The 53,979-nt window shown below is 43.2% G+C and overlaps 1 protein-coding gene across 1 annotated transcript; it reads right to left on the reverse strand.

Moving 5' to 3' along the window:
- Nucleotides 1-5,515: 5,515 nt before the first annotated feature.
- On the reverse strand, nucleotides 5,516-51,465 carry cngb1a (cyclic nucleotide gated channel subunit beta 1a; the record flags this gene model as incomplete). Its single annotated transcript, XM_084540864.1, has 35 exons — nucleotides 5,516-6,722; nucleotides 6,829-7,012; nucleotides 16,352-16,498; nucleotides 16,914-17,032; nucleotides 23,489-23,572; nucleotides 23,650-23,747; nucleotides 24,616-24,775; nucleotides 24,937-25,078; nucleotides 25,874-25,996; nucleotides 27,065-27,129; nucleotides 27,205-27,291; nucleotides 27,566-27,616; nucleotides 27,705-27,913; nucleotides 28,263-28,502; nucleotides 28,888-29,036; nucleotides 29,118-29,219; nucleotides 29,471-29,591; nucleotides 30,318-30,354; nucleotides 30,488-30,620; nucleotides 34,342-34,452; nucleotides 34,715-34,756; nucleotides 36,012-36,149; nucleotides 37,306-37,391; nucleotides 38,122-38,195; nucleotides 44,064-44,091; nucleotides 44,227-44,287; nucleotides 47,325-47,388; nucleotides 47,476-47,500; nucleotides 47,973-48,069; nucleotides 48,440-48,454; nucleotides 48,563-48,582; nucleotides 49,851-49,953; nucleotides 50,290-50,341; nucleotides 50,461-50,500; nucleotides 51,304-51,465. The coding sequence occupies 35 exons, from the start codon at nucleotides 51,463-51,465 to the stop codon at nucleotides 6,522-6,524; spliced, it is 3,570 nt and encodes a 1,189-aa protein (XP_084396990.1). The 3' UTR covers nucleotides 5,516-6,521.
- Between the last annotated feature and the right edge of the window lie 2,514 nt (nucleotides 51,466-53,979).

Genomic DNA, 53,979 nt, shown 5'->3' on the forward strand with positions numbered 1-53,979 from the left:
GTAAATAATGTCCACATCATTAGGTACACTGGTGAATGTATTCTAATATAAATAATGTCCACATCATTAGGTACACTGGTGAATGTATTCTAATGTAAATAATGTCCACTTCATTAGGTACACTGGTGAATGTATTCTAATGTAAATAATGTCCACATCATTAGGTACACTGGTGAATGTATTCTAATGTAAATAATGTCCACTTCATTAGGTACACTGGTGAATGTATTCTAATGTAAATAATGTCCACATCATTAGGTACACTGGTGAATGTATTCTAATATAAATAATGTCCACATCATTAGGTACACTGGTGAATGTATTCTAATGTAAATAATGTCCACTTCATTAGGTACACTGGTGAATGTATTCTAATATAAATAATGTCCACATCATTAGGTACACTGGTGAATGTATTCTAATGTAAATAATGTCCACATCATTAGGTACACTGGTGAATGTATTCTAATATAAATAATGTCCACTTCATTAGGTACACTGGTGAATGTATTCTAATGTAAATAATGTCCACATCATTAGGTACACTGGTGAATGTATTCTAATATAAATAATGTCCACATCATTAGGTACACTGGTGAATGTATTCTAATATAAATAATGTCCACTTCATTAGGTACACTGGTGAATGTATTCTAATGTAAATGATGTCCACATCATTAGGTACACTGGTGAATGTATTCTAATGTAAATAATGTCCACATCATTAGGTACACTGGTGAATGTATTCTAATATAAATAATGTCCACATCATTAGGTACACTGGTGAATGTATTCTAATGTAAATGATGTCCACATCATTAGGTACACTGGTGAATGTATTCTAATGTAAATAATGTCCACATCATTAGGTACACTGGTGAATGTATTCTAATGTAAATGATGTCCACTTCATTAGGTACACTGGTGAATGTATTCTAATGTAAATAATGTCCACTTCATTAGGTACACTGGTGAATGTATTCTAATGTAAATGATGTCCACTTCATTAGGTACACTGGTGAATGTATTCTAATGTAAATGATGTCCACTTCATTAGGTACACTGGTGAATGTATTCTAATGTAAATGATGTCCACATCATTAGGTACACTGGTGAATGTATTCTAATGTAAATAATGTCCACATCATTAGGTACACTGGTGAATGTATTCTAATGTAAATGATGTCCACATCATTAGGTACACTGGTGAATGTATTCTAATGTAAATAATGTCCACTTCATTAGGTACACTGGTGAATGTATTCTAATGTAAATAATGTCCACTTCATTAGGTACACTGGTGAATGTATTCTAATGTAAATAATGTCCAGTTCATTAGGTACACTGGTGAATGTATTCTAATGTAAATGATGTCCACATCATTAGGTACACTGGTGAATGTATTCTAATGTAAATAATGTCCACATCATTAGGTACACTGGTGAATGTATTCTAATGTAAATAATGTCCACATCATTAGGTACACTGGTGAATGTATTCTAATGTAAATAATGTCCACTTCATTAGGTACACTGGTGAATGTATTCTAATGTAAATAATGTCCACATCATTAGGTACACTGGTGAATGTATTCTAATGTAAATAATGTCCACTTCATTAGGTACACTGGTGAATGTATTCTAATGTAAATGATGTCCACATCATTAGGTACAATGGTGAATGTATTCTAATGTAAATAATGTCCACATCATTAGGTACACTGGTGAATGTATTCTAATGTAAATAATGTCCAGTTCATTAGGTACACTGGTGAATGTATTCTAATGTAAATAATGTCCACTTCATTAGGTACACTGGTGAATGTATTCTAATGTAAATAATGTCCACTTCATTAGGTACACTGGTGAATGTATTCTAATGTAAATAATGTCCACATCATTAGGTACACTGGTGAATGTATTCTAATGTAAATAATGTCCACATCATTAGGTACACTGGTGAATGTATTCTAATGTAAATAATGTCCACTTCATTAGGTACACTGGTGAATGTATTCTAATATAAATAATGTCCACTTCATTAGGTACACTGGTGAATGTATTCTAATGTAAATGATGTCCACTTCATTAGGTACACTGGTGAATGTATTCTAATGTAAATGATGTCCACATCATTAGGTACACTGGTGAATGTATTCTAATGTAAATAATGTCCACATCATTAGGTACACTGGTGAATGTATTCTAATGTAAATAATGTCCACTTCATTAGGTACACTGGTGAATGTATTCTAATGTAAATAATGTCCACATCATTAGGTACACTGGTGAATGTATTCTAATGTAAATAATGTCCACATCATTAGGTACACTGGTGAATGTATTCTAATGTAAATAATGTCCACATCATTAGGTACACTGGTGAATGTATTCTAATGTAAATAATGTCCACTTCATTAGGTACACTGGTGAATGTATTCTAATGTAAATAATGTCCACATCATTAGGTACACTGGTGAATGTATTCTAATGTAAATGATGTCCACTTCATTAGGTACACTGGTGAATGTATTCTAATGTAAATAATGTCCACATCATTAGGTACACTGGTGAATGTATTCTAATGTAAATAATGTCCACTTCATTAGGTACACTGGTGAATGTATTCTAATGTAAATAATGTCCACTTCATTAGGTACACTGGTGAATGTATTCTAATGTAAATAATGTCCACATCATTAGGTACACTGGTGAATGTATTCTAATGTAAATAATGTCCACATCATTAGGTACACTGGTGAATGTATTCTAATGTAAATAATGTCCACATCATTAGGTACACTGGTGAATGTATTCTAATGTAAATAATGTCCAGTTCATTAGGTACACTGGTGAATGTATTCTAATGTAAATAATGTCCACATCATTAGGTACACTGGTGAATGTATTCTAATGTAAATAATGTCCACATCATTAGGTACACTGGTGAATGTATTCTAATATAAATAATGTCCACTTCATTAGGTACACTGGTGAATGTATTCTAATGTAAATAATGTCCACATCATTAGGTACACTGGTGAATGTATTCTAATGTAAATGATGTCCACTTCATTAGGTACACTGGTGAATGTATTCTAATGTAAATGATGTCCAGTTCATTAGGTACACTGGTGAATGTATTCTAATGTAAATGTCCACATCATTAGGTACACTGGTGAATGTATTCTAACGTAAATGTCCACATCATTAGGTACACTGGTGAATGTATTCTAATGTAAATAATGTCCACATCATTAGGTACACTGGTGAATGTATTCTAATGTAAATAATGTCCACTTCATTAGGTACACTGGTGAATGTATTCTAATGTAAATAATGTCCACATCATTAGGTACACTGGTGAATGTATTCTAATGTAAATAATGTCCACATCATTAGGTACACTGGTGAATGTATTCTAATGTAAATAATGTCCACATCATTAGGTACACTGGTGAATGTATTCTAATGTAAATGATGTCCACTTCATTAGGTACACTGGTGAATGTATTCTAATGTAAATGATGTCCACATCATTAGGTACACTGGTGAATGTATTCTAATGTAAATGATGTCCACATCATTAGGTACACTGGTGAATGTATTCTAATGTAAATAATGTCCACATCATTAGGTACACTGGTGAATGTATTCTAATGTAAATAATGTCCACTTCATTAGGTACACTGGTGAATGTATTCTAATGTAAATGATGTCCACTTCATTAGGTACACTGGTGAATGTATTCTAATGTAAATGATGTCCACTTCATTAGGTACAATGGTGAATGTATTCTAATGTAAATGATGTCCACTTCATTAGGTACACTGGTGAATGTATTCTAATGTAAATTATGTCCACTTCATTAGGTACACTGGTGAATGTATTCTAATGTAAATGATGTCCACATCATTAGGTACACTGGTGAATGTATTCTAATGTAAATAATGTCCACATCATTAGGTACACTGGTTAATGTATTCTAATGTAAATAATGTCCACTTCATTAGGTACACTGGTGAATGTATTCTAATGTAAATAATGTCCACTTCATTAGGTACACTGGTGAATGTATTCTAATCTCTAAAAGGGTAAATCTACAGACAGCAGGAAAAGAAAGAAAGAAAAAATCAACTGTGAATAAAAAACTTTTCAGCTTTGTACAAAAGCTTCCAAAAAGAATCACCTGAACACACCGCTGGCACACTTGTTGTCCAGATCATTAGGAACACCAGTGAAGTCTTTCTAGTCCTTCTAGAAACTGAAGCTGAACATTTTTACATTATTTAAATATTAAAACACAAAACGTTTGTATCGTGTTAAAATAATAAGTCACGCAGTAGAGGGGTAAACATCAACACAACAGAAGCAAGGGACTCTGGGAAATAGAGTCCTGTGAACATGTACAGGTTAAAAAACTTTGAGTCAGTTCCCATCGGTGAAACAGCGCCCCCTGGGCTGTAGTAGCTGGTCAATGTGTTGTCTGTGTGGTGACAAACGGTACTGCACCCTGCAACCTCTGACCTGTGTCTAAACGTTTATTGAATGATGTTAAAATAGTTTGATCTTCAGTGAAGCACACACAGCTCCTTTAAAACAGTTTTATTTACAAACTGATTATTTGTTACATCTCACAGTGACTTCAGTGCTCCAGTAGAAACACATTTAAATGTCTGTTTAGACATAACGTAGAGTCAGAGGACAGAAGCAGAGCTGCTACACATTTCTTCTTCTACTCTTAGTGATCATCCAGCTTCCTGTCCCGTAGCAGAACTCTGCTCCCTTTCTGCTTTCCCGCCTTTTTTCAATGGGATGATTTCCTCTCAGAGCAACACAATGAACGCTTCCTCTGCTTCTTCCTGAGGCTTTTCCTCTACCCCCCCCCCCCCGGCAGTAAACAGTGTAAATGAGTGGAGGTCAACGAGGCGTTCATCGTTTTCAGGTTTGTTTAGTGCGTGATATGAATTAACTGTTGAGCTGTCAATAGATTTAAATATTTCATTCATTCATTCATTCATTCATCTTCTGTACCCGCTCATTCCTGTTAGGGGTCACGGGGGAAATATTTAATTGTTCACTAATATTAATTAATTGTTTAAATATTAATGAATTGTGATTATTTGTATGAGTTCCAGAGTTTATGCAAATGAATGGCACTTTATTCATCAGTTTTAAATGAACCTTGATGGATGATAATACTCATCAACATCTGCTCAGTTCAGAACTCGGTTCACATCCACATTCCTTCATCTGTTTCTGCCGGTTAGATTCTTCTTCATCTTCTTCTTCTTCAGTGCTTTTCATCAGTTTAGCCTAGCGTTGTTAGTCGTATTATTACTGCCCTCTACATGGTAAATTATTTATGATGACCACATTAAAGATTCTTCTGTCTTTCCACAGCGTTCCTGCTGCTTTGATCACTTCCTGGTTTACTAAACTACGGTTCAGTAATTAAAGTTAAATGAAATGAATCTTAGCCCAACAGGAAGTGAAAACTTTTATAGTTTGAGAGCACTCAGTGAAACCTTCACCATCCTCTCCCATTAAAGCTTTAACTATTCATCTGATGGTTGTTTAACGCGTCGCCTCTCATTTTAAAGATGCAGCATGTCAACCAATCAGCTGAGGCAAAGCTGAACAGGAATTACTTCAGTGTTTCAAAAACAGTCAGAGGAGGTTTTACACAAAGTTCTGCGTCCGTCCAGCACGCTGCAGGAAAGTAAGAGATATCAACCATGACGCCGATGTACGACACGTCCTCCAACGGTGTCGACATGTTGGAATAAAAACATCTGACTGACGTAGAAACTAGGGAAAGAAAAGATGTGAATATGTCACAGTCACTTTATGTTGTGACCCTTGTTTTGATGCAATGACATTAAAATCAAAGTCTTTTACTATAATAATATCGTTTACTTTAAATTAATGTTTGCAGACGTTGAATTCAACGCTCACTGCGACTTTATTAAGTTTAAATGCTGCTCAAAAACCATTATCAGCCATAAACACACAGAGAAGAACGAGCTGAATGATCAGAGGTATTGAACGCGCCCCAGAGGAAACAGAAACCAGAAGAACGGAACAGGAAGACTGATCATCATCTGATCAACAGCACCAACACTACTTCTAAAAGCTCATCAGCTCAGTGAAGGCCTCAGTCAGTGACTAAGCTGCGAGACAGAAGCTGGGGATTCTGGGAAACTGTGTTTCTCTTTTTTCTAACAGACACTTTCCTGGTCAAACAGCGCCCCTCATACATGCTGTCTGGCTTTGGGGCCGAAGACGATACTGCAGCTCACCTGAGTCAGAGCTGATGACAGGTTAAGAAATAAAAAAAAAAGAAGAAGAAGTCTCTTCCTGTCATGTGACTGTGAGAAGGAAGAAGAAGAACAAACTACACCAAGAGGAAGAACTGATAAAGAGAAGAAGACGAAGCTTTTCTGTGTGCTTTGATGGATGGAGAATCCACCACAGAAGAAGAACCGGGTCCTCCACATCTCATCTCCTCATTGGCTAAGCTCACTCCTTCTTCTCGTCCCCCGCCACCTCCACGCTCAGTAGCTCCTCCCCTTCCCTCCGTGGTGTCATCCTGATGATCATGGAGCTGTCGGCAGCCTCCACCACGGTGTCGTGTCCATCGTCTGGAGCCAGAGTGCGAGGGATCGGAGAGCGCCGGTGCATCGGAGAAGGGGGCGGAGCCGGAGAGAGGGAGGGAGGAGCCTGAGGAGGAAGAGGGAGGAGATGATCACATGCTTCTTTATTTCAGTCATCCTTCATCCTTTCCTCCCTCCCTCCCTCCTTCCTCCCTCCTTCCCCCCGTCCTTACCTCTTCTCCAGTCTCTTTGTAGACCTTCTTCAGCTTGGCGAATGTTCCCTCGATCCCGGCCTGCTCCGTCACCTTCAGCGCTGCCTTGAACATTTTGGGGGTGTCAGGTCGGGGGGGGATGACCTCTGCCGCCCCTTTGCCGGCCCCCTTCTCGTCAGGCTTCTTGTCTTTGGTCAGCATCGTCCTACGGAGACAGAGGTATATCAGTGTGACTGTACAGAGACACAGGAGTTACTGTCGGACTGGTCAGATCAGAGAGGAGGAGGAGCTTCACAGAGCTGAGCTGACCCGGTTCTACAACAGGAAGTAGAACAACAGACTGATCCCATTAGACACTAATCCTGGTTAGGACACCAGATTAAACAGAGGAGGAAGGAGGAGGAGAAGAGGGAGAAGAAGAAGAAGGAGAAACAGAAGGACAAGGAAGGAGAAGGAGAAGAGGAAGAAGGAGGACAAGGAGGAGAAAAAGCAGAAGAAAAGGAGGAAGAAGAAGAGAAAGCAGGTAGAAGAAGGAGAAGAGGAAGACTTTGACTTTAAGAAAACTTTAATTCTAAAGTCATTTTTTCATTGTCAATAATACATTACAACAAAATATACATGCATACAAATTTCACACTCACACACACACACACACACCCTAAAAACTGAGCTGTAATGACCCATCCTCCCTTACTGAACACAGGACCTGCCTGACGCCCCACACATCTTTAAAAACACCCAGGTTACCGGTCAGTCTATAAAACGCTTGCTCTATCTTTAGCCTGGCAGAGACCAAAGCCTTCAGACAGAGGACCGGCTCTGTCCAGCCCACACCTGACACCCGGTTTTTGCGGCTCTTCCATATTGCCAGCTTGGCATTAGCCAACAGGAAGTTAATTAAAACCAATGTTCGTTTCTTTTTGACTGTATATTTCAGGCCAAAGACAAACACTGACACTGAAAAAACCTCTCCCAGAGCCGCTACCCACCCCTGCAAAAAACTAAATAAGCCTCCTAAGCGAGGACAGGTGACCACCAAATGCTCTAGCGTCTCTGTCTGCCCACAGAAGGGACATCCCTCCCCAGTGCTGGGATCCAGGTGAGCTCTGTATCTGTTTGTAGCTATCACTCCATGTATAATCCTCCACTGGAGGTCAGCCATCCGTTTTTCAACAGGGGCCTTATACAGGAGCCGCCAGCAGTCTTTAGGGGAAGAGTCTGGACCAAAGACCTCAGTCCATTTTGATTCTCTGATCTCAAAGAGCGAATCAAAGTTCAGCACCTTGACACAGCTATGGTATAGATTTTTCTTCCCACAGGAGATGAACTTCTCCAGAACTGGAGTCTTCATGGAGAGAAGGAATCCTTTTTTCTCTGTCCACTCTCCCACTGTAGGTCTGACGGACACAGATGGGAAGACATAGTCCGAGCCCTGGCTCCACTGGTCGACCAAGACCCTGTCCTGGACAAAAGCCCTCAGTGGAGCAGACAGGGACGACAGCAGCTCGGTGACAGCCTTCTCCATCAGCCTGGAGGACCGGACGTTTAAAAACTCAGCCAGTGAAATTGGTGTTACCTTCATTACCTGGCCCAGTTTGACGATACCAGCCTTGATAAAAACAGATCTCACTGTAGCCGATGTCAGCACCCTACTGGGCAGGAAGCTGTTATTAAAAAGTGGTTCTTCAAACAACCACATTCCAGGTCTGGGGTCAGGAGGTCGGATGACGTCCAGACTCCTCCAGGAGTCCATCACTGACCTGTAAAAAGGTGTGAGTTCGCAGTGTCTCCACTGGGAATCCAGCAGGAACAGGTGTTTGTCCAGTCCTAGCCCTCCGGCCTTCCTGAGGATGAGCTGAGCCGGAGCCAGCCAGCAGGGAGAGCAGCCGTACAGCAGCTTCTGAGCAGCCTGGAGCCTAAAAGCTGCTATTCTGGACTTGATGTCTACCAGGCCCTGCCCGCCCTCTGCCACAGGGAGATACAGGACCGACGCCCGCAGCCAGTGACGACCTGACCAGAAGAAGTCCAGTAGCAGCCTCTGAAGTGCTTCCACAAGGCCCAGTGGTGGAACGAGGACTTGAAGTCTGTGCCACAATGCAGAGGCAATGAGGTTGTTAATGACCAGAACTCTTCCCCTGTAGGACAGCTGGGGGAGCAGCCATTTCCATTTAGACAACTTGGCTTCAACCTTTACCAGCACTCCCTCCCAGTTCCTTCTTTCTATGACCTCATTTCCTAGGTGTATCCCTAGTGTTTTTAACCCTCCTCTCTCCCAACTTAGGTTCCCTGGAAGGGTAGGGGGACGTTCTGAAACCCACCTCCCCACCAGGTAAGCTCCACTTTTCACCCAATTAACCTTAGCTGAGGAGGCTCTCTGATATAGTACTAGGGCCCTCTCCAGACCTTTAACATCCCCCTGGTCACGAATAAAAACATTACAATCATCAGCATAGGCTGATATGACCACAGTAGGGCAGTCAGCCATCCCCGGTAGAGAGAGACCCCTCAGCCGGGACCTCAATCTGTGGAGGAGTGGCTCTATGGCCAAACTGTAGAGCTGGCCTGAGATGGGGCAACCCTGTCTAATCCCCCTCCTCACTGGGACCGGAACAGTGAGACCTCCCCCTGCTTTAATTACACAATGGGCCTCACTATATAACAGTTTCACCCATGACAGAAAGTGCTCCCCAACACCAAAAGCTGTCAGTGTGGCAAATAAAAAGGAGTGGTCCACGCGATCAAAGGCCTTTTCCTGATCAATGGAGACGACACCTACATCTAGTCCGTATTGGTTACATACGTCAATGCTGTCTCTCATTAAAAACAAGTTGTCTAGCATGGACCTATCTGGGACACAGTATGACTGATCTACGCCAATAAGCAATTCAATAAAAACCTTCAGTCTGTTTGATAAAAACTTGGAGAGAATCTTATAGTCAGTACATAGTAGAGCGACCGGTCGCCAGTTCTTCAAGGATGTTAGATCTCCTTTCTTAGGCAGCAGTGATATCACTGCTCGCCTGCAGGAAGCTGGTAGAGAACCTTTCATAAAAGATTCTTTAAAAACATCCAAGAGGTCCGGCCCCAGCTCTGTCCAGAAATGTTTAAAAAAGTCAACAGGTAATCCATCGATTCCTGGAGCTTTTCCTGCAGCCATCTGGGACATAGCGATGGATAACTCCTCCAGCGTGATGTCTGCTCCTAGGGCACCTCGCTCATCTGGACTCAGCTGAGGAAGGTCTTTTAGCAGTTCAGCACCAGCGTCCATGTCGCAGCTTTCGTCTCCAAACAGGTCGGTGTAGAAAGCCACCACTTGTCTCCTGATCTGGATCTGGTCTGATGTCAGCCTCCCATCAGGCAGCTGGAGACACACCATCTGCTTCCTCTGTGCCACCGACCTCTCCAGGCTGAAGAAGTATTTAGTTGGTGCGTCCATGTTGTTTAATTGTGTGTACCTGGCTCTGACTAATGCCCCTTTAGCTCTCTCCTGCAGGAAGGTGCTCAGCTGTTGTGTTTTGCATTGTAGCAGGTTGCTCTGTTGACCTGAGGCCCTCTCTAGGTTTAATATTTCTGCTTCTAGTTTCTGCACAGCCGCTTTAATTTTTGAGGTAGAATAGGCCGTATATTTTTGGCAGAACACCTTAATTTGGCCTTTTCCTACCTCCCACCATTGACTCAGGGAGGGGAAAAGGTGTTTTCTTGACTTCCAGTAAGCCCAGAATAGTTTAAAATTTTTACAAAAAACACGGCCCAATAAGAGTTTAACATTAAAATGCCAGTAAGATTTTGTGCTGCTGTTGGCTGATAAAACCAACTCTAAGCAGACCACATGGTGGTCAGAGAACCCCACTGGGAGGGTGTAACACTTAGCAGCTCTGTTCATAAAATCAGCTGACAGGTAAACCCTGTCTAACCTGGCGGCACTGACCACCCCTCCCACTACCTTTACCCAGGTGAACTGCCGGACTGCAGGCTGCTTCGTCCTCCACACGTCAACTAGGTCTGCCTCTTTCAATAACTGGTGTAAGGTTGCAGCTGACTGGGGATGTAGCTCCTGACCAGTCCTATCTATAGGGTCTGTGCAGCAGTTCCAGTCCCCCCCCATGACTACACACTGCCCCTGACCACACGTTGTTAGGTGGTTTTTTTAATGTGTTAAAAACAACTGAGCGCTCTGGGCCTCGACTGGGGGCATAAACATTGATAAAGGTAAAAACAGAGCCGGTTATTTCTGCCCTTATTGAGAGGATCCTTCCCTCCACAACCTCTGTGCTATTTAAAATGTTTACGTTGACAGAGGGAGAAAATAAAACAGCAACTCCTGCACTGACATTGGAGCCATGACTAAGAACAAGCTGCCCCCCCCCACCATAACTTCCAATCCGACTCATTCACACAATCACTGTGTGTTTCCTGAATGAAAACTACATCAAGTTTTTTCTGGCTTATTGTCTCACTAATTAATGCTCTCTTCTGTGCGTTTCTACCCCCGTTGATATTAAGAGAGGCAACCTTTAAAACCCGCATAGAAGAGAGAGAGAGAGCATAGACAGAAAAAGGACACATCTAAAAGCCAAGCAGAAAGAAAACACCCAGTGTTGTATGGTCATGATTTTACTTTTTCTTAGACCTTCATTTTCTTTGCTCTTTTCCTTTCAGTTATCTTTAAGTTTTTTCTAACTGTGGTGATGTACTTTTTGAGACGAAAACATTTTTTTTTCATCTAACAAGTCAAAATCAACAACTCGTTGCAAAGTGTTTGCGGTTTCAATAAACTTTCTACCATCTGGAAAATATTCAAAGACACTGGCTGTTTTACCAAAGGTGTCGTCTAAAAAGTGATTTATCTCATCTAAAGAGTATAAATCAGCGCTCTGAGACACACTGTCAGCCACAGAAGCACAGTCAGAGTCATAATCACACTCCATGTCTAAAACACTGTTATTGGTCATGTTGTCTTTTACCACATCAGCCTCTTTCTGGCTTTCAGTGGTTCCTCCCACCTCCTGTCCTGTCCCCTCAGTATCCCCGTTACCGGCTCCAACCACCGGGCCAGTAACGTCGGAACCCACTGCCGCGGGGCCAGCGGCGACCTCAGGCTCCGGAAAAGCCACGGAAGACGCATCCACCGCAGCCGCGGACCGATCAGCCGCCGCGGACCGATCAGCCGCCGCGGACCATGCCGCAGGCGCGGAAACCGCATCCGCCGCGGGGCCCGCACTCGACCCCCCCGCTTCAGTCTCAGAGACCTCCACAGCAGCGACCCCCGCCACCGGCGCAGCAGCGACCCCCGCCACCGGCGAGGCGGCCTCCGCCTGTGCGGACAGCCGATCCGCTTATGTCCCACGTCTCCACACTCAAAACACTTAATGCTCCCAGAGCTGGCGTACACCATATAGAAACTGTCTTCATGTTTAACACGAAAAGAAACATCCAGTGTCTGAGTGGGTGAGTCTAGAAACATTAACACCTGCCTCCTAAAAGACTGGACGTGTTTCAGTTTGGCGTCTCTACACCCCAGACCCACCGATCGAAAGCCGCTGGCGAACTTACCGAACCTCTTCAGTTCTTTCTCCAGCGCCTCGTTGGTCACAAACGGGGGAACCCCGGACACCGTGATCCTGGTGGATGGGACCGCCAGCGGAGACACCGGCACATACTCCTCGTTTAACACGAGGCCGCTCTCTACGAGCTGAGCTACTAGCTCCTGATCGTTCATAAAAAACAACCACCGCTTTGTTCATGCGGGAAGCGAAGGTAATGTTCCGGTGTCCGACCTGGTCTCCCACCACCAACAGCACCTGCTCCACCGTCGTATCTGACGGAGGAACAATGCGCACTCCATGCTTCAGAGACAGGGACGGCGTCTCGGTGGACGCCATCCCCGCCAAGGAAACACGGAGACACCAACAACAAAACTGAAAAGATAAATAAACTAACACTAAACTATAACAAACAAAAGTTGCACAATGTTAACAATGACCATACAATAAACAAACAGTTAGAAAATAGGAAAATAAAGTAATGTATATATATAATCTCTCTCTCCTCTCCTCTCAACCACACACCACACGTGGAGTAGAAGAAGAAGAAGAAAACGAAGGAGGAAGAAAAAGGAAAAGAAAACAGACAAGAGGAAGAAGGAGAAGAAGAAAGAGAAGAAGAGAAAGAAGGACAAGGAGGATGAGGAGAAGAAGAAGAAGAAAACGAAGGAGGACGAAAAAGGAAAAGAAGAAAGACAAGAGGAAGAAGGAAGAAGGAGAAGGAAAAAGAAGGAGAAGGAAGGAGAAGGAAGGACAAGAAGAAGAAGGAAAAGAAAGAGAAGAAGAGGCAGAAGGACAAGCTATGAAGGGAACAGACACATCTGCTATTATTATTATTATCATTATGAAACTAAATTAAGTATTAATAAAAATAAAATATAAACTGATGGTTGATCCAGTATAGATTATAGATAAACCGATGGTATAGATTATAGATAAACTGATGGTTGATCCAGTATAGATTATAGATAAACTGATGGTTGATCCAGTATAGATTATAGATAAACCGATGGTATAGATTATAGATAAACTGATGGTTGATCCAGTATAGATTATAGATAAACCGATGGTATAGATTATAGATAAACCGATGGTTGATCCAGTATAGATTATAGATGAACCGATGGTTGATCCAGTATAGATTATAGATAAACCGATGGTTGATCCAGTATAGATTATAGATGAACCGATGGTTGATCCAGTATAGATTATAGATAAACCGATGGTTGATCCAGTATAGATTATAGATAAACCGATGGTTGATCCAGTATAGATTATAGATGAACTGATGGTTGATCCAGTATAGATTATAGATAAACTGATGGTTGGTCCAGTATAGATTATAGATAAACTGATGGTTGATCCAGTATAGATTATAGATAAACCGATGGTTGATCCAGTATAGATTAAAAATAAACTGATGGTTGATCCAGTATAGATTATAGATAAACCGATGGTTGATCCAGTATAGATTATAGATAAACTGATGGTTGATCCAGTATAGATTATAGATAAACTGATGGTTGATCCAGTATAGATTATAGATAAACTGATGGTTGATCCAGTATAGATTATAGATAAACCGATGGTTGATCCAGTATAGATTATAGATAAACCGATGGTTGATCCAGTATAGATTATAGATAAACCGATGGTTGATCCAGTATAGATTATAGATGAACCGATGGTTGATCCAGTATAGATTATAGATAAACTGATGGTTGTTGTATAGATTATAGATAAACTGATGGTTGGTCCAGTATAGATTATAGATAAACTGATGGTTGATCCATTATAGATTATAGATAAACTGATGGTTGATCCAGTATAGATTAAAGATAAACTGATGGTTGATCCAGTATAGATTATAGATAAACTGATGGTCGATCCATTATAGATTATAGATGAACTGATGGTTGATCCAGTATAGATTATAGATAAACTGATGGTTGTTGTATAGATTATAGATAAACCGATGGTTGGTCCAGTATAGATTATAGATAAACTGATGGTTGATCCATTATAGATTATAGATAAACTGATGGTTGATCCAGTATAGATTAAAGATAAACCGATGGTTGATCCAGTATAGATTATAGATAAACCGATGGTTGATCCAGTATAGATTATAGATGAACCGATGGTTGATCCAGTATAGATTATAGATAAACCGATGGTTGATCCAGTATAGATTATAGATGAACCGATGGTTGATCCAGTATAGATTATAGATAAACCGATGGTTGATCCAGTATAGATTATAGATAAACCGATGGTTGATCCAGTATAGATTATAGATGAACTGATGGTTGATCCAGTATAGATTATAGATAAACTGATGGTTGGTCCAGTATAGATTATAGATAAACTGATGGTTGATCCAGTATAGATTATAGATAAACCGATGGTTGATCCAGTATAGATTAAAAATAAACTGATGGTTGATCCAGTATAGATTATAGATAAACCGATGGTTGATCCAGTATAGATTATAGATAAACTGATGGTTGATCCAGTATAGATTATAGATAAACTGATGGTTGATCCAGTATAGATTATAGATAAACTGATGGTTGATCCAGTATAGATTATAGATAAACCGATGGTTGATCCAGTATAGATTATAGATGAACCGATGGTTGATCCAGTATAGATTATAGATAAACCGATGGTTGATCCAGTATAGATTATAGATAAACCGATGGTTGATCCAGTATAGATTATAGATGAACCGATGGTTGATCCAGTATAGATTATAGATAAACTGATGGTTGTTGTATAGATTATAGATAAACTGATGGTTGGTCCAGTATAGATTATAGATAAACTGATGGTTGATCCATTATAGATTATAGATAAACTGATGGTTGATCCAGTATAGATTAAAGATAAACTGATGGTTGATCCAGTATAGATTATAGATAAACTGATGGTCGATCCATTATAGATTATAGATGAACTGATGGTTGATCCAGTATAGATTATAGATAAACTGATGGTTGTTGTATAGATTATAGATAAACCGATGGTTGGTCCAGTATAGATTATAGATAAACTGATGGTTGATCCATTATAGATTATAGATAAACTGATGGTTGATCCAGTATAGATTAAAGATAAACTGATGGTTGATCCAGTATAGATTATAGATAAACTGATGGTTGATCCAGTATAGATTAAAGATAAACTGATGGTTGATCCAGTATAGATTATAGATAAACTGATGGTCGATCCATTATAGATTATAGATAAACTGATGGTCGATCCATTATAGATTATAGATAAACTGATGGTTGTTGTATAGATTATAGATAAACTGATGGTTGGTCCAGTATAGATTATAGATAAACTGATGGTTGATCCATTATAGATTATAGATAAACTGATGGTTGTTGTATAGATTATAGATAAATTGATGGTTGGTCCAGTATAGATTATAGATAAACTGATGGTTGATCCATTATAGATTATAGATAAACTGATGGTTGTTGTATAGATTATAGATAAACTTATGGTTGATCCAGTATAGATTATAGATAAACTGATGGTTGATCCTGTATAGATTATAGATAAACTGATGGTTGGTCCAGTATAGATTATAGATAAACTGATGGTTGATCCAGTATAGATTATAGATAAACTAATGGTTGATCCTGTATAGATTATAGATAAACTGATGGTTGATCCATTATAGATTATAGATAAACTGATGGTTGAACATTATAGATTATAGATAAACTGATGGTTGATCCAGTATAGATTATAGATAAACTGGTGGTTGTTGTATAGATTATAGATAAACTGATGGTTGATCCAGTATAGATTATAGATAAACAGATGGTTGATCCAGTATAGATTATAGATAAACTGATGGTTGATCCTGTATAGATTATAGATAAACCGATGCTTGTTGTATAGATTATAGATAAACTGATGGTTGTTGTATAGATTATAGATAAACTGATGGTTGATATATAAAATGATGGATTATAGGTATTTACTTGGCCTTCTTGCGGAGCAGTTTCTGGGACTCAGGGTAGTGAACCAGGATCTCCGCCAGGTCTTTCTTATCCAGGATGAAGAGGTTGGCGAAGCCGTGTGCTTTCACGTTGGCTGTACGCCGGTTTCCTCCGCCTCCCGCCAGCAGGCTGACCAATCAGAGAGGAGCAGTGTTTGGTTGAGGTTCAGGAAAGATGGTGGTTTGATTAAATATAAATAAAAACACTGATTTAACATGGAGGTCTATGGTGGTGCTCTAGTGGACGTTAAGGGAACTGAAGGTTTAACACTTGATGTCATGCTGCAGACTTGTGCCTGACAGACACAGCAGAGGGTTTGCTCGGTTTTTAATAACAGGTTATAGTGTGATTTAATCTGAACATTGTTTTATACTAAAACAAACTAAAAGAACACATTAGTGTTTCAATAAACTGAACTACACCTGACATAACTGTATCTCATACAGCGCTTTAATTAGATTAACAGGATGAAAGGACAACAGCAAGACAGGAAGACAGGAAGACATGACGAAAGGACGACAGGAAGACAAGAAGGAGCTCGGACCTGATCTCTCCAAACACTGAGCCAGCTCTGATGGTGACGAACACTGTCTGCAGGTCAGGACCTCCCACCACCTGAACCTCACCCTGTTTGATGATGTACATCTCCCTGCCGATCTCACCCTGAAACAACACCCTCAGTCAGTGACAGGGTCAGAGGTCAGTGACAGGGTCAGAGGTCAGTGACAGGGTCAGAGGTCACTGACAGTGTTAGAGGTCAGTGACAGGATTAGAGGTCAGTGACAGGAACTGAGGTCAGTGACAGTGTTAGAGGTCAGTGACAGGATTAGAGGTCAGTGACAGGATTAGAGGTCAGTGACAGGGTCAGAGGTCAGTGACAGTGTTAGAGGTGAGTGACAGTGTTAGAGGTCAGTGACAGGATTAGAGGTCAGTGACAGGATTAGAGGTCAGTGACAGGAACTGAGGTCAGTGACAGTGTTAGAGGTCAGTGACAGGATTAGAGGTCAGTGACAGGAACTGAGGTCAGTGACAGGATTAGAGGTCAGTGACAGGATTAGAGGTCGGTGACAGGGTCAGAGGTCAGTGACAGGAACTGAGGTCAGTGACAGGATTAGAGGTCAGTGACAGGATTAGAGGTCGGTGACAGGGTCAGAGGTCAGTGACAGGAACTGAGGTCAGTGACAGGATCAGAGGTCAGTGACAGTGTTAGAGGTCAGTGACAGGATTAGAGGTCAGTGACAGGATTAGAGGTCGGTGACAGGGTCAGAGGTCAGTGACAGGAACTGAGGTCAGTGACAGGATTAGAGGTCAGTGACAGGATTAGAGGTCGGTGACAGGGTCAGAGGTCGGTGACAGGGTCAGAGGTCAGTGACAGGATTAGAGGTCAGTGACAGGATTAGAGGTCAGTGACAGGATTAGAGGTCAGTGACAGGGTCAGAGGTCAGTGACAGGAACTGAGGTCAGTGACAGGATTAGAGGTCAGTGACAGGGTCAGAGGTCAGTGACAGGAACTGAGGTCAGTGACAGGATTAGAGGTCAGTGACAGGAACTGAGGTCAGTGACAGGATTAGAGGTCAGTGACAGGGTCAGAGGTCAGTGACAGGAACTGAGGTCAGTGACAGGATTAGAGGTCAGTGACAGGAACTGAGGTCAGTGACAGGATTAGAGGTCAGTGACAGGAACTGAGGTCAGTGACAGGATTAGAGGTCAGTGACAGGATTAGAGGTCAGTGACAGTGTTAGAGGTCAGCGACAGGAACTGAGGTCAGTGACAGGATTAGAGGTCAGTGACAGGGTCAGAGGTCAGTGACAGTGTTAGAGGTGAGTGACAGTGTTAGAGGTCAGTGACAGGATTAGAGGTCAGTGACAGGATTAGAGGTCAGTGACAGGAACTGAGGTCAGTGACAGTGTTAGAGGTCAGTGACAGGATTAGAGGTCAGTGACAGGAACTGAGGTCAGTGACAGGATTAGAGGTCAGTGACAGGATTAGAGGTCGGTGACAGGGTCAGAGGTCAGTGACAGGAACTGAGGTCAGTGACAGGATTAGAGGTCAGTGACAGGATTAGAGGTCGGTGACAGGGTCAGAGGTCAGTGACAGGAACTGAGGTCAGTGACAGGATTAGAGGTCAGTGACAGGATCAGAGGTCAGTGACAGTGTTAGAGGTCAGTGACAGGATTAGAGGTCAGTGACAGGAACTGAGGTCAGTGACAGGATTAGAGGTCAGTGACAGGGTCAGAGGTCAGTGACAGGAACTGAGGTCAGTGACAGGATTAGAGGTCAGTGACAGGATTAGAGGTCGGTGACAGGGTCAGAGGTCGGTGACAGGGTCAGAGGTCAGTGACAGGATTAGAGGTCAGTGACAGGATTAGAGGTCAGTGACAGGATTAGAGGTCAGTGACAGGGTCAGAGGTCAGTGACAGGAACTGAGGTCAGTGACAGGATTAGAGGTCAGTGACAGGGTCAGAGGTCAGTGACAGGAACTGAGGTCAGTGACAGGATTAGAGGTCAGTGACAGGGTCAGAGGTCAGTGACAGGATTAGAGGTCAGTGACAGGATTAGAGGTCAGTGACAGGAACTGAGGTCAGTGACAGGATTAGAGGTCAGTGACAGGATTAGAGGTCGGTGACAGGGTCAGAGGTCAGTGACAGGATTAGAGGTCGGTGACAGGGTCAGAGGTCAGTGACAGGAACTGAGGTCAGTGACAGGATTAGAGGTCAGTGACAGGATTAGAGGTCGGTGACAGGGTCAGAGGTCGGTGACAGGATTAGAGGTCAGTGACAGGATTAGAGGTCAGTGACAGGATTAGAGGTCAGTGACAGGGTCAGAGGTCAGTGACAGGAACTGAGGTCAGTGACAGGATTAGAGGTCAGTGACAGGGTCAGAGGTCAGTGACAGGAACTGAGGTCAGTGACAGGATTAGAGGTCAGTGACAGGATTAGAGGTCAGTGACAGGAACTGAGGTCAGTGACAGGATTAGAGGTCAGTGACAGGAACTGAGGTCAGTGACAGGATTAGAGGTCAGTGACAGGGTCAGAGGTCAGTGACAGGAACTGAGGTCAGTGACAGGATTAGAGGTCAGTGACAGGAACTGAGGTCAGTGACAGGATTAGAGGTCAGTGACAGGGTCAGAGGTCAGTGACAGGAACTGAGGTCAGTGACAGGATTAGAGGTCAGTGACAGGAACTGAGGTCAGTGACAGGATTAGAGGTCAGTGACAGGAACTGAGGTCAGTGACAGGATTAGAGGTCAGTGACAGGATTAGAGGTCAGTGACAGTGTTAGAGGTCAGCGACAGGAACTGAGGTCAGTGACAGGATTAGAGGTCAGTGACAGGGTCAGAGGTCAGCGACAGGAACTGAGGTCAGTGACAGGATTAGAGGTCAGTGACAGGGTCAGAGGTCAGTGACAGGATTAGAGGTCAGTGACAGGATTAGAGGTCAGTGACAGGGTCAGAGGTCAGTGACAGGATTAGAGGTCAGTGACAGGGTCAGAGGTCAGTGACAGGATTAGAGGTCAGTGACAGGAACTGAGGTCAGTGACAGTGTTAGAGGTCAGTGACAGGATTAGAGGTCAGTGACAGGAACTGAGGTCAGTGACAGGATTAGAGGTCAGTGACAGGATTAGAGGTCGGTGACAGGGTCAGAGGTCAGTGACAGGAACTGAGGTCAGTGACAGGATTAGAGGTCAGTGACAGGATTAGAGGTCGGTGACAGGGTCAGAGGTCAGTGACAGGAACTGAGGTCAGTGACAGGGTCAGAGGTCAGTGACAGGGTCAGAGGTCAGTGACAGGGTCAGAGGTCACTGACAGTGTTAGAGGTCAGTGACAGGATTAGAGGTCAGTGACAGGAACTGAGGTCAGTGACAGTGTTAGAGGTCAGTGACAGGATTAGAGGTCAGTGACAGGATTAGAGGTCGGTGACAGGGTCAGAGGTCGGTGACAGGGTCAGAGGTCAGTGACAGGAACTGAGGTCGGTGACAGGATTAGAGGTCAGTGACAGGATTAGAGGTCAGTGACAGGGTCAGAGGTCAGTGACAGGATTAGAGGTCAGTGACAGGATTAGAGGTCAGTGACAGGGTCAGAGGTCAGTGACAGGAACTGAGGTCAGTGACAGGATTAGAGGTCAGTGACAGGAACTGAGGTCAGTGACAGGATTAGAGGTCAGTGACAGGAACTGAGGTCAGTGACAGGATTAGAGGTCAGCGACAGGAACTGAGGTCAGTGACAGGATTAGAGGTCAGTGACAGGGTCAGAGGTCAGCGACAGGAACTGAGGTCAGTGACAGGATTAGAGGTCAGTGACAGGATTAGAGGTCAGTGACAGGGTCAGAGGTCAGTGACAGGATTAGAGGTCAGTGACAGGGTCAGAGGTCAGTGACAGGATTAGAGGTCAGTGACAGGAACTGAGGTCAGTGACAGTGTTAGAGGTCAGTGACAGGATTAGAGGTCAGTGACAGGATTAGAGGTCAGTGACAGGATTAGAGGTCGGTGACAGGGTCAGAGGTCAGTGACAGGAACTGAGGTCAGTGACAGGATTAGAGGTCAGTGACAGGATTAGAGGTCGGTGACAGGGTCAGAGGTCAGTGACAGGAACTGAGGTCAGTGACAGGGTCAGAGGTCAGTGACAGGGTCAGAGGTCAGTGACAGGGTCAGAGGTCACTGACAGTGTTAGAGGTCAGTGACAGGATTAGAGGTCAGTGACAGGAACTGAGGTCAGTGACAGTGTTAGAGGTCAGTGACAGGATTAGAGGTCAGTGACAGGATTAGAGGTCGGTGACAGGGTCAGAGGTCGGTGACAGGGTCAGAGGTCAGTGACAGGAACTGAGGTCGGTGACAGGATTAGAGGTCAGTGACAGGATTAGAGGTCAGTGACAGGGTCAGAGGTCAGTGACAGGATTAGAGGTCAGTGACAGGATTAGAGGTCAGTGACAGGGTCAGAGGTCAGTGACAGGAACTGAGGTCAGTGACAGGATTAGAGGTCAGTGACAGGAACTGAGGTCAGTGACAGGATTAGAGGTCAGTGACAGGAACTGAGGTCAGTGACAGGATTAGAGGTCAGCGACAGGAACTGAGGTCAGTGACAGGATTAGAGGTCAGTGACAGGGTCAGAGGTCAGTGACAGGAACTGAGGTCAGTGACAGGATTAGAGGTCAGTGACAGGAACTGAGGTCAGTGACAGTGTTAGAGGTCAGCGACAGGAACTGAGGTCAGTGACAGGATTAGAGGTCAGTGACAGGGTCAGAGGTCAGTGACAGGATTAGAGGTCAGTGACAGGATTAGAGGTCAGTGACAGGGTCAGAGGTCAGTGACAGGATTAGAGGTCAGTGACAGGGTCAGAGGTCAGTGACAGGATTAGAGGTCAGTGACAGGATTAGAGGTCAGTGACAGGGTCAGAGGTCAGTGACAGGATTAGAGGTCAGTGACAGGGTCAGAGGTCAGTGACAGGATTAGAGGTCAGTGACAGGATTAGAGGTCAGTGACAGGATTAGAGGTCGGTGACAGGGTCAGAGGTCGGTGACAGGGTCAGAGGTCAGTGACAGGAACTGAGGTCGGTGACAGGATTAGAGGTCAGTGACAGGATTAGAGGTCAGTGACAGGATTAGAGGTCAGTGACAGGGTCAGAGGTCAGTGACAGGAACTGAGGTCAGTGACAGGATTAGAGGTCAGTGACAGGGTCAGAGGTCAGTGACAGGAACTGAGGTCAGTGACAGGATTAGAGGTCAGTGACAGGAACTGAGGTCAGTGACAGGATTAGAGGTCAGTGACAGGGTCAGAGGTCAGTGACAGGAACTGAGGTCAGTGACAGGATTAGAGGTCAGTGACAGGAACTGAGGTCAGTGACAGGGTCAGAGGTCAGTGACAGGAACTGAGGTCAGTGACAGGATTAGAGGTCAGTGACAGGATTAGAGGTCAGTGACAGGATTAGAGGTCAGTGACAGGGTCAGAGGTCAGTGACAGGATTAGAGGTCAGTGACAGGGTCAGAGGTCAGTGACAGGATTAGAGGTCAGTGACAGGAACTGAGGTCAGTGACAGGAACTGAGGTCAGTGACAGTGTTAGAGGTCAGTGACAGGATTAGAGGTCAGTGACAGGAACTGAGGTCAGTGACAGGATTAGAGGTCAGTGACAGGATTAGAGGTCGGTGACAGGGTCAGAGGTCAGTGACAGGAACTGAGGTCAGTGACAGGATTAGAGGTCAGTGACAGGATTAGAGGTCGGTGACAGGGTCAGAGGTCAGTGACAGGAACTGAGGTCAGTGACAGGATTAGAGGTCAGTGACAGTGTTAGAGGTCAGTGACAGGATTAGAGGTCAGTGACAGGGTCAGAGGTCAGTGACAGGATTAGAGGTCAGTGACAGGATTAGAGGTCGGTGACAGGGTCAGAGGTCAGTGACAGGAACTGAGGTCAGTGACAGGATTAGAGGTCAGTGACAGGATTAGAGGTCGGTGACAGGGTCAGAGGTCGGTGACAGGGTCAGAGGTCAGTGACAGGAACTGAGGTCGGTGACAGGATTAGAGGTCAGTGACAGGATTAGAGGTCAGTGACAGGGTCAGAGGTCAGTGACAGGATTAGAGGTCAGTGACAGGATTAGAGGTCAGTGACAGGGTCAGAGGTCAGTGACAGGAACTGAGGTCAGTGACAGGATTAGAGGTCAGCGACAGGAACTGAGGTCAGTGACAGGATTAGAGGTCAGTGACAGGGTTAGAGGTCAGCGACAGGAACTGAGGTCAGTGACAGGATTAGAGGTCAGTGACAGGATTAGAGGTCAGTGACAGGGTCAGAGGTCAGTGACAGGAACTGAGGTCAGTGACAGGATTAGAGGTCAGTGACAGGAACTGAGGTCAGTGACAGTGTTAGAGGTCAGCGACAGGAACTGAGGTCAGTGACAGGATTAGAGGTCAGTGACAGGGTCAGAGGTCAGCGACAGGAACTGAGGTCAGTGACAGGATTAGAGGTCAGTGACAGGGTCAGAGGTCAGTGACAGGATTAGAGGTCAGTGACAGGATTAGAGGTCAGTGACAGGGTCAGAGGTCAGTGACAGGATTAGAGGTCAGTGACAGGGTCAGAGGTCAGTGACAGGATTAAAGGTCAGTGACAGGGTCAACCCTCAGGTAAGTCCTCACCTTTTTGCAGACAAAGTCTCCAGGAAGGTAGACGACAGACTTGAGCCTGGTCAACATGTCGAACACCATCTGTCTGTCACAGCCCTGAGACACAAACACATTTATTTAGTTTGATCAGTTTCATCCTTTCAGAATAAAAGTCTCCAGCGTCTGAGTCTGACCTGGAACAGAGCAACTTTACTGACGATGGCATAGTTGACGTCCACAGCGATGTCCAGCCTCATCTTAGTAGGAAGCTGCACCAGGAGCTCCTGCTCATCTGCAGAGACATCACAGATCAGACTATGAATGCACCACGAGACGTTCAGGGTCCATACAGTAGATATATAAATCACATCTTTCTGTTGACCCTCAGTGGAAGAACATCAGCCAAACTCCACAGCTCTACCAGAGTCTAGTATTAAACCAATAAGTGGGAGAAGAAGAGTAGAGGCTGTGGTGGTAACCATGGTAACCTTTACTAAACATCATCTTTCCATCCTCCAGTTTCCAGGAGGGACAGAAACATGGAGGTAGAAAAACAAGATGAACCAAGATGGAATCCATGTGGACAGAGACCATGCAGACGTGGAGACATCTTGGTCGTCGTCTAAGACTCTACACATTCAGGACTGGAGGAGGACATGGAGGAGGACATAGTGGAGGAGGACATGGAGGAGGACATGGAGGAGGAGAACATGGAGGAGGAGGACGTGGAGGAGGACATGAAGGAGGAGGACATGGAGGAGGAGGACGTAGAGGAGAACATGGAGCGGGAGGACGTGGAGGAGGACATGGAGGAGGAGGACGTGGAGGAGGACATGAAGGAGGAGGACATGGAGGAGGAGGACGTAGAGGAGGACATGGAGAAGGAGGACATGGAGCGGGAGGACATGGAGCAGGAGGACGTGGAGGAGGAGGAGGAGGAGGACATACTACTTCTTCTTCTGTTCTATTTCCAGTAGATGTGATGCTCCTCTTCATCAGAATCTCTTTTAACGTTGTGATGTAAACACATGTATTTATTTGGTCTCTATGGAAACAGTTCACCTCTGACCCCAGTCACTGATAAGGATGGAGAAACATTAAGCCAAGCTTTTTTGTCTCTTGGACAGACACATTTTACCTGTTCACTAGCCGGTTCTTACCCAGCATGCCTTGGCTCTTCCAGGTGTAGTCATACCAGGTCTTGATGCGGTTCTGGACCTCGCTGGGGATGTTGTAGGAGTTCATGTACTTGACAGTGCTATCCATACAGGCCCGGTAGTAGTTCTCACCAGCAGTGGCTGCTCCGACCACGTCCCTCATCTATCAAAACCAGGATCATATTAAAGCCAGAGGAAGGATCTGATTCTGATTCTGATTCTGGGTGTGGGTCTGGGTCTGGTCTGGTCCTGGGTCTGGTCTGGGTCTGGGTCTGGGTTAGTCAAAGGGAACCAGAACCCCGGACATGTTGCTGGCCGACTGACCTGACCAATCATGATGGAGAAAGCGAAGACACCAACGAAGTAGTTGATGAGTTGGAAGCAGATCTCAAAGACTGTGGTGGGGTCTGGAAGTCCTCCGATGGTGATCAGCGTCTTCACAGCGAAGTAGTAACAGCGGATGTAACTGTGGGACAACAAAACTATTAATCTGTTCTAATCCAGAGATAATGAAACTATTAATCTGTTCTAATCCAGAGATAATAAAACTATTAATCTGTTCTAATCCGGAGATAATCTGTTCTAATCCAGAGATAATAAAACTATTAATCTGCTCTATTCCAGAGATAATAAAACTATTAATCTGTTCTAATCCAGAGATAATAAAACTATTAATCTGTTCTAATCCGGAGATAATGAAACTATTAATCTGCTCTAATCCAGAGATAATAAAACTATAAAACTATTGATCTGCTCTAATCTAAAAACAGGGAGAACTAGAATCAAGCTACATAATAATAACAACAACAATGATAATAATAATAATAATAATCTTTGTTACTTTTCAGATCAACATTAAAAGTGTTTACAAAAATTTAAAATCGGATTTAAAACATACCGGTACAACTAAACATCAACTAAACCTGGAACTGATCCTGAGTCTCACTACACTGATGGAAACACTTCTGAACACATGGACTCTGATTTGACCTTTGAACTTGTAATCCTAGAGGTGCACCTCACTGATATGTAATATTGGCTCATTTCAGTCTAATATTTGTGTCTCGTGTGTTTGATTTGGGTCTTTGTCAACTTTCAGGACTTGTGTGAAAATTTTTGACTCATTTTTATTATATTGTCTTATATTTGCTAAAGTCTTCTTTTCCTTATTGATTATAGTAAAAATCATTTCTCCTTTGCTGTATCTCTTTTAGTAGCCGTAGTAACAGGATGTAATAACAGAGATGACGGAGGTTCTTACGCGTTGCCTTTTCCATTGTAGACCCACTTGGTGGATCCCAGTCCTTCATAGTCGGAGCCCCAGTAGAAGAGGCAGGCGTTGATGTGCAGAGAGTAGAGCAGGTAGGTGGAGGTCCGGATCACCCTGATTCACCACAAACACCACAACAATAGTAACAGGACAAAGACAATCATATGTGGAGTTCCTCAAGGAGCTTATCTGGAGCTGTTACTTTGGTTAAACTACTATTTTAATCACATACACTGGGTCCTTTGGAGGAGTTATTACCAGCCGGAATATAAATATATAGAAATAGAACACTCTGATCTCATGAGGGCAGATTTTCATCTTATTGTTTTTTTATCTTGTCATGCTGTTGTTTTTACATCAAAGACATCAACTGCAATTCTTCAATAAAGTGTGTGCCTGTTCCTGATTTGTCCACCAGGTGTCGCTCTGTTTTAGTCAGAGTTCTGGACAGAACACTGAGACCAGAACCAAACAGCTGATGTTTTGTAAAAGAAAAGTTAAACATTTTCATCTTGTTTCCACAAGCGAGTTTCTAGGAGTGCTACTTGGGTGTTCCTCTGTTATATTGTATTCCTTTGGTGCTCTTCAGCGTGGAGATCAAAAAATGTTTCCCAAATAAATTAATTCTGAGGCACTCACAAGGAATATAAATTAAAAAGCCTTTATTTAAACTTGGCTATCCATTAAAAATGCCAACATGTTTCGGCCTCTGTGGCCTTCTTCTGGGCAAATTCAAAAGCATTTTGAATTTGCCCAGAAGAACAATTTTCATCTTGTTCTTCTTTGCTCTACCATAGAGGGAAACATCTGGAGTTATTTATATGTTATTATGTTTATTTATATGTGAAATGTCAGACCTCGAGACTGAAGAAGTCTTTTTTTTCCCACTGCCATCAGACTCCTCAACAGCTGACAGGGGTCTACAATCATGGACTAACTGGTCACTTTTTCAGTTCATTGCTTACATTCTCATTTGTATTATACGTATGTGTTATATTCTATTTCTATAGTTTTTTATAATGTATATATTACAAAAGAAGAATTTCATTGTACAGGGAAACATGTTTCTACACTGAGCACATGACAATACACTCTTTGAATCCTGAATCCCCTCATCTTGAGTTTAAAAGCTGTTGTTATGGACATGAAGGAACATTTTAAAAGAATCTGAAGAAGACACACCTGTAGATGTAGGCTTTCTTCATCACAGCCTCCATCCTGTCGTTGAACTCAAAGAAAGCCATGTACTGAGAGACAGAAACAACCGTTTATTCTAAAAACTGGGCCAGAGACACATGAACGAAGCTCAGAAACCTCCTGACCTTCAGCAGACGAGGGAACCTCAGCAGAGAGTTCACTCCAGTGAAATAGTAAAAGATCTCCAAGGGAAACAGAGTGATGACGTCCATCTGGGAAACAAACAGAAAACCCTCTGATCAGAGAAACTCTAACATAATCTGAACATCTGATCTCCATCTGACTCACGATCCATGTTTTAACACATGGTTTTCTTAGACTGAACAGATTTAATGATGCTAGTTAAAATTTGACTGTATCTTCATTCTTCAGACGTTTAATGAGCCGCCCTTATAAGACCGTCATTAATGTTAATGAATACATGAATCAACACTTCCAGCTACATTATATTCTGTATAAAAGCTGTTGATTGATCGATGTTCTCACCTTGAATCTCTCAGTGGACATGTAATTCTCTCTCATGTCCTTTTTATCACACTGGAAAATAGACGTTCACGTTAAAGACGAGTTAAACTTAAAGAGATCAAATCAAGAAGTGCTTTGATTTATTCTTTATTCTGCTCACCACGATGTCTCCTCCACGGACGAACTGCAGTCTGGGCTGGAAGACCAGGATGTCAGTGATGTAGATCAGGTCACAGGTGTAGTCGGTCAGCAGCCATAGGTGGATGTTCTCTGGGGTTTGGTAAGGGAACGCCCAGCGGACCGGGATCAACCACACATTCCAGTTCCAAGCCGCCACAACGACGAAGAGCCAGATTACATAGATCAGGTCTGAGAAGGGGGCAGAGGTCAACATGGCCATCAGACAGCGTGATCTTCTTTATGTGCTCAAGTTTCTGATGATTAATAAAATGTTGATCTTTAGTCTCAGACTTTGTCAGATTATTTATTTCTCTGATGAAAACCTGAGACTCATCAACATCTCCTCTACTCAGTCCAAAACATTTTAGCAACATCTTTCCAAAAAGAAAATCAGTCAGATTAGAGTTTTAATCCTGAGTCAATGAGTCAAGCATTTGTCATGAACGGAGAAATAAACTCAGATCTCATCAGAGCCCCTTGGAGACATCTATGAGTTTATTTGTCAACATCCTGAATGTGAGACGGCTGATCAGCTGACCGGTGAAGGGGTCGATGCTGGAAGGGAAGCGGTACTCCAGGATGCCTCGCAGCCAGTCCGGCATCGGGGGAAGTTTGAACGGTTTGGGGATTTTGACGGGCTGACCCAGGAGTTCAAACTGGAACAATGTCTCCTCCTCCTCTTCTTCTTCTTCTGCTGCTGCTTTTGTTGTGTCATCCTTCTTCTCCTCTCCTGGGGGAGGTGGGGGAGGAGGAGGAGGAGGTGGAGCCTTGGTCGGAGCTGCAGAGATAAGATCATAATTATTTTGATGGACGTGGTCTGATGACTGATTATTTGTTGGACAGTTTGTGAACCACGTTAAAACCAGCAGGTTAATGTGAACAGGTTCCTCCAGGTCCAGATCCAGGTGAGTATCAGGTCATTACCAGACTCTAGTCATGTGACCTTCAGGTGATAAAAACCTAAACTCCCCACCAGTCATTTAGAGCTGAACACTTGGAGGAAACGTCTTCTAGTCCAGACGTCGTTGTCTCATCTGGTTCTTTAATCTATATCATGACCTGATTAACCTCCACAGACTTTCTGCCTTTTTTACTTAAAGAGTAAAGTGAATCATCCAGAAAACAGAGACATGTCGACCTGACGAGGACAGAGACAGACGTACAGGCTGACGGACTTTCCTCCTCTGACTCGTCCGGGTCCACCAGTCGGTCTTTTTGCCGTTCTGTCCGACCTCTGAAAAGCCTGACGAGCTCGCTCAGGCGATCTTGGACCACGACGCTGCCAACGCTGGCTGCAGACAGAGGACGTATCCTGCAGGACGACAGAGAGGTTAGGGCGGGGAGGACACGGAGGACATGGAGGAAGCTCACGCCGTGTCTTTGTGTCTCTCACTCGTCGTCTGCAGTCAGATGGTCTCCCTGATTGGACCAGGTCTTTGGACCGACTCCCAGCAGTTCCTCATCCTCCTCGTCTGCAGACACGTCACCTGCATGACTGAAGACATGAAGAAGAATAGATGAAAGCTGATCTTCATGGATCTGAGTACAGGGAACATTTATTAAATGTGGAATAGATCAGCCAGTAAACTCCAGGCTGGTGTTGTTTTCAGCGAAACAGAATCATTCAGTGACTAATGAATCTGTCAGAGATGCTGCTCAATTGTTTTTTATTTGGTGGATTTCCTCATGTCTGATTTTATCAGTGCCCCCCTCAGGCCTGTGAGCTGCAGCATGCATGTCTGGTACCTGGTCTTTGGGGTCAACAGAGCGATGGACCTTGGTTCTGGAGTTGTGATAATCTGGGGGATGTTCAGGGCTTTTCTCTGCCCCACCTCCTGATCCATGTCCTCCACCGTCAGCAGCGGAGCTTCACACAACAAGAAAGAAAACTGTTGGAGGTGATGTCTTCCTGCATCTGAGCGAGTCTCTATAATCTGCTGCTGGACGCCGACGTCTACAGTTTGATGCTCTTTAACCAAAACTAAGACATGATTAGTTTTCTTTGTCTAAACAGATCAAATATCCACCTCCAAGATCAAGTGACGAGCAGCCGGCTGGCAGCTGGTGGTGAAGCAAAGCTGCAAAGCTTGATGGGAGTGATGTTGAGGAGGATGTGGGAGATGTCAGCATGAGTTTTGTTTGGCACTTCTGAGGGTTGATCTACAGGAGGTGTCTAGGGGTGTTTTCTAGGGCTCTGGGGTTAAGGCTGCTGAGGATGCTGGGAGTTGGACTGAAGGCTTCTGAAGCGGCTGAAGATGGTCGGGCAGCAGTCAAGCCCCTGCTGGGTCAGCTGGGCGAGCTCTGGAGGCGGCGCCGGCATGAACAGCGTGGGAGGGGTGAGGTAATGATCATGCATCAGTTTCCTGCAGCTCTCCAGACAGTCAGCAGCGCCAGGGAATCGAAGCAGAAAGCTCTTTATCGGAGAACAAATGTGGAGAACTGGGTAGAGAAACATCGACATGAGAACAAGGTCCTACCAGTAAGAAGTGAAACAGGACAAAGAAACAAACTCATTTCTAAAACAACAGCAGGAAAATAAATGAACCCTAAAATAAAAACCAAAGCAACAAATCTTTAGTTTTTCAGCTCTCACCTCCACATCCACCTTCTTCTTCTGCAGCTGCTCGGGTCTGAGAAAAAGAACAAAGAAAAACTGAATTACACATCTTCAAACAGTAACTCAACAGTACAGTAAGTCTGATCATTTGTCAGAGTAGCACTGGGTAGATAATTAACTGAAGCTTTAGATTTAATGTGTTTTACCTGATCCCCGGAGGACAAGGCCTCTGCAGGTTGTTGAGTGTCTGGACTCGCCAGGTCTCTCCTCCCTGACACCGTTGAAGGAGTGACTTCAGGTTTTCCTTCATCTTCAGCCAGACAGACATCCACCAGACACCTGGTGAGGGAGGACAGGTGTCACAACAGACCAACCATGAGTCCATAACCAGGGGCAGCTGCTGTGGGGTGGGGTGGGTTAGCCCTCGTGCTACCTTTGGGGTCTCTGGGACCTCAAGCAAATGGACAGACAGAGAGAGAGAGATTATGCAAGAGGGTAGCACGAGGGTTAAGGAGGTTAAACTCAACCAAAAAAGTCCAAATAAATCATGAATATCTCCAGGACTACCAGGTCCATGTTCATGACCCTGGTCTCTGTGAACAGAATGGATTCCCAGTCCCAGTGTCAGTAATGCTACTATGTCTGATTAATTAGTGATAGATTTAAACTGGGCGTTTATTATTGGAACATGCCTCCTACCTCCTTGTGTCTTGTGATTGGGTCTTTCTCCTATTCCAGTTCAGTTAAGCTTTATTTATACTTTTAAAAGGAAGAAACCAGGACCAGGACCAGGGCCTGAACCAGATCATATGGAGGAAACATTGGCTTAAGGCCGATCAGGTAGAAACCTCAAAGACAGTTTCTCTAAATGCAGATTTTTCAGGAACAAACATGTTGGTTAAAATGACCATGAGACAGGATGTGATCCAATAACTAGACCCTGACCTACCTTTTGACATTTGTCCTGAATCACAGAAGAACAGTTTGCAAAAAATAACCCCAAAAATAACAACAACAACAACAACAACAACAACAACAACAACAACAACAACAACAACAACAACACAGGATAGAGTGAAATAATGAATCACCAGGAAGTGTTTCAGAAGCAGCCCTGGTTCAGGATCATGGACATATATAGTGAATTATTTATTTAATGGAGGTGACCTAAATACCCAAATTTGGGTTAGGGGTTAGGGTTAGTGTTGAATGCGATTATTCATCTAGTAATTTATCAACAGAGATCAACTTGCTTTGTCTTGGAATTAGTCCAGGTTTTATGGATGTCCTCATCAGATCAGTTCTTCTGTAGACATTTATTTTAGTCTGCCATGAACCAAAACTACGTCCCTTTAGCATCAAGACGTCTTCTTCCACTGTTTTAATAGCGTCAGAAGAAGAAGAAACAGAAAAATAATAATAAGAAAAAGAATCCAGTGTGTATCCATGTGTGCTGTCTAAATGGAGGTCGTCCTCTGTTAGTCAGTGACTAGTGTAGTGTGGATGTGTGGTGAGGTGGTAGTAGTTGATGATCTAAACAGAATCCATGGAGTCCACTCAGTCAAAGGCTGCACCCAAACAACAACAACAAACACTGAACGTTTAAAAGAAGAGAAAAGTTTCCTGGAGACAGCGTCAAGGAGAAACATCTTCCAGAGAGGGTTAGGGAGTTTATGGCAGCGTTGGATGACCAGAACATTTCTGGAGTAGAGAACACAAGGTACCAGCTACCCTCTCCACACTACATTAACTTTGACTGAAAGATTTATTGGACTGAATCCAGTCCACTCTAGGAGAAGACAAGGAAGACAAGGACAGACTTTAGGAAGCTACAGGAGACCAACTCTAGGAGAAGACAAGGAAGACAAGGACAGACTTTAGGAAGACACAGGAGACCAACTCTAGGAGAAGACAAGGAAGACAAGGACAGACTTTAGGAAGCTACAGGAGACCAACTCTAGGAGAAGACAAGGAAGACAAGGACAGACTTTAGGAAGACACAGGAGACCAACTCTAGGAGAAGACAAGGAGGACAAGGACAGACTTTAGGAAGCTACAGGAGACCAACTCTAGGAGAAGACAAGGAAGACAAGGACAGACTTTAGGAAGCTACAGGAGACCAACTCTAGGAGAAGACAAGGAAGACAAGGACAGACTTTAGGAAGACACAGGAGACCAACTCTAGGAGAAGACAAGGAAGACAAGGACAGACTTTAGGAAGCTACAGGAGACCAACTCTAGGAGAAGACAAGGAAGACAAGGACAGACTTTAGGAAGCTACAGGAGACCAACTCTAGGAGAAGACAAGGAAGACAAGGACAGACTTTAGGAAGCTACAGGAGACCAACTCTAGGAGAAGACAAGGAAGACAAGGACAGACTTTAGGAAGCTACAGGAGACCAACTCTAGGAGAAGACAAGGAAGACAAGGACAGACTTTAGGAAGACACAGGAGACCAACTCTAGGAGAAGACAAGGAAGACAAGGACAGAGTTTAGGAAGCTACAGGAGACCAACTCTAGGAGAAGACAAGGAAGACAAGGACAGACTTTAGGAAGACACAGGAGACCAACTCTAGGAGAAGACAAGGAAGACAAGGACAGACTTTAGGACGACACAGGAGACCACCTCTAGGAGAAGACAAGGGAGACAAGGACAGACTTTAGGATGCTACAGGAGACCAACTCTAGGAGAAGACAAGGAAGACAAGGACAGACTCTAGGAAGACACAGGAGACCAACTCTAGGACATTTAGGACCAGATCAGAACATCTAAAACCAGGTTTTAATGACGACCTGGTAGCAGCAGGTACCAGGGGCCTCATGTACAAAGACTTGCGTGGATTTCCTTCTAAAACGTGGCGCACGTTCAGATCTAGAAGCATTTTTCCTTTGTACATTTCAATGGAGCGTACCCGACCCCTCCCTGTCCACGCCCCCTTTTAAATATGCAAATTATATTAAATTGACCCTCCACCTGAGATTCCCCTCTCTGCATGATCAGAAAATGAAAACATAAGAATGAGTAAGACGGGAAAAAGAAGAACTTCACAGAAAGAGAACTGGAGACGCTACTCACTGGAGTGGAGACAAACATGTCCTCTTTGACAGCTGTCCTCCACTGGAGTGGAGACAAACATGTCCTCTTTGACAGCTGTCCTCCACTGGAGTGGAGACAGACATGTCCTCTTTGACAGCTGTCCTCCACTGGAGTGGAGACAGACATGTCCTCTTTGACAGCTGTCCTCCACTGGAGTGGAGACAAACATGTCCTCTTTGACAGCTGTCCTCCACTGGAGTGGAGACAGACATGTCCTCTTTGACAGCTGTCCTCCACTGGAGTGGAGACAAACATGTCCGCTTTGACAGCTGTCCTCCACTGGAGTGGAGACAAACATGTCCTCTTTGACAGCTGTCCTCCACGTCCCACCATGTTGGTTAATGAAGCATCACATCTGATCTGATCATTGATGAATGAACATGTTTCATCATGTGATGGTTCTTTTATATCAATGTGTGTCCAGTCCATAGCTCTGATACATTCAGAGAACCGGCTCTTTAATGTTGACCTGTCCAGATGCATTGTGGGTATTTGATACACCTGGCTGACATGAGGATAACTCCGCCCCACACGGCTGGCATGGCTCTGCTCAGGGTCGACCGGTCGGACTAATAGTTTTCACATTGATGACAGTTTCCCAGCATCACCTCTAAGTGTCTCCAGAGGACCAACAGCTGTAGAAGCCAGCGTACGCCAGACATGACGTTGGTGAAGTAACGGACAAGTTCACGGACATTTCACTCTTGATACATCGGAACTTTTCCGTGAGCGAGTACGTACGGAACGTTTTTGTACCCACGCAACCTTCGTACATGAGGCCCCAGGTCAGTAAGACAGCACAACTTGGTACTAAAAAGCTCTGAAGAAGTCAAAGCATAGATGAGGTGAAGGTACCAAAGCCAAAGCTCTCACTGCACAGGAAGTATGAAAACAACATATACTGATGTCTCATATGGAGCTGACTGAGCTCTATCCGTCCATCCTATTCAACTTTAACTTACACATGAGTTTTTTTCTCTTCCTCAACAGTGCTCTTGTTATTATCCTCTGCTACTTTATTCTCCTCAGGATTGTCTGTGCTGTCGTCACTGTCCTCCTGCAGGTTTAGCAACCTGAATGTGTGCAGCAAATAACAAACAAGATGGAGAGTCTGCGTCAGAAACATCAGCTCATCCAGTCAGAAAGCTTCAGCTGCTACAGAGTCTGGAGCTTCATCACTTTCTCTTGCTTGCACATTTATTCCAAATGAAAGTAAAACAAGGTGAAGTGTTGCTCCACTATGTTCTGTATCGCTTCAGTTAGCATAGAGCTGCAGCAGCGTTAGCATCAGAGGCGAAGGCAGAAACAGGTTTGTGTTTGATTTCATGGACTTACTCTGGTTCATCCTCGTTCTCCTCCTCCAGGATGTTGGGCAGTCTGTCGACAACAAACGGTAGAGACTGACTTGAATGGAGTTTAAGATTCAACGTGAACTTGTGACTTTGGGAGATTCAAAGTGTTTGTCCATCTTAGACTCAGGCCTCATTCAGATCTGGATCCTCATGTACAAAGACTTGCGTGGGTTTCCTTCTAAAACATGGCACACGCTCAGATCGAGAAGCACATTTCCTTTGTACATCCCAATTGAGCACACATGTTGTACCCGACCCCTCCCTGTCCATGCCCCCTTTTAAATATGCTAATTATATTTAAATTGACCCTCCACCTGAGATTCCCCTCTCTGCATGATCAGAAAATGGAAACATAAGAATGAGGAGGACAGGAAAAAAGAACTTCACAGAAAGAGAACTGGAGACGCTACTCACTGGAGTGGAGACAAACATGTCCTCTTTGACAGCCGTCCTCCACTGGAGTGGAGACAAACATGTCCTCTTTGACAGCTGTCCTCCACGCGCCTCTACTCGTTCATGGAAAAATTCAGATGTATCAAGAGAAATCCATGAACTTGTCCGTTCCTTCACCAACGTCATGTCTGGCGTACGCTGGCTTCTACAGCTGTTGATCCTTAGGGGACACTTAGAGGTGATGCTGGGAAACTGTCATCAATGTGAATGTCAGGTGCAGGTCGATTTAAATATAATTTGCATATTTAAAAGGGGGCGTGGACAGGGAGGGGTCGGGTACAACATGTGCGCTCAATTGGGATGTAGCACATGTTTGGGTGCAGCCTTTGGATCTGAGCGTGCGCCATGTTTTAGAAGGAAATCCACGCAAGTCTTCGTACATGAGGCCCCTGATGTCTTTATCTCCTTCATCACAGATGTTTGTTTCTCAGCAGAGACCTGGTTCCTCTGAGGATGAAGCTTCAGGGTTCAGGTCTAATCTGAGTCTTTGTCTCTAAAATCAATCAGATCTTAACATGTGAGAGTCTTTCCATCTGGTTCCAACATCTGGATCATGTCTCCAAGTCAACAAGCAGCTGTTGATGGTTCTGATCCAGCGGTAGGTAGAGATCCATTAGAGACAGCAGCTGGTACAATATTCTACTGACCACATGATGGCGCTGCTGATTTACAGACACACACACTGAGATCAGATCTGGAGACGGATTTAAACGTCAGGTGTGAACTGAGTATTTTTATTGAACTGAGTATCATTCCAGAACCAGGTCTGAGTAGTATTATGGATCCAGGGTATTTCTGATCATGCATCATGTTTTTATTTGACTTACTGCTCGCTGGACTCTGGCAGTGTTTCTATGACGATCTTAGCCGAATGCTCCACCTCCAGCAGTCGGACGGCCTCCTCTGCTGCCTTCCTGGCCATCTCCTCGGCCACACGGGCCTCCTCCAGACGCTCCTGCTGCAGCCTGAAACAAGGAGGATGACACGTTATTAGAGAACTGATTAAATCTGATTAACATCACTGCAACTGTCAACTCAGTTTATCGATTCCAGATCAGTCCTCTGTGGATAACAGTTGTCCTGCACGGTTTTATTATCTGTCAAAACACAAACGTGTTGAACGATGAATGAGTCCTAGCCATAGATAATAAATCAGTACAGGGCAGACAGGGTTCAGTTACTGCTGTTTAACATCACTGATGTGATGTGAACATGTCCGACCCAGACACAACTAAAGATCCCTGAAGATGAGTTTCACCCTGGAACCTTAACACCATCACAACGTAGTTTATGTTAATTGAGACGTGTCCTTCTTTCTTCGCTTTCCTCTCTCGCATCCTCCACTTTCTTTTCTCTGGCACAGAGCTCTTGTCCTCTAATATCCTATCTACTACTAGTCATGCAATTCTGTGCTATTACTATGTAGAATGTTTACTGCTGTGTGTGTGTGTGTGTTTGTGTGTGTGTATGTGTGTGTGTGTGTGTGTGTGTGTGTGTGTCCCACCCCCCTTCCCCCTCTTCCCCCCTCTTCTTGTGAGTATCTCTGGCCTGGAGTGGTGTGTTTCCTGTGGAGCTCTATACTACATCTGTTGTCGTGGTCTCATCAGCCTGCCCAGTCTTCATGGAATCCTGCAGTTATCCACTCCTACCTGAATGAACAATTCTCCAACCTGCCTATGATTCCTCTTACATTTTCAAACTGTCATGTAACATCATCAGTTTGTATCATAAGATTCCACATGTACGCTTTAGTCAGATATGTGTATCTATGACAGATGGATGTTTATCTTGCTGTTCTCTTCTCTCTTTCTTCTGTCTGTACCCGGCTGGCCTTAGGCAGATGGGTTCCTCCATATGAGCTGGGTTCTGCTCGAGGTTTCTTCCTGTTAAAAGGGAGTTTTTCCTGCCACCGTTGCCTTCAGGCTGCTCTGGGGGTTTCAGGCCGGGTTTTTGTAAAGCGTCTCGAGACGATTTGTATTGTTATTGACGCTATATAAATAAAATTGAATTGAATTGAATTAAAACTGTAAAAATTCAGTCAGTTCTTAGTTCTCTTCTTCATTTGCACCTGAGACTAAATTTAAATCCTTGTGTGACAAACTGTGGAGGCTAGCTGCTAACCTTTCCTTCATGTGAGCTATGACAGAGTCTTCAGCCTCCTTCTGGATGCTGTCCATCAGTGGTGTCCGTTCATGTCCACCTTCTACCTGAAACCAGACACAAAGAGGAACATCGTTTTAATCTAAGCCACAACCCTTTGATGTCTTCTGGTTCTGACTCTGGTTCTGTCATGGTTCCCTTTAAACTGTCATGGTGGTTGCCTTGGTTCCAGGCACAAATAAGGGCTCAATGTCTAGTCCAATCCTCTCCTCGAGTGTTCTGATGCTTTCAAGTTAATCTGAATTTACTGTCCTTTCTCCATGGACCCTGTTCAAACAGACATTCCCGATAACTTTAATGTGATCTATTTTTTTCAGTGAACGACAGGATCTGGTTGGTTATTTGAGGCACAGCATGGACTCACCACTGAACCCATTAAGCAACCCCTTGAAACCAATTCCACAAAGCACACATATTCTAGAAAGGTTCTAGTAAAAATAGAACCAGGCCCACTCTCCATTTGGATATTTGGAGAACCAAAGAACCCAAAGTGTTCCACATTGGGTTCTTACCTCTTGAAAGGGAATCTGGCTACAAAATCCTACTGATTCCACTACAGGAGGCAACGTACACACAATTCAACCTTTGGACATTTTATTTAGCCTGGACATCATCACATTCTACCATTGTGCACATTATACAATCCAGAAGAAGATGGAGATTTCCTATATTAACTGAAGAGTTTGTGAATGAAAGGTTGGACATCGCCACAGCTGGCAGCATTCCCATGAAGCTGTGTTTGTTGTTGTGTAATGATCAGGATCCAGTGAGGCTCACCTCATTCTCTTGGTTCTTGTCATTGACCTGTTCCATGTCCTCCAGAACCAGGTCCATCTTTTGTCCAAGGCTGACTGTACAGCACATAATGGAAGAGGAGGGTTAACAGTTATCTGCATCTATGTGTTTGTGTCAAGTGTAGATGAAGATTTGAGGCTTTTATAAAGCCCGTTTATCTCTGCAGACAGGTGTTCTGTGGCTACAAAGCAGGATATCATTGAGTTTGGTTCAGATAGATAGATAGATAGATAGACAACTTTATTGATCCCTTTGGGAGGTTCCTGCAGGGAAATTGACATCTCCATCGCATACAGCACTGTCAGACATACATGTACACGAATTATAAACCCAAATACCAAACACCCAGAAAAGAATAATAGTAATAATAAATATTGTGACTGTACTGTACATACATGGTTGTTGCATAAATTGAAAAATACCAGATGCATATTGTTATTGCACTTTACTGTTGCAGTCATGTTGTTGCAGGTTAGTTAAAAAAGTCATTCAGTCCCTTTCTTTTTTGTCCTCCTCCCCCCAAGTGAGTGGTGGTTAAACAGTTAGCTCAGTAAGTTAGCTGAGATTTAACTGTAGAGGAGCTCATTAATCAGAATCTTTCAAACAGATGACCATGTTCAGCTCATTAACGCTACAACAAACATCATCAATATGAAATAAAACACCTGGAAATTCACCAAGATGTTAGAAGAGAACTTTTTTTCTTTGGTCCAGAATCTGGAGTAAATACACTTTAGATCTCAAAAAACACGTTTGATTTTGTGGACAATTACAGAAACATTGTCTTCTACAGAGACAGGAACTCACTGACTGATTAGTTCATTGATTAGTTGGCTGACAGGTTGACATTTGTTCCAACAAAAACTCAACAGAACAACCATTTTGTTCCCAAATAATGTTTTTATTTTCACAAATATTCTGCAAATTGCAAACTTTTCAGAGATGTGTGCACTGAGTTTGCTGCCTTTATGTAAGCAATAAAAATAAAGAAGCAGTATTAGTAGTGGAGAACAGGTGTGCTACCATTAGCTTCTGAGACGTGTGCTAATGATTATCATCAGTTTGGGAACTAATGTTACTGATGACAGTAAACTAAAGCGTTATCGATGATGGCTGTGGATCAAAGTGAAAGCAGAGCATCAGCGTGGAGCATCATGTGAGGTCGGATAAAGTTGCTGTCAGTGTCAGTGTGAGCGACTCTGTCCCGCTCCCCCCTCTCCTTTTATTTTAAGGGGCTCTGGCCGCCTTTTCTGAAACAGAAGGAGAAGAGCAGCCCGGTTAGAGTCCGCCTCACCACCGACACCAACACCTGCCAATCAGCACCGAGCCAGAACCACCCGTAAACCCATCAACCCATCAACCAGTCAACCCGTCAACCCATCAACCTGTCCAACCTTCAACCCAACAACCAGTCAACCTGTCAACCCATCAACTTATCAACTCTCCAACCAGTCAACCAGTCAACTAGTCAACCCATCAGCCCATCATCAGTTCTGGGGGCTGTAAAGTTACTGCTGGAACGAAAACTAACTGAGCTGCAGTCAGCGATAGATGAAATAAAACATGAATTTATATATAAATATACTAATAATGTGTAAAATACTCTTAGTTCAATTAATCCACTTTCAAACCATCTTGTTGTCTGTAGTTAGACTCTTAAATGTTTCTCTTGGATGCTGTTGTCGACAATCATGGCTTCTACATCAATCAAAATGTGCATCCAACAAAAGAAGTTAAAGAATGTTCTGATAAGTTCAGAAGGACGCTGATGTTAGACCATGAGCCATCAGGTACAGTTTTATCTACATTTTTATTTGGCCCTGTAACCTTTCAGCACAGCAGAACTCAGTTCAGTCTCCATGGTTGATTAGTGCAGTTTCTACTGTTGTGTGTCAATCATCAACTCGGGATAAATTTCTAAATAATATAAATAATAATAATTGTTCAATTACACTAACCCTAACCCTTTCGAAATCTGTTTAACTCTCAAAGTTTGTTCTCAGGTTTGAAAGTAAATTTCTACTGCAGGTCTCTCTGACTCTAGTTTAAGACTCACCACTACTTCCTCTATAACACTAACATGTTCACTCAGTAGTTTGTTTAGACTTAAATCATCATTTTTGCATCAACAGAGTTGCTCAGAATGTTCAACATTTCTAAAACCTATTCAAACAAGTCCTGAAATTAGACAAAGAGAAACCAATCAAACACATTAAATAGAAATACACTCCTGATCAATTCTGAGGCTGATCTGAAAAATTGCAAGAATTTACATTTTGCACTGTTGGATCTTAAGAAGGTTCTAAGTAGTGCTTCAAAATGCAAAAAGAAGAAATGGGAGTGAGACAAGAAAAAAATTTGAGTAAGCAATTTATTGCAAACAACCATTAAACTGAAATAGGCTGTTCCATCAGCTGATCAAAAGTTTAAGACCACAGCCTTTAAAAGCCCAAATCTTCGCAAAAATGTGGATTCAGTGTCATTTTCTGTCAGGTACCCACACTGTCATGACCTCCTGATGGCAAAGGCAAAAAAGCTTTCTCTCTTTGAACGCGGTCGGATTGTTGAGCTGCATCAGCAAGGCCTCTCGCAGCGTGCCATTGCTGCTGAGGTTGGACGCAGTAAGACAGTCATTTTAAACTTCTTAAAAGATCCTGAGGGTTATGGGGAAAAAAAGTCAAGTGGTAGACCCAAAAAGATTTCACTGGCCCTGAGCCGGAGGATCCAATTGGCTGTCCGTCAAGACACGGGACGATCCTCTGCCCAAATTAAGCTTGTCACTGGTGCCAACTGCAGTCCCATAAGCATTAGATGCCATCTGCGAGAGAAGAGTTTTAAGAACAAAAAACTTCTTCAAAGACCTCGTCTCCTTCAACGGCACGAAACTGCCCGTTTGTAGTTTGCACGAGAGCACCAAACATGGGACATTGAAAGGTGGAAGAAAGTTTTATTCTCTGATGAGAAAAAAATTAACCTTGACGGTCCTGATTACTGGCATGACAAGGAGATGCCACCTGAGATGATTTCTACACGGCACAGTGGAGGGGGCGCCATCATGATCTGGGCTCTTTTTCCTTCAATGGAACAATGGAGCTTCAGGTTGTGCAGAGGCGTCAAATGGCAGCTGGCTATGTGGAGATGTTGCAGGGGGCATCCCTCATGACTGAAGGCCATCGTCTGTGTGGTAATGACTGGGTTTTTCAACAGGACAACGCTGCAGGTCACAATGCCCGCCTGACAAAGGACTTCTTCCAGAGAAATAACATCACTCTTTTGAACCATCCTGTGTGTTCCCCTGATCTAAACCAATTGAGAACATTTGGGGTTGGATGGCAAGGGAAGTTTACAAAAATGGACACCAATTCCAGACAGTGGATCCCCTGAAGCCATCTTCATCACCTGGAGCAACATTCCCACTAGCCTCCCGGAAACACTAGCATCAAGCATGATGCCGAAACGAATTTTTGAGGTGATTAACACGAATGGCGCAGCTACTCATTATTACTGAGTCCTTTTTTGAAATTTTTATTTCTGTTTTAGGGTTTTTTTAGTTTTTTTTTTAGATGTGGTCTTAAACTTTTGATCAGCTGATGGAACAGCCTATTTCAGTTTAATGGTTGTTTGCAATAAATTGCTTACTCAAAGTTTTTTCTTGTCTCACTCCCATTTCTTCTTTTTGCATTTTGAATCACTACTTAGAACCTTCTTAAGATCCAACAGTGCAAAATGTAAATTCTTGCAATTTTTCAACTGGTCTTAAAATTTTGATCAGGAGTGTACTAGAGTGTTTAATTGTTTAGTAAAATGAGCCAATATTACATATCAGCGTCTCCTTGTTTCCAGTATCTGTTGTGACCTCCTTTTGTAGAACCACTTGTGTTCTTGGTTCTCGTTGTCTTGCTGCATGACCCAGTTTCTCTTCACATTCAGCTCATGGACAGATGTCCTGACATTTTCTTTTAGAGTTCACTGGTAGAATTCAGAATTCATTGGTCCATCAATGAGGACAAGCCGTCCTGGTCCAGATGCAGCAGAACAGGCCCAAACCAGGACATTAGCACCCCCATGTTTGATGGAGGGATGAGGTTCTGATGCTGGAATGATGCAGTGTTGTTTCATCTCATTTAAACCAAACTATTCTACTTTGGTCTCATCTGTCCACTAAACATTGTCCCAATAGTCTTCTGTCTTGTCCACATGATGTTTAGAAATGTTCTTTTTGGAGAGCAGTGTCTTTGTCCATCACACCATGGTTGTTCAGTGGATTCAAACTAAACCAGGAACTGAACCACACCTGAGTCTCATTACATTGATGGAAACACTTCTGAACACATGGACTCTGATTGGATCCAAGAGGAGCACCTCTCTGATATGTAATATTGGCTCACTTTACTGAATAATACACACTAGTCTAATATTTCTGTTCCGTGTGTTTGACTGGGTTCTCTTTGTCTACTTTCAGGACTTGAAATGTAGAAAATGATTAGATCATTAACTTTTCAGCAGCTCTGTATAAATGTTCCCTTTGGGATTATTAACAGAACACAGTGTAGATGATGGACACATCACATGGTGGTAAATGATAAATAAGAAGTTTTCTTAAAGAAACTGCAAAAAGAAGAGTTTTGTTTTATCAAAGGCTGGAAGATGAGAACTAACTAGTTGGTTTTGGTAAATGTGAATCTGTTCAGACTATGTGTTCTCACACCGAGGTACCCTGATGCTAAATATTAAACCTACAACCACCAGTTCTTCTCATGTCAACAGTCACCACCTGTCCAACCTCCAACCTCAAAGGTTTTTGGTTTACAGTGTTCCCTCGCCACTTCGCGGTTCAGTTTTCGCGAACTAGCTACTTCGCAGGTTTTTAATTCATACATATATAATTTTATATCGTGGAAATTTCGCTATATCACGGGAAAATACAGGCAATAAAACTGCATCATCCTGCGCATACACCAAGCGTTCAGCATCTGGCCATGTCCATTTCACCTTGTGATCATGCTGCGCGTAGTGTTTCTGTGTGTTGTGTGAACTTTTGGTAACAGTGTTGTAGTTAATTAATTAATTTAAAGCCCTACGACGCCTCCCTTGTTGTTAAAATTATTACATATATATATTTTTTTGTTGTTAGAATTATTATGTTCGTAGTGTGGCGACCCTGCAGTAATGTTCTTGTTATAATGTTTGTGAATGTGTATCGGGCAGGTATGTGGTTGGATGAGAAAGCGAGGGGGCGGGGTGAGGTGAGGAAGAGAGAGTCCTGTGTGTTTAGAGGGTATGAGTGAGGAGCAGAGGAAGAACTGTCAGACAAGTTAACTGTCATTGTTGTTGTTTTGGCGAAGTTATGGCCGACAGTAACTATTACGGTTCATGTAATAAAAGAAAGGTTTGCGACGCCACAGTATGTTTAAGAGTGTAGAAAGTGTTTATAAGAGTATGGAAAAGGTTAATAAGAGTGTGGGAAGGGTTCATAAAGCTTTAAAATACATATAGAACAGTATAATTAATAAAATAAATATGTGGTCGCTACTTCGCGGATTCTCTTTTCGCGGGGGGAGTCTGGAACGTAACCCCCGCGATAGACGAGGGAATACTGTAAACTCCACAGTGACCTGAACTTAGACGTAGTTAAACTCAGACATAGTTAAACTCAGACGTAGTTGAACTCAGACGTAGTTAAACTCAGACATAGTTAAACTCAGACGTAGTTAAACTCAGACGTAGTTGAACTCAGACGTAGTTGAACTCAGACGTAGTTGAACTCAGACGTAGTTAAACTCAGACGTAGTTAAACTCAGACTCAGACGTAGTTAAACTCAGACGTAGTTAAACTCAGACGTAGTTAAACTCCTTCCTATTCTTAATAAACCAGGTGACTCCAGTTGGATTGTTATACTTAGTGGAGTAAAGGTTGAACTTACGGGTCTGCACGTCGTCACTTCCTGTTTCCTGCATGAAGGAAACAGAGGAGACATTCAGTGATGATCAAGTGACCCAACATATCTACAGCATGTTCATGAACGAACGAAGGTGAGACAAGGACTGGACATGTTTCGCTGATGTTTGTTTAGATCAGAAACTCACCTGCTTCGGTATCGGCTGAGGCAACATGCGACCGAGCCCGTTGACGATCCAGCCCATCATACTAAACACAACAACCATCAGTTTAAAATCTTTACATGCAGTATGTTTGAGTTTAGCAGAAGATATTAAAACACGAGGCGACCTTTCAGACCAAACACTTAACTATGACCCTTTTTCCAGGATAAGAGACTCTTCAAACCATTAACAACCTCTTTGATTTTAATCTGTGTGTCAGATTCAGGACAGTGCCCCAGTGGTAGGAAATGATAAACTTTGATTATGATATTATGATATGATAGCTGTGTGGTCCAGCGCTGCTGTTGTCCACCATTTTAGTGTTGTATTGTAAGAACAGTGTGTTCTGACATCATCTCATTTATAATCAGTTCATTTACACATTACTGGATCATTTCCTCTGGGTCTCAGGTCGTCACTAATACGCAATGATCTAATTATCTAATTGATTCCAGCTGCTTGTAGATAACATGATCTTAAATGAGATATTTGATGGAGTTTATATAGACACTACCAGTCAAACGTTTGGACACACCCTCTCATTTAATGGTTTTTCTTTATTTTCATGATTATTTACGTTGTAGATTCTCACTGAAGGCATCAGCACTATGAATAAACATATATGGAATTATGTAGTAAACAAAAAAGTGTGAAATAACTCTAAATATGATTCATATATTAGAGTCCTCAAAGTAGCCACCCTTTGCTTTGATTACTGCTTTGTACACTCTTGACATTCTCTGGATGAGCTTCATGAGGTTGCAACAGTCTTGAAGGAGTTTCCAGAGATGGTGAGCACTTGTCGGCCCTTTTGCCTTCACTCTGTGGTCCATCTCATCCCAAACCATTTCCATTGGGTTTAGGTCAGGTGACTGTGGAGGCCAGGTCATCTGGTGCAGCACTCCATCACTCTCCTTCTTGGTCAAATAGCCCTTACACAGCCTGGAAGTGTGTTTGCATGCTTCACGGTTGGAACCATGTATGTAGAGACCATCCGTTCACCTTTTCTGCATCGCACAAAGACATGGCGGTTTGAACCAAAGATCTCAAATTTGGACTCATCCGACCAAAGCACAGATTACCACTGGTCTAATGTCCATTCCTTGTGTTTCTTAGCCCAAACAAGCTCATGAAGCTCATTGAGAGAAGTCCAAGGTTTTGCAGCGCTGTCAACAAAGCAAAGGGTGGCTACTTTGAGGACTATAAATATGAATCACATTTAGAGTTATTTCACACTTTTTTGTTTACTACATAATTCCATATGTGTTCATTAGTAGTTTTGATGTCTACAGTGAGAATCTACAATGCAAATAATCATGAAAATACAGAAAAAACCTTAAATGAGAGGGTGTGTCCAAACTTTTGACTGGTAGTGTCAGTATATATAATAGCTAACATGACACTGGGCCTGTGGCTACTAACACATGTTTATAACAGAAGAACACTGAACTGTGGTGAATCATCTGGAGTTAGATGATGAACAGCTGAAGCTGAAGTTTGTTCTTACTTGGGCTGCTGCTCTGCTTCCTTGTTGTTGGACCTGAGAGGACAAAACACCAAGTCCAATTTATTTAAGAGGAGGAGAGTGTGTGATGGTAGTTCGCTAGTTGTCTCTGGTGGTTTGGTTGGTGATATTTATTAAATATTATTTATTACAGTTTTAATCCAACCTGAGGTACAGAGGCTGTATTCTAGAGAAGTGTGTTCATTCACTTACTTCTCAGTGTCTGGAGCTGGTTTAGAAGCTGCTGGAGGAGCTTCAGCTATTTAGAAGAACATAAAACAATCAGATCAGTGGAAACTATTCTAGTTCTTTAGAAACAAATATGTGTTCTTGTTTAAAGACCTTTAGTAGAAGCGTCACTCTTCTCATTTCCATCCGTCTTTGAGCGAACATGAATCTCTGGCTGAGGAACCACCTTCTCTATTCCCTGTTTGATCCAACCGATCATACTGAGAAACAAACACATGTAACTCCAGTTTATTCTCATCCTCATCTGGACGTCCGGTAGACAAACACCTAGTAGTTCAGGAGTGATTTTCTCATGCTTAGGCGTAAAGAGGAGTCACCGAATAAAAGAAATAAAAGGTTGAACATGTTTGATAATTTTCATTGATTGGAGATGTCAGACCAATGATATGTAGTATAGAAAAGTTAAGTCTCTCTGTTCTGTGCTCCAGCAAATATCCTCCTTTATCTCTGATTCCAGCTCATTCTCTGTCTCATTGTTTCTATAATCTTCTCCAATGTCTCCAGATTTATCTCCATCCAGTGTTTCATTCATTTTTCACCAAGATCTTGTATTGATGATGGAGAGTCTGACCACTGCACAAAGCCTTCTCCAGCACATCCCAAAGATTCTCAATGGGGTTCAGGTCTGGACTCTGTGGTGGCCAATCCATGTGTGGACATGATGTCTCATGCTCCCTGAACCACTCTTTCACAATCTGAGCCCCATGAATCCTGGCATTGTCATCTTGGAATATGATCCATTGATGGAATAACCTGGTCATTCAGTATATTCAGGTAGTCAGCTGACCTCATAATGTTGCTGAACCTAGACCTGAGCAACTGCAGCAACCCCAGATCATAGCACTGCCCCATAGCACAGGCTTGTACAGTAGACACTAGGCATGATGGGTGCATCACTTCATCTGCCTCTCTTCTTACCCTGATGCTTCTCCACTATCCTTCCAGTTTTTAATAATGCCTTGGACAGTTCTTAACCCAGTTTTAGTAGTTTCTACAATCTCCTTAGATGTTTTCTCTGCTTGATGCATGCCAATGATTTGACCCTTCTCAAACAGACGACCACAGGATGTGTCTTTAGACATGGTTGTTGAAGAAATGAGAAGCTACTCATTGCATCAGTTGGGCTTAAATAACTTGTTGTCAGCTGAAAGATAATCACCCATGCAGTAATTATCCAATAGGAGGTGAATACCTGTTGATTAGTTAAATCCAGGTGGAGCCTTTTTTTGGTAGTGTATATAAAGCAACAAAAAAAACCAACTGACTGTTTAATTAAATTATATTGTGACGGTAGGTGATGATTTTAGTTGAAAATACGGTTTACACTCACCTGGGGGGCAAAGAGGGGTTGTCCTCTTGGTCTGACTCTGTTTTCACCTTGACCTGAGCATCAGCTGAAAGATTAAATGACCACAGTACTCTGTTCAGCACTTTGGCCAACATTTGTTGTTTTTAAATGTGCTTCAGAAATGTGTTCTCACCTGGAGCAGCAGTGTTCTGACACACCTGAGGACAAACACAGACTGGTTAGAGAGAGACCAGGTCACATGACCAGCAGGGAATTCAGGGGGCTGCAACCTTTTCAGCAGGTGCATTGCATCATGGGAAATGAAGGAAACAAGATTCTAGATTTGGTTGTCTTTAAGGGAATAAGAGATTAGAATATAAATATGTTAGGACAGACTTTAAATCAGTTAAACTTGATTTAAAGTAAATTAATGATGTTTAACAGTGAGTGTTTGAAATGTTACAGGAGTTTGTCCCTTTGACTCAACTCAGAGTTTATGAAGGGACGCCCTGCCGAACCCTTCTCCACCCGAACCCTTCTCCACCTGAACCCTTCTCCACCTTAACCCTTCTCTACCTGAACCCATCTCCACCTTAACCCTTCTCTACCTGAGCCTTTCACTACCTGAACCTTTCTCCACCCGAACCCTTCTCCACCTTAACCCTTCTCCACCTGAACCCTTCCCCGTACCTGCATTGTCGGCTCAGCTTCAGACTCTTTGTTCTTCAGATCCGGAAGAGGAACGACTTTCTCTAAACCCTGAGAGATCCAAGCTATCATCCCTTTCCTGTGGAACAATCCCAAGACACAGTCAGGTCAGGATGCTGTCACTAGAGGGTGCTGAAGATCCACAGAGCTCAGTGGTAATGTGTTAACAAAGCAGCTCAGTATTTGGCAAGCTCATTAGTGGTGGCATTATAAAGCAGGCACCCTCCCTACAGATTGGTTAAAGAAGCAGCTCACTATTTGGCACCCTGTCTGTAGACTGGTTAAAGAAGCAGCTCACTATTTGGCACCCTGCCTGTAGATTGGCTAAAGAAGCAGCTCACTATTTGGCACCCTGCCTGTAGACTGGTTAAAGAAGCAGCTCACTATTTGGCACCCTGCCTGTAGACTGGTTAAAGAAGCAGCTCACTATTTGACTGTTTGTTACTCACTCATCTTCAGGTTTACTGTCGTAGAGAACACACCTCAATAAATTATCCATCCGGTTCTGATCAGGATCAGACATCATCAATCAATAAGACATTAATCCTGGGTGAACAGATTCAGATATTTACCTGACTGCTGGAGGTTCCTCCTGGAAGCAGACGATGACAATGTGATGAAGGAAAGACAAGTAAACATCTGGTCAGTATCTGGTCTCAGTACCTGGTCTCAGTATCTGGTCTCAGTATCTCAGTACCTGGTCTCAGTATCTGGTCTCAGTATCTGGTCTCAGTATCTCAGTACCAGATACTGTCTCAGTATCTCAGTATCTGGTCTCAGCACCTGGTCTCAGTATCTCAGTATCTGGCCTCAGTACCTGGTCTCAGTATCTCAGTATCTGGTCTCAGCACCTGGTCTCAGTATCTCAGTATCTGGCCTCAGTACCTGGTCTCAGTATCTGGTCTCAGTATCTCAGTATCTGGCCTCAGTATCTGGTCTCAGCACCTGGTCTCAGTAGCTGGTCTCAGTATATCAGTATCTGGTCTCAGTACCTGGTCTCAGTATCTCAGTAGCTGGTCTCAGTACCTGGTCTCAGTATCTCAGTATCTGGTCTCAGTACCTGGTCTCAGTATCTCAGTACCTGGTCTCAGTACCTGGTCTCAGTATCTCAGTAGCTGGTCTCAGTATCTGGTCTCAGTATCTCAGTACCTGGTCTCAGTACCAGATACTGTCTCATTATCTCAGTATCTGGTCTCAGCACCTGGTCTCAGTATCTCAGTAGCTGGTCTCAGAACCTGGTCTCAGTACCTGGTCTCAGTATCTCAGTACCTGGTCTCAGTATCTGGTCTCAGATACTGTCTCAGTATCTCAGTATCTGGTCTCAGTAGCTGGTCTCAGTATCTGGTCTCAGTATCTCAGTACCTGGTCTCAGTACCTGGTCTCAGTATCTCAGTATCTGGTCTCAGTATCTGGTCTCAGTATCTCAGTAGCTGGTCTCAGTACCTGGTCTCAGTATCTCAGTATCTGGTCTCAGTACCTGGTCTCAGTATCTCAGTATCTGGTCTCAGTACCAGATACTGTCTCATTATCTCAGTATCTGGTCTCAGCACCTGGTCTCAGTATCTCAGTAGCTGGTCTCAGCACCTGGTCTCAGTACCTGGTCTCAGTATCTCAGTACCTGGTCTCAGTACCTGGTCTCAGTACCTGGTCTCAGTATCTGGTCTCAGATACTGTCTCAGTATCTCAGTATCTGGTCTCAGTAGCTGGTCTCAGTATCTGGTCTCAGTATCTCAGTACCTGGTCTCAGTACCTGGTCTCAGTATCTCAGTATCTGGTCTCAGTATCTCAGTAGCTGGTCTCAGTATCTCAGTATCTGGTCTCAGTACCTGGTCTCAATATCTCAGTAGCTGGTCTCAGTACCTTTGTGGTGGAGTTGGCTCGGCTCAGTTTGGGTGAGGTGGCTGGCTGAGGGAGGGCGCCAGTGATCCACGTGAGAACGCCGGACTGAGAGCAGGGAGCCGGGCTGATGAGAAAGTCATAATTCAGTTCACAGTTGCTAATGGTTAGCAAGCTAACAAAAGACATACTGAGAGGATGAGGGCACTATCAACATTTTCCTCAGACATATAATAAAATGAAAAGTTTACACAAACTTAATTAAATCTATGTTTCCGTGGAACTATAATAATCTGTAATAACCTCAGAGGTTGCCTGTCGTCTTAATCCAGAATCATGACCTCCTTTAAAGGCAGCCCTACTTGTATTGACTTTAGGTTTAGGCTAATGTAGCGGCTAACAATCTTTAGGCTAACATAGTGGCTGATGCTGTTAAACACCAGAGTATATCAGTAGAACTCACCCGTTCCCTGCTGCTGCATGGACTTCCTGTTTGGGTTTGTCAACGTTTGGAGCTGTCAGATAGATAGATAGATAGATAGATAGATAGATAGATAGATAGATAGATTTAGAGAAACATTTAGAGTAAAGATCAGACCTGAGCTCATAGTGTCCACTGTGTGAAAGAGTTTACCTTCATTTTTACACTCCTCTTGAAATGTCACTTTCTTTTCCTGTTTGAAACATAAACCTTCATCATTTACAGGTAATTAATGCAAACAACAATAATAACAGCACTCTATCTATCCATCTATCTATCTATCTATCTATCTATCTATCCATCTATCCATCTATCTATCTATCTATCTATCTATCTATCTATCTATCTATCTATCTATCTATCCATCTATCCATCTATCTATCTATCTATCTATCTATCTATCTATCCATCTATCTATCTATCTATCTATCTATCTATCCATCTATCCATCTATCTATCTATCTATCTATCTGTCTATCTGTCTGTCTGTCTGTCTGTCTGTCTGTCTATCTATCTATCTATCTATCTATCTATCTATCTATCTGTCTGTCTGTCTGTCTGTCTGTCTGTCTGTCTGTCTGTCTGTCCGTCCGTCCGTCCGTCCGTCCGTCCGTCCGTCCGTCCGTCCGTCCGTCCGTCCATCCATCTCTCTGTCTGTCTGTCTGTCTGTCTGTCTGTCTATCTATCTATCTATCTATCTATCTATCTATCTATCCATCTATCTATCTATCTATCTATCTATCTATCTGTCTGTCTGTCTATCTATCTATCTATCTATCTATCTATCTATCTATCTATCTGTCTGTCTATCTATCTATCTATCTATCTATCTATCTATCTATCTGTCTGTCTGTCTGTCTGTCTGTCTGTCTATCTATCTATCTACATTTAAAGCCATAGTTTATAAAAATGATTACACTCCACTGACTGATACTAAAGAAATACAACAGTGACTTTCAAAGGAAACATTTCAACAAAAAAAAAGGTGTGGCTTACAAGAACAGGGGGTGGGGCCACTTCAGGGAGCGGGGCAGGAACAGGAGGCGGAGCAACTGCTGGGGGCGGAGCAGCAGCAGGTTTCCCATCATTCTCTTCAGCTTTTTTGGGTGGAGGTTCAGGTGGCTGAGGAACAACTTTCGCTACCCAACTCATCAACATCCTCGATGAAGAAACACACAAGGAGACACTGTGACTGATCTGGAAACATTATTCTGTCAGATAATAATAAAATATCAGGAAACCAGAACCATCAGGTCCATGTTCACCACCCTAGTCTCTATGGATAGGTCAGACATGGATCCCCAGTGTCAGGAACATTGTGGCTGTTACTATGTCTGATTAATTAGTAATACACCTTTTTTATCCACCAGATTCTGTCAGGCAAGTCACCATGTAGTTGATGTAGACTTAAAAGGACCATGCCGAGGCTAGCTGGTTAGCTCCAGCTATCTGATGCTTGGTATCAGTGGATAGAGCAGCTTCTCTAGTTTCTGATGACACCCAGCATGGCAGAGTGGAGCAGAGAGGATTGTGGGTAATGATATGTTCCATTTTGACTGTCCCTCGTATTTACAGGGTTCTGATTTTTTAACTAAATACTGTTTTATTATTTACACCTGTAGTGTGACAGACACATACATACACTTATAAGGGTGGCTGGTAATACTGAGCTATTATCTGTGCTGAGTTTACAACTGACCCTCTTCTCACTGTGCTCTGCTTAATGGAGTTTAGATCAAGTCTGGCTCAGTGTCAGTCTCAATTAGAGCTGACTGCTCATGACCCTAATCCCCCAGCAGGAGGTCTGGCAGATTCAGAGGATGCTGTGTCACTGGACATCCACCCATCTCAACTGGTGTCCAGTTTGTCACTTTCACTGTCTTCTTAGGTAATTAGCCATTTAGCCAGTCACTGTAGAGCCGGCCAGCTTAGTCATTTAGTGTTTGGTGGTTCAACCAGTCAGCTGGGTGACCAGACTGTTAGTCGGGTGTTACAGCTAACTGGGTCAGTGGTTAACAAGCTTCCAGCTAGTGTAATAGAAAATTAATCAGTTAACAAGTTGGACAGTTATTATTTAAAACTGCCCTCTGAAGATCTGCTGCTGGTTCATAGTCTCCAGGTGAGGAGGTTAGGAACCTGACAGATTGGTCGGGAAACCAGATAACAAGCTGGGGGGTGATTCAAACATGTAGTCAGCTCTTTGGTCAGCTAGCATGTTAGCGAACTAGCCAATCCTTCACTCATTTAGTCAATCAGCTGGGCTGCAGATAACCAGCTGGTAAATCAGCTGTTATTGTGTAGAGCCTTTCAGACTTTCAGTCCATTAACTGTAGATTAAGATGTTCGTCTCGGCTGAGTAGCCTTGGCCTGGTTCCAGTACTAAACAACCCAATGGAAGCTGAGGACCGGCCTGATGTACTTGTAGCTGCCACACCTGGTTTGCCTTGTTAGGACTTTTAGTGAAACCACTAGAGTCTCTAAATGGATTTAGGTTGTGGTTTGCAGATAATGATTCATCCTGTGTCCAAACATTCAAATTCCCTTCAGTGGGTTTTACAGTCAACAGTTTAACTGCCTTCACAGCAAACAGAGGGTTAGGGCTAGGTTAGAATGCTAATGCTCCAATTTTTAAATAATCTACACATTCAGTATTTTATCTCTGCCTCAGTTAAACAATCACGAGACCCCAAACTCCCCCTGATACCTGATATATCAACCTCTGAGCAGTTCACAGGTCGTAAAGGCACTGACAACAGTCAGAGCAATAAGTTTATAACAAGATGGGACGGGTCCATAAAGCAGCTACACCCCAGGATTGTAAGTGGGACAAACATGTTATGACCTCAAAAACATCATAAATTCATGCTTTCATCCAAACACCAAACCTCTGCACATGTTGGTTAGATCAAACAAAACCAAAGCCAGGAACTGCCTCCGTCTACCAAAGCTGAATACAGGGTCAAGCTGTGTTTGTGGGGGTAGTTGGTGTAGGTGGTGAAGGTGGTCTAGGTGGTGTAGGCGGTGTAGTCGGTGTAAGTGTCGTCTGTGTTCTGTCCTACCTGAGTTGTTTAGTCGGGATCCAGCAGCATCCCACAAAGCTGCAGTCAAGACGCCGTGAAGACCTGGAGGATGTGAATGTTGTGCTGGGATTACAGAGGAACTCTGCTAACAGGATTACTGAGGAACTGAAGGGCAGAGCAGGACAGAGTGGGACAAGACTCAGATTATTTCAGAATATGGACGTAAGGGAAACCTCTACACAGCAACCGCCGATGGTCAGAAAAGACAGAAAGACTGATTATAGTAATCCTCTTCTTCCCAGAATCAGAGGGGTCAGACGAACATGAGTTCACAGTGTTAGGGCCTGTTTCTATGCAGATGATGTTATGGCCCAAACAGTTAGATTAATTAATAAGGTTATATTTGTATATAAATTCACCTCTTACAACTTTATGTATTGAAAATTCTCGGATCCATTGGAGGTTTGTTGTGGTGAACTGAATTTAAGGATGTTTCTATTTTAATACCAAAGTTTAGTTTTAGTAATTGAATGAGTAATATATATGTGATTAATTGCATTATTTCCTAAGTTAACATATTAAGTTAATTCATTCATTCATTCATCTTCTATACCCGCTTAGTCCTGTTAAGGGTCGCAGGGGTCTGCTGGAG

This window comes from Chelon labrosus (assembly GCF_963514085.1).
Source record: "Chelon labrosus genome assembly, chromosome: 3".
In the NCBI taxonomy this organism is placed as follows: Eukaryota; Metazoa; Chordata; class Actinopteri; order Mugiliformes; family Mugilidae; genus Chelon; species Chelon labrosus.